The 72,089-nt window shown below is 39.7% G+C and overlaps 2 protein-coding genes across 2 annotated transcripts; one reads left to right on the top strand and one right to left on the bottom strand.

The window, feature by feature from the left end:
- Window positions 1-20,852: 20,852 nt before the first annotated feature.
- On the bottom strand, window positions 20,853-51,510 carry LOC135462670 (mothers against decapentaplegic homolog 4-like). The gene is made up of 12 exons (XM_064739896.1): window positions 51,438-51,510; window positions 45,670-45,974; window positions 43,077-43,251; window positions 42,546-42,575; window positions 38,077-38,202; window positions 30,975-31,079; window positions 28,805-28,876; window positions 27,788-27,841; window positions 26,744-26,930; window positions 25,986-26,154; window positions 23,258-23,396; window positions 20,853-22,222 (listed from the first exon to the last, which is right to left on the bottom strand). Exons 2-12 carry the CDS (start codon window positions 45,910-45,912, stop codon window positions 21,993-21,995), a joined length of 1,530 nt encoding a protein of 509 aa, XP_064595966.1. The 5' UTR covers window positions 45,913-45,974; window positions 51,438-51,510; the 3' UTR covers window positions 20,853-21,992.
- Window positions 51,511-60,110: 8,600 nt separating this feature from the next.
- On the top strand, window positions 60,111-70,621 carry LOC135462474 (E3 ubiquitin-protein ligase TRIM9-like). The gene is made up of 7 exons (XM_064739700.1): window positions 60,111-60,704; window positions 61,181-61,276; window positions 62,438-62,554; window positions 63,385-63,407; window positions 63,675-63,862; window positions 68,803-68,925; window positions 70,050-70,621. The coding sequence occupies exons 1-7, from the start codon at window positions 60,111-60,113 to the stop codon at window positions 70,619-70,621; spliced, it is 1,713 nt and encodes a 570-aa protein (XP_064595770.1).
- Window positions 70,622-72,089: the final 1,468 nt, after the last annotated feature.

The raw sequence follows: 72,089 nt of genomic DNA, 5'->3' as shown, positions 1-72,089 counted from the left end.
AATAGCTAATATCCAATATCACCAAGACAAAGCAAATATTTGTTTACAACAGACACATACACAGGAAAATACCAAAGCCCCATATGGACGCATGAAATATAAAGACAGCTTAGAAAGTAAAACCAAAGCAATGTGATGATTAATAAATGGTCACACGTAACTGGTGAAATCCGGTTTCTTGGCAAATTGACAGCTAAAACAAATGTTTGTTTCTCACAGATGTATAAGCACAAACACCAAAGCCCCATGCGAACGTGTGAAATATAAAGACAGCTTAAAGAACAAAACCATAGCACCAACAACAAAGTGACGGTTACAAAATTGTCACAGGTAACCGGTGAAATCCCGAATCTTGTTAGTTTACCTCAGTTTGGGGTTTTGGGGTATTAACTTGTGCATGTCATAGTACTATGGATTGAGTAGAATTAGGTAATAAAATTACAGTGATGGTTAATTGCAGTGTATTTGACCTAACTGTCCTAAACTTAACACATCTGTAATGTGAATAATCTCTCACCTACACATTCTCCTGTAGATGATGACCGTTCTGACCCGGCTGAACAGTCACACACTTTTACGTCTTTATTCTTGTAAAGAATCGTTCTACATTTGGTATTGACAGGACACATCTCCCCTTTAGTCTGACAGATCTCTGTTTTATAACAAAGGTGTTAAATATAAGCGTCATGTCCGACGTTCATATACCATTCGTAGTCCGTAAAGGGCGTTCCAAGTCGATAATCGCAAGATCCATTTCTAAAACAACGTTTAACACTAGCTCTCAAAGAGAAAGGTATGTAAGAAATTATACAAATAGGAAATAAAGCCGGTAACACAGAAGAGAGAAGCGGTCATCAGTTTTCAATGATGCCGGGAAGACAGTGGATATTCCAGGCATGAATTCCATATCAAAGTTCAAATTCGTTGTCCATGAATGAGTTCCATGTCAAATAACAATTGAACAAGTATCTCAGTCGCGCTTTGACTGCAATTGTTCATAAAGGCATCATGCAGATGTAATGAGCATGGCTAACTTTACGACCCCTAGCCCCAGGTTAAGCGGTATTAGATACAGTTCGAAAATGACGAGCGTTACAGACCCTAACCGATCAGATTGTGATTTAGAAGTAACGAACGATTACGTTTTTCCCGTTAATATGTAAAGATCTCATACTACAAAAGGCGCCATCTGTGATGTTACACATTTCCATTGAACATCACCCTAAGCTATTGTATTTGTTGCATGGAGGTGAACTGTCTTCAATACAACCCACGATGATTTCACAAAAGATATTGCCAGTGGCCCAGCCTATGCTGGCTTCCGTCCCGGTTGTACATGGGAATCTCTGCCACCAACCCGCAGATGCTTGTCGGTTTCTCTCCGGTCTACTCTCACCATAATACGTGTAATACCCTTCACTGTGACACATACTAATCAACTAGTTCAATATATATTTTTAAGTTAGGTCTACAAACAAACTAAACTCCCAATCAGGCCTATTTGTGGATATCATTATTATAAGTTCAACAGCGTTTTCCGTTTTTAAACAGTTTTGTGGATACTGGTCTGTATTCTTTATAGTTATTATAGTATTCCATTAATTAACAGTTAAATTAACATCGCCGTTTTAAACACTAGAACAGATTCAATTTTTTTTGGTGATTTTCCGACTCTCACTGGCCATGCATGGGTGACGCAGTCTAACGTTCACTGAAGATTAATTGTTTTCCTCCAATACAGTGTTCATGCCTGTACGTCACATGTGAAAACGTTCCTCGGTAACCTGCTAAATGCCCGTGTTTTAAACTCCGGTTTCCTCCACAGCCATTAAACTGATCGCCATCGTACAGATGAAAAATTCTTCAGTACGGTGTAAAACAGCAATCAAATAAACATTTAAATCTGACTTGCTGCGCTCTTTATATTCCAAATAATTGTGATTAATTACGGAACACATGTTCTGATGTTTACTTACAAAACACATGTTATGGTGTTTACTTACAAAACACATGTTATGGTGTTTACTTACAAAACACATGTTATGGTGTTTACTTACAAAACACATGTTATGTTGTTTACTTACGGAAACAGAAAGCAGCGGAGTTTCCGAATGTGGCTTGAAGAGAAGTGAATCCCTCTGTACAGGTACAATACGTCCCATTCACACATGAGGTTCCATGTCCGCAATTCCCGCCACAATCATCTGCGTTAAGGCCTATGGGATAGATTTTTTCCAAAGTAGAATTATAACACAAGATAATCCAACAAAAATAAAGGAAAAAATCTGAAAAGAAATTCATCCAGTATTTTATGTTATCCTCAAACTACATGTAACATAGCGATTGCTTGACGAAATGAATTTATGTGTAAATCGGCCGTTGTGTAGTATCAAGAATCACACATTAAATCATTGACAAATCTGTTCCTCCAGTCTTGAATCTAGCACGCTGTAACTCACCTGTGATACATATGGCCGTCAGAATGACCAGTGAAATCAAAACCTGTTCCCAGTTTCTTGGGAGTGTCTGACATTCCATGGTTGTCTGCTGTCGGATTTTCCGAGTTCTTCCTTTTGAAATTCTTTAGATCTTCACAGCCACATACAGCCTATTACCTATGTGTGTGTGCCTATCCCGCAGCCCCAATATTTAATTAATTGCGTTATGGGTTTTAAGATGTTACCTTCCTTGTCGAGGCAAAAATAAATCCACTGCCGCTTTCAATGTATGGAGTACCGTGGACTTTGTCATGAACCGTGAGCTGCCTTAGTGTATTTCTGCCTGTACAACATGGTGGTCTATGATACCTCAGTAACAACCACGTATAACAGGACTGCATGTTTCCCTTCTATGAGTGTGGCTTAACACTAACATGCTTTACTTAAGAGTCATGTTTACTGAGATTGTAAGGTATATACCTAATACTCCTTATTGCGCATGCGCCGCTCTCTACGTTCGCTTTACATCAATGCCACCAGCATAAATTTTTTTAGAAAAGTCTTGAACAAAGCCGAGGTCACTTGGGTCATGATGATGAGGCAGGAAGTGTTATCAAAAAAGGAAAAAACTTTTAAGACTTGTTTCCAATAATACTTTACACGCATGCGTGTGTAAGGAGTACATATATACTGATACCTGATAAGTTGATGAGTTTAAGATGATGAGTACAAGTTGATGACTATAAGAGTTACCTGGGCTGACGCAGTGGCCCAGAAGTAATAACTATAGTGGTAATGTTATATCGTCCCCTCCCCCGTCGTCTTCCCTTCCTTACTCCTCCTGACTGCCTCTAACAGGCTCAGTATGAAATTCGAGACAAGGCCTTATGATTGCTTACAGAAAGTTATTACGGCTATAACATCATGCCACTTTAAAACTCATTCACTTCTTGTGAGCTTAATGAGGAAACAAAGTCTTGCAGCGTACATGAAGGAACTGTCTAGAGTAAATTTAAGACAAGTGATGTCAGAAGAATTGCAATTACCATCGTTGGATTTTTGACGTGACATTGCTTAAGCCATTGAGTTAAGGGGCATGTAATTTGCTACTATTTATGTATTTATATGAAAATTTAGAATAAAGCCCTTGGGCAAATTGAGAATATGTCTTCCGTACCAGCGTGGATCAGATACTTCCTTAAATAAAATAATTTCATGTTGAATTCGACATGTAGTCTTAGGCCTATGTATGTGAGCATATTTAAAACAATATTTAGTTTAAGCTGACGAAAACTTGTAGTGTTTTTATTTTAACATTTATTCTCAGACTTGAGGCATCTGACAGAAACCAGAGTTTTGGAAAACAGATTCTTCTGCAGTATTCAAAGTCAGTTTGCCACCATTGGAGACGTTTATAGATTTAATCTGTAGAGCAAAGATAAACCGGTTACATGGGATACAGTGTGTATCCCAATATATAGAAAGCAAAACACCCTCCGATTTGTTTCACTACATTATAAGAGCTGTAATCTGAGGTGTAACAATCTACATCGTGACCTGTGACCGGTTTCACGAAGCTCATTTAGCTAAGTAACCCCGAAAATATCATGGCAACGTTTCTTGTAGAAATATAATGTGTACTCAGTTAAGGGCTTCTTAACACTAAGTATAGTCTTCATGAAACTGGCCCCTGCCCTTTTGATGGGTGGGGGAATTAAAAATAACTGCTACCACGTGAAGAAAACAAATTTTTTGCTATTTATATGATCTTTTTTAAAATTGACCCTCTAACAATGTCACAGGTACGGAATGCCAACCGATAGTTAGTGTTTGGAGAAAACCCATCCACTTCTATTTTAGATCTTTTTCTCCACATCTTTTTTTAACGTTTCCCAAACAATATTTTAGACTTTTCATTCCGGGCCATTTGTAGAACGTTCTTCCACCAGCAGTTCACGTCGTATTCTCTTCAGTCATTTGAAAACTTCCTCATTAACAAATCAGATCGATTTCACTCTCTGAAAACTACTGTTTACGACTGACATATGGTTGAAGCTGGGAAAAGTGTTCCATGGCTTAAATAACCACACTAACGTGTTACCATCAAACAAACATCAGATCGACAGGGTTCGAAACAATCGGGTGTACAACTGTCGCCGCCCAGTGGTTTTCGCGTGTGACGAGTAAAAATAAAATCTATCTGTCGCATGCGACGTGAGAAAAATTAGGCATTTTATGTTTCTGAAGATAGCAAACACTGAATACGAGAGAAGAAGATATAATTTTAATCAAAGCTTTGTCTCAAAACTAAAGAATTTAACAGTAACCCGAAGCTTGCGTGAGCGGTAAGCACACAGGTAACTGATATCATCAGAAAGAGCGTAGCAACGTAGTATGATTCACTAAGCAGGGCAGACATGTCAAACGAACACGCAATACATGTAAATGCAACAGTGAAATGTAATAATATCAGGCTTTTGAAACAGAAAGTCAGCAGGAACAATCAGCCATGGTGGTCTTTCGCCCAGTCGCCAGTTGGCGCGGTCACGGCGGAGCATGTGAACGAGGAACCCAGAGTGTTCCGAGTGCAACATAAACGGGCACGCTGAATGACATCGAGTCCAATATCGCAAAAAAGAAAACGGTCTTTAGGTTTAATGAAGGCTAGTACAACAACAACGGAGAGGCCGTGACTGATACAAAGAGAGGCCGTGGCTGGTACTGAAGGAAGGGCGCACGCTTTGTTCTTTTTGCCGAAAGTACAAGAACCACAGCAAAACATGTTGTTGTTGGATGTAGTTGGATACAATTAGACACAAAATTACAATATTTAATATGTGCCGTCGATCATATGGCCTGATTCTTTTCCGTGAATAGGAACAAAAAGTCACGTTTACAAATACTATTTATTGTTTTTTTATTTACCCTCTCTGGAAATGAGAATCAATGAGAAACAAATGAAAATAGATAACCTGTATGGACTGGTGGAATTCGGAAAACCAGTTCAAAAATATACAGGTAAGGAGCCAAAGAGACAGGTAAAAGGATTCTTTTATTATTATTTTGACCCCTGGATTGAGTGTGTGAGCAATATTTATTAAGAAAAAACTTTTCAGAGGTGTCACAATGTGCGCATAAGATTGCGAAAAGATACTTGTAAATGTGGTCGTCAATATTTTATTCGATTTTTCTTTAAAGAGAAAGACATTAAAAATTTTTGTATGGTGGGTATTTTGGGAGCGCCTTTTTGTATATATAGTACATGTGTAATAATGTCGTTGATCTGGTCTCACTCTCTATGGTGTACGTCTATCACACTGTCGTCACTGCTCTGGTCTCACTCTCTATGGTGTACGTCTATCACACTGTCGTCGGTGCTCTGGATTTATTGTCTATGCTGTACGCCTATCACACTGTCGTCGCTGCTCTAGATTTATTGTCTATGTTGCACGTCTGTCACACTGTCGTCGCTGCTCTGGTCCTACTCTCTATGCTTGTACGTCTATCACACTGTCATTGCTGTTTTGGATCTATGTTTGTGCTGTACATCTATCAAACTGTTGCCGCTACTCTGGTTTTACTCTCTGTGCTGTACGTCTATCACACTGTCGTCGCTGCTCTGGTCCTACTCTCTATGCTGTACGCCTATCACACTGTCATCGCTTCTCTGGTTTTACTCTTTGTGCCGTGCGTCTATCACACTGTCATCCCTGTTCTGGATTTACTCTCTATGCTGTACGCATATCACACTGTCGTCCTTGCTCTGGTCTTACTCTCTATGGTGTACGTCTATCAAACTGTCGCCGCTGCTCTGGTTTTACTCTCTGTGCTGTACGTCTATCACACTGTCGTCGCTGCTCTGGTCCTACTCTCTATGCTGTACGTCTGTCACACTGTCATTGCTGTTTTGGATCTATGTCTGTGCTGTACGTCTATCACACGTCGCTGCCCTGGTTTTAGTCTTCATGCTGTACTTCAGTTACACTGTAGTCGCTGTTCTGGATTTACTCTCTATGCTGTACGTCTACCACACTGTCGTCGCTGCTCGGGATTTACTCTCTATACTGTACGTCGTTTATAGTATCTTAATAAACAAATCATCGAAACAGTTCTTCGCAACTGAATTGTCCGTTAATATCTACATGGCATTAACACGCCTACACACACCCCGTGTATAAAAATCTGATGATCTTGGTCATTGGTCCACTATACTGTTGAAGACTCTCCCGCATCCTGAATGCAGTTGCCGTCCAGTGTTCTATTTCATATTTTTGAATGGTCATGGACTTTTATTCTTAGTATTCTTTTAGAAATGTTGTATACATTGTATTTACATATGCATGCTGTAGTCCGTATAACGTCGCTATCGTATATCGCCTCTATAGGCATGCGTAGGTTCGATACTCTTCCCTTTATAGAATCGCGCCACCTACTTCCTGTTCCCCTAGTGGCTTTGCAAACGATTCCTCGCGGACCTGTCCATGTTTATCACCAGTCGCTCTGTGTTCATCCAACGCTGATCTTCTTTGGCTTGCCCGCGCTGGGCCACTGTCTGGTTGACCGTCCTCTTCACTCTCCTTAGGTTTTCCCTTCTGTGCTTGGTAGTACGGGCCATTCGCTTATCAGTGAGCTTCAGGGGCCGAGGTTTGTCAGACGGGTAAGGGTTGCCATCAAGTGACACGAAGAAAGCTACATTGCTGTTGTCTTTCTTTTAAAGGGTCTAGGATCTATTCCCGCTCTTGTTTCAACTCATCGGGCTTCAGGAGCTGTGGTTTATCGGTCAGGTAATGGTTACCATAAAGTGATACAATGAAAGCTGCATTGTCGTTGTCCTTCTCTTCGAGAGTTTTGGAACTTAAGACACCATCTTCTTGAAGTTTCTTTTACGGGGCTCCTCGAGTACCGGTAAGAGTCTCCTCGATAAAAGGAATAATCCTAACCGTTGTTTTGGAATTTACGCATTCCGTCTTATCTCACCGGTAGAAACATATATTTTAAAAGTTCGTAGATACCCTCATGAGTGTAAACAAACCATCCGACATGCTATTTGTCTTTACTGCCTAACAACTGTACATTATGTGCTTTGTCAAGAGACCACGTGATCTGCCTGTAACACGTCATTGTAACCAGTGAGAAACTTTGAACTCTTGGTAACCTTATTTGAAGGTGCAATGGGATAGACGTACAGCATAGAGAGTAAAACCAGAGCAGCGACCACCGAGTGACAGAAATACAGCACAGAGAGTAAAAGCAGAGCAGCGACGACAATGTGACAGACGTACAGCATAGAGAGTAAATCCAGATCAGCGACGACAGTATGATAGACGTACAGCACAAACATAGATCCAAAACAGCAATGACAGTGTGATAGACGTACACCATATGGACTAGAACCAAAGCACCGACGACAGCGTGATAGCTTGCCTGTGGTCACATGTAACCGATCAAATACGGCTTCTTGTCAGTTTACCTCAGTCAGGGTTTTATTCTTATTGTTCATGTAAATGGATACAAACAGAAAAAATGCACAGACCCCCTAGCACCAGGGCTTAAGCTGAATTAGACCAAAAATGCAGTGGCGTTAATTGCAATTTTTCTTTTATTGGTTACTGGTCTAGAATTACTCAGTATGCTGCACTGTCATTACATTTAACATACAACAACATTAAAACATTGTAAATGGATGTAGACAGTAGGATATTTGACGTCATTTTAGTACCGTAGAGATGAGTGAAATTGTCCGGTCAATACATCTAACATACAACAACATTAAAACATTGTAAAGGGATGCCGGAAGTAGGATATATGACGTCATTTTATTACCGTAGAGATGAGTGAAATTGTCCGGTCCTTACATCTAACATACAACAACATTAAAACATTGTAAAGGGATGTCAGAAGCAGGATATATGACGTCATTTTAGTACCGTAGAGATGAGTGAAATTGTCCGGTCCTTGCATCTAACATACAACAACATTAAAACGTTGTAAATGGATGTCGGAAGTAGGATATTGTGAAATTGTCCGGTGAGGAGAAGAAAGACATTTTTTTGTTCTTTTTTTTTTTTGTAACTCATGGAATATTTCGGTTTTCAGTCCGGTCCAGAATGTTACCCCAGTGCTCCATTTATTAAAAGACGGCTCTAAGGAACTGTGGATAGACAGACTTTTGATTTTCTTTGTGCACATGTGAACCCATTTCTGATGAAGTTTACTGACGTTAAATACATAAAATACGTTAAATATGGAATTACCACCTCCTCAAACTATTACATGATTAGTAGTCTATCAGTTATTTGGACACTGAGGCTTCGGTGGTGAATTTTGTTTCCTTTATTTATTTATTTGATTGGTGTTTACACCTTACTTCAGAATATTTCACTTATACGACGCCGGCCAGTATTATGATGGGAGGAAACCGGACAGAGCCCGAGGGAACCCCACGACCATCCGTAAGTAGCTAACAGACCTTCCCACGTACGGCCGGAGAGAAAGTCAGCATAAGCTGGACTTGAACTCACAGCGACCGCAAATTTTGTTTCAAACCTGACAGCTATCAAGGCAACAGGATTGAGACAAATTTAGAGACACTTTGGAGAGTCATCAACCATACACATAACTGGAGAAATATACAAAGAAAGAAGTGCAATAAAATATAAATTAAGGATAACACTTCAAATATCATTCTTCCTGCAGACAAGGACATTGCACCAGTTATTTTAAACAAAACTGACCACGAGAGAAAATCCTATGTGAAACTGAGGACAGACCCGAAAATGATTATTAATAAGAAAATCTTAATAATTCTAAATAATTTACATATGAAAGAATTAATTATCGACCTTCCTTCGCCGAGAACTTGAAAACTACCCAACTTGTCCAAGATATATGATCTTCCAAAAATCCAACAGTAGAATATAATTATGATGGACATAATAAAGAATAAAACCAGAGTAGCGAAGAAAGTGCGATAGCATGCAAATGGTCACACGTAACCAGTGAAAAAAGTCTCTTTTGTCAGTTCACCTCAGTCAGGTTTTGATTCTAACTGTTCATATAAATGCATAAATAGCATCAGTATACACGCTCCCTAGCACCATGGCTTAAACAGAATTGGGTAAAAAAAAATGTGTAGTGATGTTAAATACAATTTTTTCAGACGTCAATGGTCCAGAAAAAAAAACGCCTCACTAGGATCTAACGTGTCATTTATTTGATCCCCATCATACAACGTAGCTAAGTACTTTGGGTCTACGAGCGCCGCGTAATGACCCTGGAGCCTCTCACCAATGCGATCGCTGTGAGTTCAAGTCTTGCTGTCTTCCTCTCCGACCGTATGTGGGAAGGTTTTCCAACAACCTGCGGATGGTTGTGGGTTTCCCCAGGGCTCTGCCCTGTTTCCTCTCACCATAATGCTGGCCTGCGTCGTTTAAGTGAAATATTCTTGAGTACGGCGTAAAACACCAATCAAATAAATAAATAAATAAATGACTTAGAATCTATCCTTCGACCATTCACAAGGTCTTCTTTTGTGATTAACACTGCACACTTCGTGCGTAAATTAATTAACCTTAAGCATCCGATATAGCTGTATGTTTTGATGTAAACTTTACCAACAGCTCATGCTGGCTTCCTATCCTGCCATACGGGGTACGGTCGGCAGCAACCTGCGGATGGTCGTGGGTATCCAACGGGCTGTACCCGGTTTCCTCCCACCATAATGCTGGGCGCCGTTGTATAAGTGAAATATTCTCGAGGACTGCGTAGAACACCAATGAAATAAATAATTAAATAACGATCTGGCGTGTTATTGTATGTGAAATGTAATGACAACACAGCATGTTGACTAATTCTAAACGAGCTACGTTTAATGAATTGCAATTAACATAACAGCATCGTTTTTATCTAATTCTACTTAAGTCATGGTGCTAGGGGGCGTGCAATTTTGCTGCTGTTTATGCATTTACATTGAACAGGTAGAGTAAACTTCTGACAGCTAAACTGAGAAGAGGCCGTATTTCACCGGTTACGTGTGACCATTTGCCAGTTATCACACTGTCGTCACTGCTCTGGTTTTACTGGATAAGTGTGACCATTTGCCAGCTATCACACTGTCGTCACTGCTCTGGTTTTACTGGTTACGTGTGACCATTTGCCAGCTATCACACTGTTGTCACTGCTCTGGTTTTACTGGATACGTGTGACCATTTGCCAGCTATCACACTGTCGTCACTGCTCTGGTTTTACTGGATACGTGTGACCATTTGCCAGCTATCACACTGTCGTCACTGCTCTGGTTTTACTGGTTACATGTGACCATTTGCCAGCTATCACACTGTTGTCACTGCTCTGGTTTTACTGGATACGTGTGACCATTTGCCAGCTATCACACTGTGGTCACTGTTCTGGTTTTACTGGATACATGTGACCATTTGCCAGCTATCACACTGTCCTCACTGCTCTGGTTTTACTGGTTACGTGTGACCATTTGCAAGCTACCACACTGTCGTCACTGCTCTGGTTTTACTGGTTACGTGTGACCATTTGCCAGCTATCACACTGTGGTCACTGTTCTGGTTTTACTGGATACATGTGACCATTTGCCAGCTATCACACTGTCGTCACTGCTCTGGTTTTACTGGTGACGGGTGACCATTTGCCAGCTATCACACTGTCGTCACTGCTCTGGTTTTACTGGTTACGTGTGACCATTTGCAAGCTATCACACTGTCGTCACTGCTCTGGTTTTACTGGATACATGTGACCATTTGCAAGCTATCACACTGTCGTCACTGCTCTGATTTTACTGGTTACGTGTGACCATTTGCAAGCTACCACACTGTCCTCACTGCTCTGGTTTTACTGGTTACGTGTGACCATTTGCAAGCTATCACACTGTCCTCACTGTTCTGGTTTTACTGGTTACGTGTGACCATTTGCAAGCTACCACACTGTCCTCACTGTTCTGGTTTTACTGGTTACATGTGACCATTTGCAAGCTATCACACTGTCGTCACTGCTCTGGTTTTACTGGTGACGTGTGACCATTTGCCAGCTATCACACTGTCGTCACTGCTCTGGTTTTACTGGTCACGGGTGACCATTTGCCAGCTATCACACTGTTGTCACTGCTCTGGTTTTACTGGGGACGTGTGACCATTTGCCAGCTATCACACTGTCGTCACTGCTCTGGTTTTGCTGGTTACGTGTGACCATTTGCCAGCTACCACACTGTCCTCACTGTTCTGGTTTTACTGGTTACATGTGACCATTTGCCAGCCATTACACTGTCGTCACTGTTCTGGTTATACTCTCCATGATGTACGTCTTTATTTAAATGAAGATGGCATATAATCATAGTAAACAGAATTGTTCCCTCCTCCCTTCTTCTGAATTCCATGTATCAAAGTATTCAGTTTACCACTGAGACAGGCGAAAACCACACGCTACCGTTCCTAGATGTTTTGGTGGAACAAGTCTAGGTGAATCGAAGATTAACATAAGAGCTTCAGTGTGTCGAAATACAACACACCGACCTCTATATTGATCATTCGTCAAGTCATTCTACTGTAACAAAACTTGCTGTCTTACGCTCTTCATAAATTAGGCAAATAAAGGTTGTGATAAAGAATGCATGCCGGGTAGAAGATCTTAATTATTTAATGTGCAGTGAAGGTTATCAAAGAGTAAAGAGGGGGGGTTCAGTCGGTTAGCGCGCTAGCGCAGCGTAATGACCCAGGAGCCCCTCACCAATGCGGTCTCTGTGAGTTCAAGTCCAGCTCATGCTGGCTTCCTCTCCGGCCGTAAGTGGGAATGTCTGCCAGCATCCTGCGGATGATCGTGGGTTTCCCCCGGGCTGTGCCCGGTTTCCACCCACCATAATGCTGGCCGCCGTCGTACAAGTGAAATATTCTAGAGTACAGCGTAAAACACCAATCAAATAAATAAATAAATCAAAGAGTAAAGTCGTCATAAGCAAGTCATCAACAAGCCTAAAAAATCAGAAGATTACCGTATGTGACATAATTACATGAAAAACTGAGGAGTTCCGGGAAGTTTTTAGTACATGAAAAACACCGAGTAATGTTTTATCAAATGTCAATGATAGTGAACCCGATGACCACATCTACAAAAATATGGCAGTGAAAAAGAAAGCACGAATAAGAAACATTGCCAAAAATTCGGTACAATACAGATATCACAATCCGCGAAATTGAGGGAAAGAGCGTTTTTTTTTTGTTTTTTTTAACGGGTTAATTAGGTATGTTATATAATCATCTCGTAAGGCACACTCATTTGAGTGTGGCTGAAACCCAATCTTGAATCACTGTCTCAGAAATAATTCCTGTATTTTGGGGCTTTCCGACATCCCTGGACACTGCTGACTGCTTCTCTTTAGATGTCATGTTGGCGTCCTCTCCGGTTGTACGTGGGAAGGTCTTGCGGCAGCGTACTCATGGTGTGGGTTTCTCTCGGGCTCTACCCGATTTCCTCCCACCATAATCCTGGCCGCTGTCCAATATAATTGAACTATTCTTGAGTACGGAATGAAACACCAATGAAATGAATTTAAAAAAAATCGCTTTAGATGAATCCGTCCTAATTTCTTATCTGATGCACTTTCTAAGTTCTTTGGTGGGTTGTGTTGTCTGTTGTTTTTAAAAGCTGCTTTTGTGATTGTTGACCTGGAATGTAGATATTAGTTGACTAGTGGAATACGAGTGTCTTTCTCAACCTGTGTTTACCGCAAGTAAACAACTGATATATATAGATGGTTTTAAGTGATATTTTTCGACTTTTTTTTCACTGAGAAAAGACATATGAAAATATTTTTTTTTACATCGGGTATCCGGAACCAGCTCTTGGTGTATATTGTCTCGGCATAATTATGTTCTAAATATTGAGGACACGCATTTTTAATAAATGTATTTATGCTGGAATGGTCTTTCTACAAACAAATGTCTTCAACCTGAACTTTGATCATATTTATATTTTTAATACATCCATAAATATTATCATAATTTAGGTTAAATGCGTGTCTTAGGGTATAAACAACAAATATACAGTGAAAAAAAATGTATTAGACATGCTCGATAACCGCCATACATATGGATTTTCAAATACCATTTTCCCCTAAAAGATAAAATCGGAAAAAAGACAATATTTGCAAATAACATTTCACGCTCTTTCATCTGATATTTGCGTCTTGTTTTCTCTTTTAATACACATGGGCCCAGCGGAATAATGTGTTTGATCACAATATTTGTCCAAATCTGCACCCCATGTAGCTCAATGAAGTTATTTTATTTATTTATTTATTTGATTGGTGTTGTACGCCGTACTCAAGAATATTTCACTTATACGACGGCGGCCAACATTATGGTGGGTGGAAACCGGGCTTAGTGACGTGACAAGATTCCCTTTACCAATGTATGAATGTACGTACGTGCGTATCCTTGGGGTTGGATGTCGTACATATAACAATTTTTTTAATCTTGTGACGAAGAGGAGTCATGAGGTGTGTCTCTTCTTGTGGCATGGTGCTAAAGTGCAGCCCCACTCAAGTATCATGCTGAAGACACCAGACAGGACACCGGTCCAAGCAGTCCTCCTTCTTTGGTCTAACCTCTCAGCGTTGAGCACCAAGCCATTAAGCAACAAATACCATTTTTTAAAGTCTTTTTTATGACCCATGTTTGATCCCATGTCTCCCGACTTCGAGGCGGACACTCTAAGCATTAGACCACCGAAGCGATATGCCTTACCAATGTTGACTGGAACAAAACTTCCTAGTGTACATGACTTCACAGCGCAGACCATGAGCTCAGAGACAGCCGGCTCGGTGCAAAATCCCTCTATCACGGAGAAAGAGGCATGACGTCAGTCATGACATGACCAGGCCCAACATGAATGTTTTAAGCCATTCCCTGAAGCTGTGTGGTCACTGTTCACAAAAAAAAAAAAATAAAAAAAAAGTTTTTTTCTCTGGGTTTATTATAATAAGTCCACAATTTAGAAAATCATTAAAGAATTGATAGGACGTCATGTTGCTTAGTTTGGCTTCATATATATTGTTTGATGGGCCAATCGTGGTGTGCAATGATTGAACTACTGATACACCCAGTTCGAATGGAGAAATGTAAGAATCAGAAGAGAAGAGAAAACCTATCTTTGCACTAAGTACCTGACGGGAGTAATCATAAAAATAATGACCCGATTGCCATTAAACTTAAGCACGCGCAATTTTAGATTATAGGGAAGATGTACGATAAGTTTCACCGAAATCGGTGCAGTAGTTTTGGAAGAAGATACCTGCACAAAAGCGTGTCTACAGACAGACAGAGTGAATCCAGTATAGCAAACTTTGGTGAAGACGTACAGACAGGGTGAATCCAGTATACTAGCTCACCTAACTTCGTTGACGGATTACAGACACAGAATGGCGGACAGACCGGCTGAATCCAGTATATCCTAACTTCGTTGAGAGGGGTATAATACGTTTACTCAGCAACCCAAAATAAACACACGAAAGACCATTTTAGAAAAAGACCATTTATTACTCTCATAGCAGTATTGAAGTTGACCAATATTATCTACAGTGTACATCCATTTAAAAGTCACGTGGTTAGTTTAACATAAATATTAGCCAATCATATGAACGTCTCCACATATAGCGTACACACGAATGTCGGACTGACGTGTACAAAGGTGTAGTTACCAGAACACGTGGTTAAAACTTTACAGTATTTGTGTAATAAGTTTACTTAATTTCGCAGTAAGTTAACTGATCGCTGACTGGATGAAACGACAATTAGCTTACACAAACCAACAACTGACTGGTCCTGATTAGAAGTAAACAGTTAGTTACCTGGATTTAATTTGTATTAAAAGTTACGCCCAAATTAACTTTTAATACACTTTTAAAAAGCCGGTTCCAGCATACCATGCCATGAAAATTTGATGAAAGGGGTGCATTCTGCCTTCTGCAATGGCGACTGTGCTCAATGCCGGATAGGCAAATGCTCTCTTGTAATAAATACATGAGTATGCCTACAACCTTAACAGTTTTCCCGCAATTTGTCATCGCAAGTGCAACACTGAACAGCCTGCACAACATAGGTATGTATGGTACTTCCGGTGGTAAAGGTCTCCGGTTAACTATCACTGAGCTCAAATATTGTTCTCAGCGAACTTTTTAAACCAATGAAGCGGTACCTTCACTTTCCAGAACTTTTTCGATAACTTGTATTAAATTTAATACATCTGTAGACTTGATTACCATACCATTCATTCTTAATGTCGAACTCCGTTCTTTTAAAAAAGTTACGAATGAAATATATTTCAATGTGTGACCTGGCTAGTTTTCTCAGTTTACAACACACACGGGGGTGTTTTCACTGCTATACTATACAACAAAGGAAGTACCTGATGGACTGGACGCTAGGCAAACACAAGAACCAACCAAAAAAGTTGGCAAAAAACTGGAAGCACTTCATAATGCATCACAAAAACACGTACATTCGCTGATAAAAAAAATCCGTCGAATGGATCACATACTTTTTTCATGTGACACTTGCCGCAATTGGCTGCGTGCAGGCGGAAGCGTGTCTAGTTTGTATTTAAACAAGGAAAGGTCTGATTGGCTCAATGGAATACTAAATTCTACTTTTCAATCAATCAGCACAATGCACCATTTTAAAATGTGACAAATGCGTAAACAATACAACAGACTGTATGTAATGGAAAATACAAATAGGTCTCCACTAAACGAGCTCTGCATCCAATCCAATCCAATCCAAACAAAATACGATCAACTAGTTGAGTGCTTTTCAAATTCCAACACTCCTTTGAAATATACTTATATCATACATCTAAGTCGTGGGAGACACACTAGAACTGATATTCCACACTTAAAAAACAGTTTGGCCATTTCCGCACCAGTATATCCGAGAAAAGAATAAAAGTTCAAGACCAATAAAACAATGAGCCACTGATCGGTCAGCTTTCCAAGGTCTTTTTCTCAAAGGTCAAGTTCAATATAACTACTTTCAAATTTCTCTTTGCATTTCAGGAATAACCAAGTGTGATTCTCACGGACTGCATGAAGATGTCCAAACCGTAGTAGAAACACAGTGTTTTCTGCTGTAACTCTATAGTGCTCGAGCACAACCTGTAAGTGTTTTACTAGTACACATGCACCGAAAAGTGTGACGTATTACACAGAAGTACATACCAGTAGCTTTCGTCCTCTGTGTTACGGCTGGAAAGGACTTTTTACGAGTTCCTCAGCGTATGACAGTTTCTTCTAAATTTTTCAGTCATCCTTAAAGCTTATTGTTTTTTGTACTGTCTGCAGTAGTCTGTAATCTGCAGTAAGAATTGGTTCGTACACATGTAATACATCTTAACATCAGGTCACAAAAAGCCATTTTTTGATTCTACAATACTGGTGTGAAACAAACAAGAAACAAAACAGTGTAATACACATTAAAAACGACCCTCAATTGTAAACTATTTTCCAGATAACAAGAAAACTTCTCAATGCACTGAATTATTCCTAAAACGGATTCTTTTAAGATCAGCGCGAAAAAAAAAAGAACATCGCACGAATACAAGTCCTTTTGTCAATAATCATCCCTTCTTTCATGTGCTTTTTAAACTGCGTCAAATATTCCATGAAATTTCTACTTACGAAGCAAATCTTGCGCTCACAATCTCAGTATCATTAATAGCACTTAACTGTTACCCACCCCACTCCCAGCATTATTATCCCCACCCCTAGTCACATTTTTAGCAAAAATAAACACTTAAACACCGTTATCATGAGCAAAGGTTTGCGGAATTCACAAAAATACTGGAAATCTCCTTAAAAGCCATTTGTTCTATGCAGCCGGCTAGATTTGCCTTTGGACCGAAAGGAGAAAACGTGCACCCTTTTTAATTTAGCTTCTTTCGTCACCAATGACAGATGAAAGTACACAGGCTCCGCAGCAAGCTACATCTTCTACAGACCTCACGGAGTTGTGGTTTACAGGTACAAGCCCATTCATCTGAATGCCTGAACAGGAAAATGTTAAAAATAATTTATATTGCAAAGGCTATGGTCCCAACTGTAATGTATTCTTTCAACAAGATGCCTTTCAGAAATTCACAACTCTAAATTCTAGGGTACAAATTTTTGTCAAGGGCCGAGTTAAATCAATGATAACAAGTTTTATTTAAAAAAAATAGGTAACAATGCAAAATTACTCTTGGGGAAAACATTAACATAAAAGACGAGGCAACCCCGAGTACCAACGACAAGTGGTAGTTTGCAAATGGTTACGGGTAACTGGTGAAATCCGGGCTCTATGTGAGTTCACTTCAATTATGGATAGTTCGCTGACCACCGGTCAAAACTTTAAAAAATAGGTCAACACTTTTACTTGCAGAACCTACAGGCACAAATACAACAAAAATACGCATACTTACATATACAATCACCCCTGACGTTTCCATCCTGTGAAATCAGCAGGCATCGATATATGTTCATCCGCCTGACAGGGTGAAAGGTCATGGGACCAGTTCACGTTATAGGCAAGGGATGACAAAGAGAGAAAAAGGGTGCTGTACGGGATACATTTCCACAAACGGCATCCTTTGTATACAACGATACTATGAAACTCCCATCTTCATAGATAATCAAAAATAATCCTTAACTTACGTACATATTTTGAGGAGATATACCTGAATCTTTCTTTCTTTCAAACCTGAAATTGGACTTTTTTTGCGTTTAGCAATGCACCGGAATATCAGATATGACAGTGGAGAACAGTCATGTGACCTAGATAATATCTGCTATCAAAAGCAGACTCAGCAGATGTTACAAACCCATATAACCTTATTCCTACCAACATGGTAGCCTTCCTTCCTGGGACCGATTCCATAAAGCAATGTTTGACCCCAGCCAAAATTCATGTAATGCTTGGCAATAGCTAGCTCTTGCTGTTCAAAATCTTTTTCGAACTTTAGAATCGTTTTAACGCTATAAATAGTACAGCAATTAGTTTAATATTTGCTGGAGGGCAATAATTTGAGCTATTCTTCGGAAAATACAGAAAATTTGGTCTGGTTAGCCCGTACAAATTTTTTTTATCGAAAATCTCCGATAGGCTTTTGGCCTTTTAAGAGCTGAAATTTGGTACGCCTAGCACGTCTTATATGGATAAGAGAAAGCTGGAGTCATGCTATTGCCGAACTTTGTCGGACCCGTGATTATTTATACTACTACAGCCCAGTCTTGTTCCATAAGCTTACTTTGAACACCTCTGTACCGCCCCTGCTGGCTTATGGAACAAGACAGGGCTGTGATAGTATACATAATCACGGGTCATACAGAGCTAGGCAATAGCATGACCCCAGCTTTGTTTTATCAATATAAGACGTGCTAGGTGTACCAAATTCTAACTCTTAAAAGGTTATAGGCCTACCGGAGATTCTCGATAAAAAAATTCGGACGGGCTAAAAAGACTAAATTTTCTGTATTTTCCAAATAATAGCTCAAATTATTGCCCTCCAGCAAATATGAAGCTAATATCCGTACTATTTATAGCGTTAAAACGATTCTAAAGTTTGACAAACATTTTTAACAGTAACATGTCCAAAGACAGAAGCTGATATCTTGACAAAGGTAATTATTTGGACTATTCTAAAATAAATGCAAAAATTCCATTCAACACTGTGCACGAAGGCCTAGTACCTTTCAAATCGGCAATAAACTTCTTAAATTATATTAAACGGGTCGCACTGTAAGTTTTTAAAACTTCAGAATCATATTCACACTATAATAAAAACAGCAGATGTATAAGTACGATATTTACTGAAAGGCAAAGAATTTGATTAGCAAATATGGATTTTTTGCCATTTTTCTCCTGTCCTGGCGCTTTTTATTTTACAGTGTAAGAAATATTAGAAATATATAGAATCTTTACTTCATTGTGTTGCTTTCCCTCCAACCAAATAAACTTCAAAATTCTGTTCTGAATAAAATTTCTTGTGATTCTGAAGATTTAACATCTTTGCAATATTAGGCCTGCAACTCGATTATACTGTTGACTGACCAAGCATGCATGCAAACAGCGCCCTCTACGATATCAGCTTCCAAATTGATTAACTCTGGATTAATACTGTTTTGTTTCGTAAATAAATTGGCAAAACACCGCAAACTACCAAAGATAATGAGTGTAAGCCAAGATACCCTGTTGGAAATATAACGACCAAGTCCAAGTAACATGTAGGCATGATGTGGCCAGGTAACGGAAATTGGACCATGTATAATGCTGCAACAGTAAATCGCCCGAGAAAAGTTTTTAATTTCGTTTTTCCGACTAAGTTCAAGGATATTCAAGGTATGTGCGAACCTTGTTTTTTGGGCGAACTTATACTGTATTTGACCAAAAAGTTCGCCCAAAAAATCACATTATTAGAGGCACAAAAAGCTATCATATTACTTCTGATGCTGAAACTTACCATTCTTCAGTAAGATGTTATCCTATCTTCCAAACCAACCTTAAAACACGTTATTCGAGTCAATAAAACCCTCGAAATCCGGCAGCATAAGCAATTTTCGTAGACAACATCTTAGGTCAAGCACTGTGAGCGTTAAAATCAGATCTAATTTTTGACTCCTGTCAAACCCGCACTTTTGTGGAAATCGGCCCCAAAATTCCTATCACTGACCTAGTTGTAAAATAAGCTCTCCCTTAAGACCACTAACCATTGCACACGTTAAATATTTGAGTTAAGCTCTGGCTTTTTTTTACTGCAGCCCGCAGTCAGGAGGTTTTGTGTCAAGTACATTGGTTTCACCCTGGGCTCTGTCCCGCTTTCTCCACCAATCAACCTGATAATTTGCGCGCAAGAGAAAGATTTTCGCGCATATATAACCTATATATCAGTCCAATAAATCCTGCCCTTAGAATTTTTCGCGATACCAAATTAGCAAAACTAGAATCTGACAGCAACTTCAGTTCTAATTTCTTGAACTACACAACTTGTGTTTGTCCCAAACGTTTTTTTTTTTCTTCTTTGTTTGACCAGAAATAGGGTGTACTTATACCTTCGGAGCAGATCTTCAACATTTCTTAGAGCACACCACATACATAAAAAAATTTCTTAAGGATTCTATCCAATGCTGAATGTAAATTTAAAAGTTCACTTCTTGTGAACTTGCACTTGTTCTCTCTTCTCCAATAATTTTACTACACTTTTTTTTCTCGTCCTTTCCTAAAAACAGTTCCGGCATTAAATTGTATTACTTTTAACTTGAATCTCTTGATGTAAACTACAGATTTCAATGTCCCTGCAAATCCCTTCTGAAGCCTTGTACTAAGACTTATTTCTTTACATGATTTGTTTCCTAAAGTCAAACTAAGCCAGTTACCTGTAAAACCTCCTGACATAAAGCGACAACCAACCAGCAAGAACTGCAGCCAGCTGTTCAAAAGTGTATTAAAATTTTATTTATTTATTTATTTGATTGGTGTTTTCCGCTGTTCTCAAGGATATTTCACTTCTACGACGGCGACCAGCATTATGGTGGGAGAAAACCGGGCACAGTCCGGGGGAAACCCACAACCATCCGCAAGTTGCTAGCAGACCTTCCCACGAACTGCATTAAAATTAAGCCAGACTTAAATCTGAATACAAGTCTCATCCTAATACACAGTAAATGTCACTTTAGTCCAGACTGAGGTTAACACCAAGCTTAACTGCTGATACACTTTTGAACAATTGGGCCCATTGACATTTTATTATTTATCTGTCTATTACCAATCTATCCTGACAGTTCTTCTCCAATTCTTCACTTCAATTACAATGCCACAGAACAAGGACAATATCCTTCACCAAATAATGTTTTGACAGGGGCCAACTGTTTGGTTCAAGGCAGAACTGAACTGTGAATACATGTAACACCGTATCTTGTTTTATAATGTGAATAGCTGGAAGATTTGACATTATGTCCTGAAGCAACTTAAAAAATATTTCCAGGCTTGATTTCTTGCAGTAAAATGGATTTGAGATTTCCATGTGCCTGCGAGCTTTACCGACCTATATGTAGACAGCCATGAGCTTTTATACAGCACTACTGATTTGACTGTGATAATATACTTGTCTGCTTTCCTCTACAACACTGAACAGTTCTTATCACAAAACCAGTATACAAGAACTTCTTCCTAAGAACTCTGATCTTATACCTTGTGTTTGAAAGAACAAAGTTTTCACAGTTCCTTCACAAATTTTCCAAACAATTGTTTTGTCAGTGAAAATGTACATATAAAACAATGTGCGACAACAATTTTGTCAGTGTACAATTTCCACAGAAATCTAAAGTTTGTCGTATAAATGTACTTAAGTAAAACACTGTATGACAACATTACTCACTGTACAAGTGTCCGTACCAACCCTATTTTTAGGACATAAGATATCCCCATATATTTCACCGATTACTGATCCAGACCTTTATAGTCAGATTTCTCCTTGAAATTCCACAGCGTATTCGCTAAACACGTTGATTTATCCAAGAAAGTATCCCCGGGCAGGCGTGCGAGACTCGCTGAGAGGCATTGCCTGTAGCACTTCGTCCAGTAACTGGAGGGGCCTATGTAGCTGGACCTCAATCCAACATGGGGTCTCTTTTATACTGTGCCTAGGGTAATCAGGACCCCAGCCCTTCACGAAGCTAAGTCTGAGAATACACAGTCGCCGCAGATCATCTACACCAATACCGGCCGCTGCAGAGAGGCCTGCAAGCCAACAACATACACACTGGATTCATTTGAAGTCCCAAATGAACTGCACTTAACAAAACCCTTTGGCCAAGTGCTCAACAAAATATGGTTTCTTGGAGTGAAAGATGAATACACTATAGCAAGTATAATAAATGACCTGAAATGTTTAGAGGTAAATAAATGTCACAAAGTATTATTTTTGGTGCTGAAACTCACATTTTTCGAGTAGAATTATTATATATTAACCTTTCTAATATCGATAAAAAATGGGCAAGTTAATCATGGATGAAATTTACGGTCATTTAGGGTACCGTATAAGCCAAAGTCACTATGAGAAGCAGCCCCAAATGTGTCGGATTTATAACAGTTACATAACTGATTTCTTTACTCAAAATGTCACTGAGGGAGATTGTCCCTGGACTCACCCATACTGATTACATTTGTGATCATGCCGTACTCAAGAATATTTCATTTATACGACAGCCGCCAGCATTATGGTGAGAGGAAAGCTGGAAAGCTGGAAACCCACGATCACCCGCAGGTCGCTGGAAGACCTTCCCACATATGGCAGAAGAGGAAGCAAGCATGAGCTGGACTTCACAGGGATCACATTAGTGGGAGGCTAGCTTGTCATTGCTAGCGTGTTATCCCCCTCGGTCATATTTCTGCCTCCGTATAGCTCTAAAGGTCTGGCTAATTAAAAAGCTTACCATAAATCTGACACATCCGGTGCTGTTCCTCATCGTAACTAGCGCAGCTGCATTGTTCAAAAGAGAGTTAGCCAACTCCGCAACTATATGAAAAGCTATTTAACAGCTTTACCTTCCACAAAAAAGTGAAAATATTGGCTCCATAATCAGTTACAATTAGAAAAAAAATAATGATTTCAGGTACACAAATGGAAGATACTGTGTACATCCTGAAATGAAAAAGTCTCAGGAGTTTTCCTTGCTGATTACACACAAAACAATGCAGACTGTTGGCAGTACATATCTGTATACCGAATTACAGACACACAGATTCTCATATTTCCCAAATAACAGCACTTACCCACAGCGGGTGCAATCCCTCCTACAGATGCGGGGCCAGGAACATTACCTGCCACAGCTGCAGCTTGTGCGGCAGCAGCCGCTTGAGCAGTTGCAGCCTGCTGCTGCATCTGTCTGTGGCACTGTCTAATGTCAAACACCTGCAATGCATATCAGGATTTATTTATTTATTTATCTGATTGGTGTTTTACGCCGTACTTAATATTTCACTTATATGACGGCGGCCAGCATTATCGTGGGAATAAAAACTGGGCAGAGCCCGGGGAAAACCCACAACCATCCACAGGTTGGTAGAAGACCTTCCCACATACGACCGGAGAGGGAGCCAGCATGAGCTGGACTTGAACTCACAGCGACCACATTGGTGAGAGAATCCTGGGTCATTACGCTGCGCTAGCATGCTAAACAACTGAGCCACGGAGGCCCCCGCATATCAGAAGGAAGATGGTTGAAAAGTGCATTATCCCAACTACTCTGAGGTGACATAGGATCAGCCCCCAAGTCACCAAGCCATCTTAGCCTTAAGACAAAATTTCAATAATTAAAAGTTCCTTTGCATTACTTTAGCTGAAATTTGTTTAAAATTTCCCAGAATTTACATTGATAAGCATTTTATTTTGACCTTGTTATATGTAAGAAATAGTAATTTTAAAGTGATATGAAATTCTGACTTAAGATTGCTTTGTGCTCCCGAGGCCTGGACCACTTAAGATTGTTTTGTGCTCCCAGGGCCTAGACCACTTAAGATCGCTTTGTGCTCCCGAGGCCTGGACCACTTAAGATCGTTTTGCGCTCCAGAGGCCTGGACCACGCTTTGTGCTCCCGAGGCCTGGACCACTTAAAATTGTTTTCTACTCCCAGGGCCTGGACCACTTAAGATCGTTTTGTGCTCCCAAGGCCTGGACCACTTAAGATTGTTTTGTGCTCCCAAGGCCTGGATCGCTTAAGATCGCTTTGTGGTCCCGAGGCCTGGACCACTTAAGATCGTTTTGTGCTCCAGAGGCCTGGACCACTTAAGATCGATTTGTGCTCTACATTCGACATTTTTACTTCAATACTGAGAAATGTCTTAGTTCTTTATGTCTAAATCGAAAAGTAATGTTTAAGTTCAATTCTAAGTTCAAGTCTAAGCTCTGTAATAAAACCAGAAGTTAAGGCTTTAGTTTAAGAAATCCTTTGTGACCCTGGGGTCAGTACATAAGGCCACTTACCAACAAAGATTTCCATATCAATTGCAGTGAATCTATCCCCAATTTTGGTATCCTACTTTACACAATATCTGGGATAACAAATTAGGAAATTTTTCTGACCGCCAAATAAAGACAGCTAATATACATGTACCAGGGATGAGACAGACACTGAGATAAAAACAGAGGACACTATACACCACACTCATAATTTTGTCATTTTCAGCATTTCTGAATTAAATTCATAACATTTTTCCGATGTTTTTTTTTGGTATAAATAAAGAGAAATTCCTCCAAAAAGAGGACGCTTTTAGGCGTCAATGTTTGCTATAAAAGTTGTCGTCAAACATTACATTGGTGACATGTCTTACGCATCTTGAACTGCTTTTATATTGTCACAAAGGCCCCACAAACAGTCCGAGAACAGCGAATAAAGAAATTCCCCTGTTCACAGAGAGAAATAGAACCTGCATTCCCTGTGTCCTAGCAAATGATAGACAAGTGTCTTCCCCACTAAGGTCACAACCTGCTGAGCTCACTGGCTGAGCTGGTTGAATGACTTGTCCCTTTAATGTCACTTTCATCATTACATCTGTCATATCCCGACAGTCGCCTTGCAGTAGGTCAAAGCCAAGGCTGACATATGTACAGTGTTGTCTCAATGAAACGTGATGACAAAGACACCAGACATGAGGTCACATTCAGTCAGAGTATGCAGACACCTGTCATGACACCCCATCCAGTCATAGTATATGGACACCTGTCACAACACCACACCCAGTCATAGTATACTGCCGCCAGACACGACACCCCACCCAGCCACAACACCCCACCCAGTCACGGTATACTGACACCTGGACGACCAGTACTTGGTATCTTCCTCTTAAACTGAGAGCCAACTGGGTTATTACCAAGATTACTGATCTTACAGAATATATGGTATGACTTGATTCAAGACGGAACCCAGTATTAACCCTTTATGAAGGAATGCTTGGGGTTTAACGTCGTACTTAATAATTTTTCAGTCATATGACGACGAAGGGTCATTAGGTGTGTGTACATATACTGTGTCTTCTTGTAGCTGGGTGAATCCATGCTGCCAAAGTGGTGCCACCACTGACATAACTGAAGTATTATGTCGAAGACACCACATATGACACCCCACCCAGTCAAACTATACTGACACCGGGCCAACCAGTCCTGTTTCCTTCCACTAACCTCTCAGTGCTGAGTGCCAAGCAAGGCAGGAACAAGTAACAATTTAAACTCTTTGGTACGACCCGACACAGGTTTGATCCCGGGTCTCCCAATTTCGAGTGAATGAGTGAGTGCTTGGGGTTTAATATCGTGCATAACAATTTTTCAGTCATACGACGATGAAGGAATCCTGAGAATGCATGTAATGTGCCTCTTTGTTACAGGACGGATTTCCACCGCTGTTTTATTTAAGGGTTTAAACCCTTCAGGACACAGATGCTCAATTCACTAATCCAGCGCAGCCGATCTCTTACAATGAAAGCTACCGTGTGTTGAATCACTCACCTTGATATAAGCACTGGGGTATATTTTATGAACAGCATCTCCTGGAGCTCTGCCTGCCTCTCTATCTAAGTAATAACTCTGTACAAAGACACTGTGGTCGCTGAGGCAGCGTATCCAGACGTCCCCTTCCCCGCGGCAATCTAACTGGACGCCTTTGCCTATATGTAACCTGGACGCACATAAACCACAATCAGATGAGATCTGATCAAGTTTTCATCCTTTTTGTTTTTTAATACTTGATTACATATTACACCTCAACCCCACTGTTCACACAATAAGACCCAGTGGAGACATTTGTGGTGCAAACTGGGAAACTGTCCATTGGGAATGAGGTTAACTATCAGCACTTGGATCACAGGTAGATTATGTTTATTCATTTATTTATTTGATGGGTGTTTTACGCTGTTATCAAAAATATTTCACTTATACGACTGCAGCCAGCATTATGGTGGGAGGAAACCGGCCAGAGCCCGGGGGAAACCCACAATCATCCACAGGTTGCTGGAAGACCCAGGTAGATTATGTCTTGACCCACACATACATCAGTACATAAGTGTATAAATTAATTATCAGAAATAAAGTAGAGAATTCATAAAATCCTGAAATGAACAAATGACATACAAATTTTTGTGAACTTTACACAATTTCCTAGAAAATTAGACTTTTATATTTAACGGTAAAAATAAATCAAGAATTCCAGATAACATCAGTAAAAACCTGTCCCTATTGGGATGCTCACCTGTGACTGGGTTACTCACCTGGCTTTCTCGCTGACCTCAGTTCGATGCACATTAGAGAGCTGACCCAGACAGAAGCGATCAATGCTGGAGGGGTCTGTGTACCCGTCAGCTGTGACACTCGGGCAACTAGACGGCACCTTAAATGTTTCCCCCACCTGCTGGTCCAACTCAAAGTAAGTGATAGTGCACCAGAACTCTGGGGCGGCTGTAAAAACAAAAGTGGAAGTAAAGATAGAAGGGAAAGTGAAACAGAGGTACATGAGAAAACTCAATTACATGTACCGACGTACATGAGAAAGTGTAAAGAGAGATGCATGTGAAAGTGAAAGCAGAAATACGTGAGAAAGTGAAGCAGAGATACATGAGAAAGTGAAGCAGAGATACATGAGAAAGTGAATCAGAGATACATGAGAAAGTGAAGCAGAGATACATGAGAAAGTGAATCAGAGATACATGAGAAAGTGAAGCAGAGATACATGAGAAAGTGAATCAGAGATACATGAGAAAATAAAAGTGCATGTTGGGCTTTATGAGAAAGTGAATTAGTAAATGTAGAGCTACATGAGATAATGAAAGTATAGATGAATCAGAAAGTAAGAGTAGAGATACACGAGAAAGTGAAAGTACATGTTGAGATGCTTGAGAGAGGTAAACTGTACAGGAAAAATTATCAGAAAGTGAATCGGAGACATACACCCAACAATCAATCATGAAGTAGACTGGTAGAAGTAAATATACTAGTACGGGCCTTGAGATCATGAAGCCATCTTAGACTTCAAAATTCAAAGTCAAAATTTCAAATTACTTTAAAATTCTTATTTCTGAGCTAACAAGGTGAAAATATTGCCAGATAACATAAGTTTTGGGTACGTTATTGTGCCACAAATTTCAGCTAAAGTACGAGAAAAGGAACATACCCAATTTAATGAAATAAACTTTTGATTTACGACCAGGATCATGAAGCCAGGTATATTAATAACCAAAAGTACCGATCAAAATGTATCAGAAAGCTCGAGGTACATATAGAGACACCTGACCCCGAATTTAGCGAAGATGACTCACGAGGTTGTGCCGTTAGAGGTAGCTGAACATCACTAGATAATGGGGAGCTATTCCCTGTAAACAAAGGAAAATAGTGTATTATCTGTGTGTATACATATTGCTTGAAAATAAAAAGAAGTTTGAAACTGCAGTTTGAATATAACAGAATGTTAAAAGTTCCTATGTAAATTCTCCTCACCAGAGGATTTTTCTCTATTTCTTCAATATATATATAAGTGAAATGTCATGTGAAATGCTTTCACTGATAAAAAAAGTTTTTTTCACGTGTGAGATATTTCTTTTGATTTCGTTATTACATTTTGATATTTTACATCCAGACAATATGACCTCAAAAAGAGAAATTTCGCATCTGGAGGTTATCATTTGCACCTCTCACAGGAGTAATATGGCATTCAATCTTCACTGTGCAATATTCTCTACACAGTTACTACTATTTTAGGTCATAGAAAAGAACACTACTAGTGGAATTACCAAATTTAAAGCTGAGGACAAATACGAGAGCAACCTATCCAGTATTAACTGTAACGACACAAACCTTAAGCCTAGCTAGCCCACACGGACAATATTTCTGTGGCACATCATAACTTTTTCAAACTTAAGAATTATTTTAACACCATAAGTTTCTGGTATTCCTGCTACATGTAAATACAGAAAAATTTTAAATTTTAGCAAATATTTTTTCCCCCAAAATCCCTGGCATAGCCTGCTTAATAATACCGACGGTACAAATTTTTCAGTGAAAAATGAATACTGTAATTCCTCAACCTTTCCACATGTTTGCAAGGTGTTTATTCAAGCATATTCTGAAGGCGATTGTTTTGTGATGACTGATTAAATTTGACTGGATATTAAGCCATGACACTGACCTCTAACCAACGTGGTTTTGTCCCCAAAATCAGAGTAAAAAGGTGCATAATTGCACTGAAAGTTGCTCTTTCATATGCGTGTGCGAAAATGTTGACGTATTATGGCAGGCCTCTAGTCACACGGTTAATTCAGCATTTGTGTCTAACTTACAGTAGTTGGGTACATCTGGCTGAGACTGTGTGTAAGTGGCTGTACTGGTGCCTGCCCAGGTGGTGTTAGAGCCTGGAAAAAAAGGATACTTTATCGTAAAACACAATGGTGTCGTTGCAAAATCTTCCAGAATAAGCATAGCGTGTTCCCATGCTTCCAAAATCATAACACATGCCTAACTTTACAGTGCAATTTTAACTTTACTCTTAGAAGTTTAAAAAATATATTGCATTCAAAAAATTTTATAATAGCAAAATGTAAATGTCAAGGTGGAATAATAAAGTCATTTCACTTAAAAAAAAAATGTTTCATGGATAGATAAAGTAGATGAGATCTGATACACAGATATAATCAATCACACTGGTGACTTATTGGTCTTCAAGGGGGGGATAAAGCAGATCAGATCTGATACACAGATATAATCAACCACACTGGTGATTTATTGGTCTTCATGGGGGGATAAAGCAGATCAGATCTGATACACAGATATAATCAACCACACTGGTGATTTAGTGGTCTTCATGGGGGGATAAAGCTGATCAGATCTGATATACAGATATAATCAATCACACTGGTGATTTATTGGTCTTCATGGGGGGATAAAGCAGATCAGATCTGATACACAGATATAATCAACCACATTGGTGATTTATTGGTCTTCATGGGGGGATAAAGCAGATCAGATCTGATACACAGATATAATCAACCACATTGGTGATTTATTGGTGTTCATAGGGGGGATAAAGCAGATCAGATCTGATACACAGATATAATCAATCACACTGGTGATTTAGTGGTCTTCATGGGGGGATAAAGCAGATCAGATCTGATATACAGATATAATCAAACACACTGGTGATTTATTGGTCTTCAAGGGGGGATAAAGCAGATCAGATCTGATACACAGATATAATCAACCACACTGGTGATTTAGTGGTCTTCATGGGGGGATAAAACAGATCAGATCTAATATACAGATATAATCAATCACACTGGTGATTTAGTGGTCTTCATGGGGGGATAAAGCAGATCAGATCTGATACACAGATATAATCAACCACATTGGTGATTTATTGGTCTTCATGGGAGGATAAAGCAGATCAGATCTGATACACAGATATAATCAACCACATTGGTGATTTATTGGTCTTCAACGAACATAAACTGCGGAAATGGCCACGAGAGAGCCATACAAGCATTGAGAGCAGGGGCAAACTCCAAATGTCCAAGGCCAGGTTTGAACTCACATCTCCTATGTCCTTAGATATTGAGAGGCAAGCATCTAGACCATTGGCTGCTCCCACACTGCTATTTTAGTACAAAAGCTTTACTAAAATCTCAGAAATGTACAACTGTACTTGTACTTATAGAAGAGGGTGTCTTCAACACACCTATTCTGAGAGACACACGTAAAAAACAGGAGAAAAATCGAAAAATCAAGCAACTCTCTAAGAGCTTAATATGGGAAGTACCGGTACCTGTAATCGCTAATTCTGAAGTCTTGGGCATTATCCCACACACTCAGATTTGAACCTACATCCCCAGTTAACTTTTATTTCCTGTTTAATACCTTACTCAAGAGCTTTTCAATGATGTGATGGCTGTTCGCTTTATGGTTAGAGGGGAAAAAAAAAAGGGCGTCATGTGGGAACCCACTGGTAAGCTACTGACAAACTTTTCCACCTGTGACATAATAATATGCAGATATGATCATTCTGGTGGGGGGACTCCGTGGCTCAGTTGGTTAGCGCGCTGGCGCAGAGTAATGACCCAGGCGTCTCTAACCAATGCGGTCGATGTGAGTTCAAGTCCGGCTCATGCTGGCTTCCTCTCCGGTCGTATGTGGGAAGGTCTGACAGCAACCTGCGGATGGTCGTGGATTTCCCCCGGGCTCTGCCCGGTTTCCTCCTACCATAATGCTGGCCGCCGTCGTATAAGTGAAATAATCTTGATTACGGCGTAAAACACCAATCAAAAAAAAAAAATCATTCTGGTGGAAGACAAATGGTGGTTTTCAATCAGTCAGTCAGTGTTAGACTGTGCAGTCGTTCACACAAACAGCTTGACGGCTTATTCTCACCATGGCTCCACAGGCAATTAGAGCGGCTCCTACTTATAAGGAGGACCCCCCCCCCCCCAAACCACTTGGCCACCACAGCGCGATACTTACTCCTTGAGAAAGGCCCAATACTAGGTTGGGACTGTATAGGACCAGGTCCATGGGGGCTGGGGTAAGTCTCCAGGGGTGAGGACATGGCAGGTCCAATGGAGGCAGCTGGAAAAGGTAAGGTGTGGAGAATGTCAACCTCAGATAACCACATTCATCAACTACATGCATTTGGCCTCAAAACAGCTTTAACTGAAGCTGGGTTTTATGCTTCTTACACAAAGTACGCATTATGAATGGATATCTAAGATCGAATTCCAAGGCATGACGTTGTAAACAATCCATTATTTAAAAATAAATTGTAACATAATATCAAGAGGAAATCTGTACTTCTACACTTGTCAGAGTAACACAAGAGGACACTGATGAGTTTCTAAAAAACACATTATACACATTTAAATGTGTTTTTTTTTAACTTTTTTACTTACTAACATACAGCATGCAAACATTTACACAGAAACAACATGCATTCACCCCAACACAACAATCTTTCAATCTATGCTCTGGCAATACTGCAAGACAAGTACAACGTAGATAACATGCAGATATACATATGTATAAATTGTTAGTGACAACAGAATCTGTTAATGAACTAGAAAATTATCAGAACCAGGTAGACATCTCCCTCATTACAACGCTGTTCTTGGAGGACATATATGAGCCTGCCAACCATGATAAAAGCGAGGCACATTGCATGTGGTTTGTTAGACACTGATATAGCCTGTGGTGTTTAAATAAGAACACACATCTAGTTGACAGTATCAAGGTTTTCATGGAACACTCTAATTTAGCTTAATTTTTGTAGGTTTATTTATTTATTTGATTTGCTTTGTGTTTAACGCCGTATTAGAATATTTCACTTATACGACAGTGACCGGCATTATTGTGGGAGGAAACCGGGCGCAGTCCGGGGGAAACCCATGACCATCTGCAGGTTGCTGGCAGACTAATTTTTGTGGGTAAGAATGCACTTACACAAACATATAGACACTTTTGATGCTAACACTGATGCTAGTTTTTCTGATAAGAAATCAATCAAACTTCACAAAGCACTGTAAGGTAGGTGAATCAAGCAAAGTGTGTCACTCGAAAAATGTGTCACTTGAAAATTGTCAAACACGAAAACAGTGTCACTTGAAAAATGTGTCACGCGAAAATTGTCACTCCAAAAACGATAAAGAAATACAGTATACTGCCTCCAGCTGCCAAAAAAAAAAAAAAAAAAAAAAAAAAAGCACATGTGAAACTTTTCTAAAACTTAAAATACCTGTATTTACAGGTGTGTGCAACAACTTTGTGAACAATTTTGAAAAAAACATTTTGTGTTATGTTATACAGCTTTCTGTAAAGAAGTTAATGAAGGGAGTCATGATGAGACAGAGACGTTTTCCTCACTATTTTTGCAGATAAAGGACATTGGTTTACGTCTAATTTCTCCACCAGTATATGTGACAGGTTTTCCAAATAGGCCGGCTTCTGCCAGGGAGTTATTTCCCCTGGTGCCGAGAAATCGCTTTATTTGTATATTTGATTGGTGTTTTACACCGTACTCAAGAATATTTCTCTGATATGACGGCAGCCAGCATTATGTTGAGAGAGAACCGAGCAGAGCTGCACGTTGCTGGCAGACCTTCCCACGTACAGCCGGAGAGGAAGCCAACATGAGCTGGACTTGAACTCACAGCAACTGCATTGGTGAGAGGCTCCTGGGTCATTACGCTGTGCTGGTGCGTGAATCTTCTGAGCCACGGAGGCCCTGCTGAGAGATTGCTTAACACCCAGTACATCCTAGAGTTAAATTGGAACACCATAAGCTGGCGGCATGTTATAACACTGAATACCTATTGTCTCTAAAACAACTGTGTGGAATTTATTATTGTCACTGATTGAAATGCACTACAACCCTGTGTCGGGAATTTTAGTCAGGTTTTCCACCTCTGCTCCAGCTACCTGCCTGCTTCTATATTTTTAGAGTATCACATTTAAAAAAAAAAACCAATGAAGTAAAGACACTGGCAACAAGGCAAAGAACATGGTCAGGCATGCAACAGAGAAAGCATTCCCACTTTATACACACCAGGGCTCAGTTTCACAAAGCGGCGAGTGACATTTTTTATTGCACGTACACTATTTTGTGTCATTATTACCATACCATTTTCCTATATGTGCAATTATCGTCTTTGTGAAACTGGGGCCAGGGTTCCAACAGGTGAAAGAAAATATTTGTTAATAACATTTAGAAACCTAATAGTAGTGACCTAAAATTTGGCACGATTGACTACGTTGAACACTTTGAAATGGAAGGTACAGTGATATCCTGCTGGAAAATGTAAGTTTCAGCACTAAAATTTAATATTTCACAATATTTCTTTGGCTCTACAAATGTGCTTTGAAGGGGTGGGGGCATTTATCACATATTATCACTTTTAAGAGCACTTCCATTTAAATTTAAACCTTCATTACCCAGGAGCCTCTCACCAATGCGGTTGCTGTGAGTTCAAGTCTAGCTCATGCTGGCTTCCTCTCTGGCTGTACGTGGGGAAGGTCTGCCACCAACCTGCAGATGGCCGTGGGTTTCCCCCGGGTTCTGACCGGTTTCCTCCCACCATAATGCCAGCCGCCGTAGTATAAGTGAAATATTCTTCAGTATGGCTTAAAACACCAATGAAATAAATAAATAAATAAATATATAACCCTTAATTTATGTGGTTGCTGTTTTAATATCTCATTTACCTGTGAATTTCAGACAAAAATGCAACATGATATTTAACACTGTTCTTTCAACGACTTGAAAACCTTTCAAAAAGTTTTGTCCTCTTGAGCACCAAGTGGGGACCCCGATATACTAAAATACTCTTTGTTATCACGCCTTGCGCTTTGTATATTACCTTTGAATTGCCTACTAAAGAAATGAAAGATAAGCAAGCTCCATCCACATGAACACCAATGAATTTCAGCACTGGTCCTTGAATTGATCAGATACCCTCAACCACTGTATATTTATTTATTAATCTGAATGGTGTTTTATTTCGTACTCAAGAATGTTTCACTTATATAACAGAGGCCGGCACTACGGTGGATGGAAACCTGGAAGAACAATGCGGAAAACCCACGATTATTTGCAGGTTGCCGGAAAACCTTATCATGTTACAATAATAAATCTATACTATCTATAATCAAAAATTATAAGGTCAAATACAATGTTCCACCGATTTTAAAAGTAAGACATGTATCCGTTAGTTTTGCACTTTTGTCTGCATTCCAATATCTTGTGGGTCTTGAGCTGCCACTGGTGTGTCAGAAATATCCTTAACATTGAAGAAAATGATCAAGACATCAGCCCGTCTATTTGTTCTTTAACTGGACAGTACCAATGTTTCCCAATTTTTCTTTTATACACCGTTGGTGAATGGACATAAGGGCCTGCGTGATTCATGGTATGGTTTGTCAGTGACCCATGCCAGCTTCATGACACTCTTCATAACAAAGGCCTTTATAACATCAGTGAAATTACCATACAAATCTAAGTGACCACATCCAATACTGTTTTCACAAAGCAAGATCATAAAAATGTCTATCAAAATTTGTTATTCCCTTAGAGCTTTAATTATTTGTTTATTGGATTTCTGTGAAATCCAATACTTTTGAAGTTTTCACTTATGCAATGGCGGTCAGTTCTGTGGAGGAAAAAGGAGTGCTGGGGGTAAAACCCCCTGCCTTTGGGCATGTGATCTTCCATGAACACCCAGGCCGCATGAACAGTGAGAACAACGGAAATCAACAAATTATCTGCCTAAGGTTGGGTTTGAACACACACCATGTTATCACCATAGCAACCCAGCAGCTTGCAATATTAGCATGGCCTGGTGTAGCAAGCTCCAGTATGGCAGAAGTAGGTCTTCCCACCCCTTTGTGTAATTTCCTTAATCAAGATCCTAGATTTTGTTTATGAACGAAAAGACCAGATGTGTGATTAGCACACCTAAATTCATTATCCCAGACGACTGACTTTGTCAAGTGTGTCTCACCAGCACACCTAATTTTTGTTTCAGGAGTGTGTAAGGTGCAAGAGTGTGACAAAAAGCTTCCGAATTTGAAGACCAGGCACTGGGGTCAGGAAGCTATCTTTGACTTTAGTACAAATGTAAAATCTCTTTAAAATTGTTATTTCTAATGTAAAAAGGTAAAAACATTACTTGACAATGTAAATTTTGCTTATAAATCAAGCGCAACAAATTTTTGCTAAAATAACCAAAGGAATATACCACATGTAATGATTAAAAAAATTTGATGCAAGTCTAAGGTCTGTTAATCTATAACACGCATTCTGGAAATATTGTTTTCACAATACGTGTTCCTAACAGTTTGGAAACGTCAGAATAATGGCAACATACCACTTTATACTAAGTCTGTAACAGAACCAAAATAGCCATAATTTTATTCACCATGGATGAAACGGCCCAAAACTTGACCTTCATCAGTATCTTGTCTTGATGAAGTCATATACCAAGTTTCAATTCATCATCTTCTGTGGTCAAAAGTATAAAATATGGAACTTAATTTTCATGTGCTTGTCAATATATGCTGAATTCCCAACACTGCAATAACTATAAATGTGTCAGTCACATATAATTTCATAATAATATAATTATTACATATAATAATTTATATATAATTCACATATAATTTCATAAAAAATATAATTTTTTCACTAAACTACCCTAAATGACCTAAAAATTCAACCACAAAAAAAAAGGATTCTCAGAGGCAAATGGAGGTCATGTTATAATAGTTATGGTGGGAAAATTTTCATTCTTCCAGTATGATGTCACCCTGCCTTCAAGACACCTGTCAAAGCACCTTTCTAAAATCAACAGAACTCCCAGAATCTGGAAAAATGTGCAAACAGTCATGGACTAAAATTTAGGTCATTTAGGGTAATCATCCTGCTGTATGAAGAAAATGGTGAGTAGGCCGTGAAGGTATGTATGGCTGACTGATGATTGCATAAAATATTGCTGTCAAGGTCTGATCAATGTAGTACAGAATGGCTGATTTATTTATTTATTTATTTGATTGGTGTTTTACGCTGTACTCAAGAATATTTCACATATACAGCGGCAGCCAGCATTATGGTGGGTGGAAACCAGGCAGAGCCCGGGGGAACCCACGACCATCCACAGCTGATAAAAAATTGCATGGGATGTACTTAACATACGAACATACAACAAATAAATGTACTTCAAGAATATCTGTTGAACGTTTGTTACCATCTTTCATTTAAGGTCCCATCTTTCTTTGTCGCTCTAAATACATTTCCAGACTTATTTTGGGCTTGCGGACAAGTCAAGGCAAAAAGGACATAGACAGGCAGTTTTATGTAAGCGAGATAGCAGAAGGCATTCAGATAGTTTAAGGGGAAAGTCAGCGCACAGAGTTAGTAAGGCACATATTCAGTTTGTAAGATAATATATATAATAATATATATATATATATATATATATATATATATATATATTCACATATAGACTTTGTAATTGAAATCTCATCATGTAAATTGCAATGCTAACAACGACCTTCCATACAAGATGCCACACCAGAGCTGCAAGTCATGGCTGGTTGGCTGAAGATTTGAGGCCCATGGAGCATTTGTGGTTCTCTCATGTTTTGCTTATGCTAATCGACACTTTAAGCCAGGTTTAATCATGACTGGTTGCTCATTAAGCATGCCCACATCATGCTAATCTACAGGTCATGTGACATGACAGCAGTATGTTTCCTGATTGGTTGAAAAAGTGATGCTCACTGGGCACGCTCACTTCTTGCTGTTCTTAGTAAAGTATGTCACACTGGAGATCGCTGTAAGCATACAGCCATTTACATGCCAGCTATCCCTAACGGATTAAATTAAGGGAATAATAACTAATCATTTGCTGTTAGTTTTACTTGTTTATAAATCAAGCCACAACATAAGAAGGCAGAAGAGTTCCAGAAAAAGGGAGACAACCACTTCTAAGAATCACTCACAAGAGTGCCCAAGCCCTGATGTGGACGTAGGCGACATTGGCTGGTCACGTGGCGATAAAGGGTGCGGCAATGAAACGCTAGAGGGCGCTCCAAGTGCAGCACTTGCGGACACTCCTGCTTGTTGATGTTGGACATTTGCCTGTGGTGTAGGGGACCCCTGACCTGAACATTTTTAACCAATCATAAAAACAGAGAACACAAAAAAGAACCATTGAAAACAAACGAAACAGGACAAAACAAATTCAAGAACATGTGAACCACTGGAAAAACATTGAGTTAAAATAAAAAAAGAGAACAAATTGTTTTCGTTTCCCATTTTCGTGCAGATGGTGAAGGTCCACACATGAAGTGACATGCTCCAATAATTTAACAGAAATGTTTCAGCCAATAGCATTCTAATACCCTGAACATGCTGTGTGCATAAGTTTACATTTAAATGGTACAAATGAAACCACAACTTTGCGCCAAAATAAAACTACTTTCTAAAAGAATATACTGTAGCTTAACACATTTACATGCTTGTGATTTTTTTAAAAATTTTTTTACGAAATCGTAAAATCCTGGTATTTGCTGAGTAATGTTCTGTGAGTTTTTTTTTAAATTTTCAGCCATGTTTAAAGACCAATTTTAATCTGCATATTTTTGGGGAACATTATGATTAGTAACAAAACTGCCAAAAAAAAAAAAAAATTAAGTATTAACTACAAAAACCTGTATAAACAGTGTGGCTGACAATGGACATCATTGTCCAGAAAACAAGTTTAGCCAGGTTTTGTGCTTGACCGACCTTGATCAAGGCGGAAGGTCAACCCACTGTCACAGCTAAGCAAGAACATTCTCTTCCTTATTTAATTCATTTTATTTTCCAACGAAAAAACAAAAATTGTAGGGGATTTAAGGAGTGAGTAAGAGACATTCACAATGCTCAGGCCTTATTTGAGGTTTTATCTGAAAGAATGGCTAATGAGCACGAAAAATGTTTTTTCAAGAGAGCCGAAAGTTCTTACTTAGCTTGAGACAAATTGGCAATGACGGAGCCCAAACTGACTTGTCTCCTGTTATTTCCCCAAGACTCTACCTGTAATAGGTATACGACTGTAGCCCTCTGGTGGTGCTGTGTGCGCGGCTATCGTCTGGCTTGCCTCCCCTGCACCACCTTCGATCTGCGACACATACTCGTCTTTTACCAATCGTCCCGTAGGAGCTGAAAGCGATGGCAGTCATTTGTCAACATCTACTTGGTTTCCATGACAATCTAAGCTCAGAGTTTCAGCCTAACCTGCGGCCACTCCCCCCTACACCTCAAAATGGTCCGACCCTCCTTTTTTCCATTTTAAGAAAAAAAAGAAAAGAAAAGCCTCGTGGTCTATTGTGTTTTATGTCATGAATAAAAGTATGCCAATGGCCAGCTCTGAGATTCGTTAAACATGTTCCCAGCTTAGCTTCCACATTAACCGCTCTGAACCGTTACGTTCACTAGCCTGGCCCTGTCATCTGCGCTGTCTCCAAAGTGCCAATGGCTGTACGCCACAAAAACAGGTGTGCTGTGATCTTAAAGTAATTTTGAATTCATATCACCTCATTACGTAGGAATAATAAAGGCCACACAACATTGCAAATAACACAAATGTAACCGACGCACCAACTCGGACAGCATCAGAACTTCGCAAATTGCCATTTTCAAATCACATGACTCGGTGGCTAAGGCCGACTCCGCTGCTCTTCCCAAAATTAAATGATTTCGATCATCTTTGTTCAATATTAACACACAAATTAAAGCTAAGACTCCTAAACAATTTGTCAATCACCGTATAAATGGTGTGCAAATTATTAGTCTCCACCAAATTATTCCACGAATTTATCTTTTTCCAGACGATGCCGAGAGTGGCCGAATCAAACTGAAAATGGCCATTAGAGAACTTTGGCTTGCCGCCGATGTTACAGATACATTTGTGTTAATTGTGACGTTATGGCCTTTATTCTTCACGAATGACCAGATGAGTTGAAGTCAGCAATTACTGTAGGATTACAGGAAACATGGTTTTATAGCGTACAGCTTTGACATGTTGAGGATAAAAAATGCAGAAGGACTGAGTTCCAGGTTAGTAAATTTAAGAGTACAGATCTGTATCTCCGAAAGCTAAGCTGAGAAGAATGAAACTGATCTAAGACCTAACAAAAGGCCTGCTGTCATACACGTACCCTGAAACTGAGCTAAAAACAATGCCTGCAAAGTGTGCATGCAAACTGTCCAATTTCTGTTCATCTTGAAATGTTCATCATTTTTACTGTCAGTTTCAACCTAGCATAATGAGCAACATTCGCATTTCACGCTACACTCACCAAAACAAAGAAGTTTGGGGCTGCAGCTGCTTTTCACGGCCACTAAAACTACAGCATTTCAAAGTAACACTTTCTATCTGGTGTTTTTGCTACACATAACTGCAAATAGGACAGGTATTTTATATAATAAGCATGCCGCTGCTAGGATTAAAGAATAGGCCATCAAATTAAAATTAGAACATAGCACGAGAAAACGAAATAAGAACAAAGCACATGCTTAACTGTCCAGACTGAAGTGAATCACAAAACAAGGGAGGTAAGTGCTACCACTCAAGTGTTATCCCCCTTGGCTCATAAAATAAAACAGTCAGCATTACCTAATGTTGCTCAGAGTGCAATCATTCCAATTACATTGGAGAAAGAAGCTAATAACAAAACAGTTACAAAACAAAAGTCAATAACTTGCCAAATAACTGGAATCAAAGACAAGGTATGCAAATATTATTTCTAACGATGGCTAAATTTTTGCAGATTTGCACCCTTTATGTGTCTCCACACATAAAATACCAAAGTGGAAACTAAGAAAAAAATAAATAAATAAATAAATACATAAATAAAATCAATTTAACTTTAACTACGTCGTATAGGCGATACGTGGTAAAAGTAACATGAAACATTTACTCCAAATGAGGAGTCCTGTCCATTTGTACCAATATGTGAAATAAACGACTTCCTTTGCATTATTTCAGTTATTCTGCACTGTCAATGCAAATGACTACAAATTTATAAATGAAAATTCCGTGAAAGCTAATATTTGAGCACACTGACCCTCTGAATACATTTACCAGTTAACGTGTACAGTACCAATCCTGTCTACAATATGCTAAACCAAAAAACATCAACTGCACACGCTCCAAGTCAGCGCTGATATAAACTTAAGACTTGGTAACAAGGCTACCAAACAGCTCAACTGCTGGAGACACCCATGAATGCAAAACTTCACCTTGGTATACAAAGTACTGAAACATTTTACCTGAAAACTGAAAAAGAGGCGTTAAGGTCATGAATTTTGTACTTTACACTAACTATAACACGCATACATGGTATCAACAATGGAGTGAGTGAGTGAGTGCCTGGGGTTTAACATCGTACTTAACAATTTTTCAGTCATATGACGACGAAAGAATCATTAGAGTGCATGTAATGTGCCTTCTTGTTGCAGGACGGGTTTCCACCACTCTTTTATCTAGTGCTGCTTCACGGGGACACTTTTACCGGAGGCAAGTAAGCCGCCCCGTCCAAGCCATTATACTGGTACGGGTCAACCAGTATCAGCAATGGAATAGCCCCTCTCGTGCCGTATTTTATGTGCATGCAAACCCTGAGCTCAATACATGCAGCACTTTTTGAGATATTACCCTTTTAATACATTTCAAATCAACACTGATTCTAATAAAGTGAAGGCCATTTACAGTAGGGCAAAGCGCATCAATAATGGAACATACATGTGATAGTCCAGTTACTATGCTTTACCTGTATGCAAAAAATCACAGCTACCATTTCATATAAAATTGTTTTCCCTGTTAACGAATGCCAACACTGACGCTCATGGGTACAACATATGCTATGCCTGTACTTTGTACCGACATGCCAAAAAATGTGCACATTACAAAGACCCAACTGGCTGTAAATCTATATACAAAAAAAAACGACCAAATTTTAAATTTAGCATGTAAGCACAGGTAAATTTATGTCAAACACCAGATGAAGAAGACCGTGCAATTATTCACATGTTTAACTATTCAAAAAGACAAATTTCAACACAAACAAGAAATATGACAGAGAGATCTACATGTAAGTGAGAGGCAGTTCTTGATCCATGTTGCCATGACGATGTGTAGCTCATCAAAAATGTGAAACCAACACCCAAAAGTACCCTGCATAAATTCCGAGCATGCCAAATGACAAAACTCCTTAACCAAATACAAGCCAGAGTGCAATCTGTACTGTACCACCAAGGTATGGTCAAATACACAACAAAATTTTTCATACATGTACGCAACTGAACTTGAATCGAAACGACAAGATCAAAACGTCAAAGATGTAGTCACTGGGTGATGTTCAATACTTAAGACATGTGTATGTGGACCATTCGGACGGCAGCATGCAGAATTTTGGAGGAAAAGAACTGATTTACCTGCAGATCCGTGAACAATAACAGTGTCAGGGTCAGACGAGACCAAACTCATACTGCGTACTAGGCAGCATGAAGATGGGAAATGAACAAGTTATAGGCAGATGTTCATAACAGACAGCAAGAATCAATGTATTCCTAACAAGAAATCACTAGTTAGCGCATGAGAAGAAAAAAGAAAACATTTTTGAAATTCCTTCCTTACTTTTCTTTTCCGAAAAAAAAAAAAAGATCTATTTTCAGTTATCTTTTTTATTTTTGCAACGGATACATTATGTCTAATAATACAAGAAATAAAACCATATGTTAACAGCACAGTATTTCACTTCTGTCTAGATTCATAAATTAATACCCATTTATATTTCCACATTCAAATATATTTTCATCTGTAATAAATTGATTTTAGAATTCTTCAGTTTGGTATACCTGAGGAACTATGAAATGCAGCACTTTCAACACATGTTAACGACATTTTGAACAGTTTGAGTGTGGCATACATAGAACAAATTATGTGAGACCTTACTGCACTTTCTGTCACTTCGTTAAAAATCTTAATAGGCCTGCTCTGAATTACCTCCCTTTTTACCCAACAGCGACTACGACATAACGCAAGACTAGTTTTTGAGGAGTGAAACTACGAAAAGTAGGGCCTCGCCTATTAAAACATGCAGTACGTAGATTATGTCACGACAAGAGATAAAAATGTAAAAAAAAAACATAATATTAACTGTTGAGAGTCCGAGGTTTCGAGATATCTTGAATAAAGTCCATGTTTTTCAGCTTAAACGAGTTCGGCGAAGCTGTCTGTTGTACTTAATCAGAGTCAGGATATTCAAAATTACCTCCAAAATTGATTAGAAAAATACATGATGTATCCCTGGGCTTTCCAACTAAGTTTACAAAATTAAAATCTATCCTAAAACAAGGCCTTAAACCAGTTTATCACGCTTTAACTCCATTAGCAATATAATAATGAGGTCTAACCTGATGACAGTTTACTCCAAAAAAAACACACCTTCTAAACAGGAGAGTAGCCTCAAGGGAGGTAATTCAGTTTACGTTAGACTCACCTGTGTGCTGTAACGTCAGACCAGACAAATCTGAAAAATCACAAAGAAAAGAAGAAATTGGAAAAAATCAGTCAGCGTTGATTCTGTATCTCTTTAACGGTATTTTACAGTTCAGAGCTGAACTACTTCAGCAGATTTTCAGACAGAGCACCAGCAGAAAGTAAACTTTAAACAGGGAAAGCGGAGGAAGTTCCATGCGATGTTCAGGAAAGATTTTTTTTGAAAATGTTGCTCCAAAAGGGTAATCGTGGTACGCATGTCTAGGGCACTAGAGGCATTTGCCAATAAAGTGACGAACATGTAAGGAAGCCCAGTAAAGCCGAAAGCAGAACACTGTGAAGAGTATTAAGGTGTGTCCGAAAGCCACTGAAAAAATGTGCTGAAAGCCCAAAAAAAAAAGTTAAAAAAAAATTAATCCACAATAAGAGGTATGATGAGTTAAAAAAAAAACATTTTTGCTAAGACCACACAGATTGTTCCTGCATACTGCATGAACTTCCTTAACAAAACATTCTGAACAAGAGGACTGACCTATACCAGGGGAAACAACCCTCTCATAGTGATAGGGATTTACGCAGACGCTGTCCTGCTTGAGGTCAAACGCAAACTGGCAGTACTTGACGTGTTTCAGTTCATTCTTATGGAGGTCAGGCCAGCGCCAAATGCGCGCATATATAACATGGGGAAAACCCTTCCTGCCCGCCACCTGAAATGACAGGAAAATGAGAAATGGCATATTATATACAGCACATGTAAACCTTCACACAGCACAGCCACATCACTTCTTCACTCTACATCCTCAGCCTTTTCCACCACTACAGCACTTTTTTCAGAGGAGTGAGTGAGTGAGTGCTTGGAGTTAAACGTCGTGCTCAACAATTTTTCAGTCATATGATCACAAAGGAATCCTTAGAGTGCATGTAATGTGCCTCCTTGTTGCAGGATGGTATTTCCACTGCTCTTTTATCTAACGCCGCTTCACTGAGACACCTTACCGAGGGCAAGTAAGCCACCCTGCCTGAGCCATTATACTAATACGGGTCGACCAGTCGTTGCACTATCCCCTTCACATTGAATGCCAAGCGAGGAAGTTACAACTTCCTCTTAGGTGTGATTCGGCCCAGGATTGACCCTGGATCTACCGCTCCCGAAGCAGACCAGAAGCACTTGTAATAGAAGCCTCTAAATAGACACTTAAATCTTCCTGCGGGCTCTGCCCAGTTTCCTTCCACCATAATTCTGGCCGCCGTGGTATAATTGAAATATTTTATGACATAAAACACCAGTCAAATAAAGAAATATACACTTTGTAAATATACCACATTAGACTACTACCCATGACGAATTCCAAAATAAGAGGGCCTTTTCCAAGAAATATTTCTTTTTTGTTTTTTTTTAAATTTTTATGTTAATTTCTATAAATCCCCATTGTTTTTATTATCAAGTATGGAAAAAAATCTCCTAGCATCTAATCTCAGAGGGTTTGGTTTATACAGTATATTCAACAAAAAAATTTTTAAGGAAGGTCTGAATTCAAAATAATGGTTGTTTGAATCTACATTATGTACTTTTGGGCCTCTGGCTCATGCTGGCTTCCTCTCTGGTCATGTGAGGGAGGGTCTGCCAGCAACCTGCTGGTGGGCGTGGGTGTCGTGTTTAAGAACGTGGAAAGCACGCATGTTAATAAGACTCAGGTATTGAGCTCAGGTTCTCCCCACGTGCAGAGGATGATAAGACGGGGGGGTCCATTGTTGGTTCTTTCGGGGCATATTGGGAGGGCAACCTGGGGATGGTCATGGGTTTCCCCTAGGCTCTGCCTGGTTTCCTCCCACCACAATGCTAACCGCCGTCACATAAGTGAAATATTCTTTAGTACGGCATAAAAGACCAATCAAATAAATAAATAAAATAAATTCTGGGCATATTAAACACCATAAATTACAAAATTCATGAAATAGTGTACTGTAAACGCCTTTTTATTCGCGTCTTACTAACACTGTGGACGAATACCATCTTACCCATCAAAAAAACATGACAAATGTCAAAACAACTTTCTTAGATCAACAGATCTCTGAGAATCAGGCAGGAAGTACAGCACAGTGAGTCATGGGCCAAATTTTAGGTGACAAAGGATTAGTGTCCAGATTTACTTACTGGTTGTACCCATACCCATTTAAACATTACATTACCAAGAGGGCTTCTGAGAAACTTAATAATGAATTTTAATCCACTGAAAATAATAAATTTTCTGCCTTAGCCAATCTCCAGCCGGCCACCAGATACGGCGGTGTGGACTCAGAGGGTCATGTCACAGATGGCCAACCCAAGTCTAGCTGGCCTAAGTAACCTGGGAATTTGTATCCAAACAATGCCATTTTCCAGATGGATTCTAGCTGTATATACTGCCATACCAATCTGAACCCATAGTGGATAATGTTGAAGTTCTGATTTATGACACTGACATCTCTGGCCAGACTTTAGATTCCGAGTTTTCAGACTTTGAATTTAATCTTTTGCCCAGGCATTTCCAACGGCACTGGCATTACTTACTGGTAAGCTATGGCTTTATCCTGTGTTACACTGTACATTTCGTGTGGCCATCTAAAATATAATTTGCTGGGGGTAACACACTCCTATCAGGAAACTAGAAAAAATTTTTCTTTTTATTTTGGATGCTGCAAGAGATAGGGATTTTGAAAAAATCAACATTGAGAGAAAGTGCATAAAAAAGGAAATTCCATCAAAACCCTGGGTGCTGGGTCAGTTAAATGGGCTTGGCCCAAAGATTTGACGCCTTCTGGGCTATCAAACGGCACATAACTTATAGTCAAAAGTTTAATAAAGTCATGACCTGTAGAGATAGTACACACTACATTGTAGCTGATTTCAATCAGCAAAGAGATTAGGCAAAAATTCAAAAGTGGAACAATTGTTCACATGCGCTTGGAAAGAAGCTAATCCGACGTATTTTGTGACAAGAAATCAAATGGTGCAAACCACAATGCTCTCCGACCAATACAAACACAATAATTTATATCCTACAACATTATAAATTGTATAATATTTTTGCGAGCTGGACTAGAGCAAGCATAACGATCTTGTTTTTAATGACCGTCTGACTTACCTGTAACCTGCCGTCCAACGTCCTCTGTATGGTGACACATTTGGAGGGATGAGCTCCGTTTGTTGTAATAGCCGTGATCAAACTGTCCAGCTCATCTCGTTTCTCTTTCAATTTCTTCACAAGACTTTCAATAGCTCTCTTGGCAAAACTTTCACTTTCTCCACCCTGTCTATGACACATCAACGAATGGACGATACTCAGACAGGCATCTGCAGATGTGGGTGCTTGTGACGTCATGATCATATCAGTGCCCCCCTTGGGGCAACGTGCAGGTGTAACTTAGGATTGGCTCAACGTCAGAGATACTGAAACAGTAAACAAGAAATAAGTAAATCGTGAAAAATGGTTTATTTTCTTTTATTTGATTACAGCTCTAAAGCGTAAAGTAAAAGCTAAAATATGAAGTAAGGTCCATCATTCCAGAGAACTGAAAGTTATGCGCAAAAATAATTTTATTTTTTAGATTTTTTTACAGTGTTGCCAGGCATTCAAATATCTGAATGCTACGGTGGGCTTTATGGACCATACTGACGGCACATCACCCTTTTTTTCCTGATTTCCACCAGAATTAAGGTTTTATGATTTTAGTAATCTTTCACTCAAAGGTAAAAAGAGTTATTCCAAAATTCAGTGTCGTGATTAGAGTTTGATAAACTTCCTGTGACGTCGGAGTTCCTAACCTCTGATAGTATGGGCCATAAACCCCCCCCCCCCACAAAAAAAAACACAAATGAACATACATGTATGCATGGTTTTAAGTGGTCTACCTTATTTCTGCCAAAGTCTGAAGAACAACATACTCACATCGTTACTTTTCCAAAAGGCTGGTAAAGAAATGTAATATTCTACTTTCAACACTCCTAATATCTGTCCTAAATTTTAGAGAATTATGGTATTTCGTGCTATTTTGCTTTTTAGAGGCTTTTTTTTTTAAATCAAGAATACTTGATTAATGTAACAATTTTAAGTTTATCTATGTCTTTCAATTCCTGGAGAGATGTTTAATGCCATGCTCACCAATTCTTTTCTCGCATGAGTCCATGGTGGTCAGTTTTATGCGTGGAGGAAACTGTAGAGCCCAGAAGGGAACCCTCACTCTCTGGCAAGTTAATGTTGAACTTTCTCACTTGTGGCACACAAACATGCACACCACTCTGGTGCTACAGAAGGCAAGTCAAACTGCACAAACAGCCCTGTTAGCATTATCGCCCATTATCGCGTATGCCCCATACGCAGAGAGTTAGGATTTTATTTATTTGATTGGTGTTTTACGCCTTACTCAAGAATATTTCACTTATACGACGGCGGCCAGCATTATGGTGGGTGGAAACCGGGCAGAGCCTGGGGGAAAGCCACGACCATCCGCAGGTTGCTGGAAGACCTTCCCACATACGGCTGGAGAGGAAGCCAGCATAAGCTGGTCTTGAACTCAGACGCTGGAAAACTTCATTTCATAAGGCTACTGCACAGGCAACAGATTCCAGCAATCTGCTAGTATTTAATTTTTTACTTATTTAATTGGTGTTTTACACTGTACTCAAGAATATTTCACATACGCAACAGCGGCCAGCATTATGATGGGAGGAAACCAAGCATAAGCCCGGGGGAAACCCACAACCATCCAGAGGTTCTAGCTGCCCGTACACATGACAACCTAGAAGACTCTTGTAAACAGGAGATGAAAACAACACACAGCATCAGCATTATGGTGGCAGGAAACAAAGCAGAGCCTGGGAGAAACCCACAACCATCCAGAGGTTCTAACTGCCCGTACACATGACAACCTAGAAGACTCTTGTAAACAGGAGATGAAAACAACACACAGCATCAGCATTATGGTGGTAGGAAACAAAGCAGAGCCCGGGAGAAACCCACAACCATCCAGAGGTTCTAACTGCCCGTACACATGACAACCTAGAAGACTCTTGTAAACAGGAGATGAAAACAACATACAGCATCAGCATTAGAGCTGCCATGGCCTACTATAGCAAATAGGTCTGAGCAGTAAGATAAAGTCTCAAAGTACACAGTGGAGTCAGTGGACACAGATATAATGTAGATGCCTAGATTTTAATCAACATACTATCAGATAAAATTGGATGAACTCATGATGAAATTAGTGAAGATTCATGTCATTGTATATATTAATTTTTTTTTTTAATCCTTATGCACAAGTACATTTTTAAAATATTGAGATAAGGTATAGGCCAATATTTATTCAACACTGATTCTCAACTGGACAACAATGTATCATTTACTGAACTCCTGCTTCTTATCTAACGATATGAAATGCTATCCTACACTTCTGACTCGGGTACATGCGTCCTTAACCATAGATGTAATGCATTCTGCTGACTGTGGACTTTTCCAAGCTTTCACCAGTCATGCTTCACCAGCACACAACCTGCTAACATGCTTATCATGTTTACTTATCAACTGTAAACAATGAACCCTGTCTGTGTTGTCAGGGACATAATTAGCACTTAGCAATTACAGCATTTCCCCTAAAAATTTGTCCAAAAATGGTACATTTTTAACGGCAATTCAATTAAAAGGGTCATAAAATATTTGTTTTGGCATGTTTGGTGCTGAAAGTTGTCTTGTAACCAAACCCCATGACACATTTCTAAGATGAACAGAACTCTCAGAATTAGGCAGCATGGGTGAGAGGCTTCTGGGTCATTACGCTGCGCTAGCGCGCTAACCGACTGAGCCACGGAGGCCCCTCAAACACAGTAGGCCTGCAGCAAGTCATTGTTAGGCACATTATACATGCATCACATAAAACAAAGCGCATATACCTTCTGTAACTGAGTCAATGACAAGCATGTTTTAGTTTATGAATATATCTGAATTAGTCGATTTCAATAAAATTAACGAATATCCTCATTAGCCATTTTTGATGATATTTCATATGGACATTACCTTCCGAACCAATGTAGGTTTTATAAATTCAGACTCACTCTTTATCAAATTGTCTTTCATATCAGGGTTCCAAAATCTGTTTATCACCACAAGTACCAGTAATTGTTTTTGGTATACAGCTATTGTCTTTCATATCAGGGTTCCAAAATCTGTTTATCACCACAAGTACCAGTAATTGTTTTTGGTATACAGCTATAAATATGCCATATCATAATTCAACTTCAAAATAACATGGCCATATCTAATGCCATTTTTGTTCCTTGCAAAAACATTACGGCTATCAAACTGTTGAGAGCCAAAATGAATCAAGTTGTGTCTTGCAAGTAAATTAAAAAAAATTAAATTCAATACTCGCAAGTAGATTAAACAAAAATATGATGGCTTACCAATAAAAAGTTAAGTTTCCATCCAAATTTCTTCCACCCACAGCACCAAAAGCTCTCTATTAAGGCATCATTTTGAGTTGTATTTTACAAAAAGAGATGTATGCACGGTCACAATTTTAGGATGAGCAACCCTTAATTTTTTTTCTAGGTATCGGCATGGCCCAAAATAATGAAACCACATTTCACGTAACCTAACAACTGAAGATTATTGCCTCTTTACGTCAACATTGTGTTTCATACATGTATATTTATTTATTTATTTATTTGATTGGTGTTTTACGCCGTACTCAAGAATATTTCACTCATGCGACGGCAGCCAGCATTATGGTGGGAGGAAACCGGACAGAGCCCGAGAGAAACCCACGACCATCCGCAGGTTGCTGTCAGACCTACATGTATGTTATAATGGAATCCATCACGGTCTTTATGTACAACAATAGGAGCAAATACTGTCAGGCTGAGTTCACAGCCAGTTTGTGTAAATGTATTCTTGAAGTCAAAACATCCTACTTAACAATTCGACGCAAAAGGAGTCGCTAGGTGTGTGTACATATGTGGTCTTCTTGTGGCTTGACACCTGGTAGTTCCTCCTGATATTTTGTATAGCATGATGTAATAATGAAGTCCACAGCACTATTAAGTACTTGTTGTGGCCTCCATGGCTTAGTTGGTTAGCACGCTAGCGCAGCGTAATGACCCATGAGTCTCTCACCAATGCGGACGCTGTGAGTTCAAGTCCTTCTCACGTTGGCTTCCACACCAGTTGTAGCCCGGGTGAAACCCACGACCATCCGCAGGTTGCTGAGAGACCTTCCCACCTACGACCGGAGAGGAAACCAGCATGAGCTGCACTTCAACTCACAGCAACCGCATTGGTGAGAGACCAATGGGTCATTACTCAGCGCTAGCGCACTAACCAACTGAGCTGTGGGGGCCCCATAGAAACTCAGAATAATTCAACAATTGCCCAAGACGGTTTTTGTTGGTGATGTATAGCTGACAACGGTTAAAACCAAAGTTTCACAGCAATCTGTGGCTAATCATGGCTATGTCACACTGCTGATAACTGATCTCATTTCAAACACAAAGTACACCGCCAGCCCTAAACAAGCATGTAACTGTGATCTAAACCACTAATCTGTGTTAATATAAATCCGCAAATTCTGGCAAAACTATTCCTCCATGCTATTACCACACTAAGGCAGCAAGTAAAAATTGTCAATGACAATCCAGTTTTCCCCTGAATATCAAGTTTCATAATATAAATCATTAATCAATTATTCACAAAATTTTGCCGCACATGGCTGACCTTCTTGAGAATGTAAACAAAGATAAATCTGATTAAATCAGACAAGGCTATTTTAAATCGTTGACATCTCCTTGTCATCGGAAAAAAAATTATGGAGCAACAAGCGTTGACAACAGGCATGTCAAATTGATACAATTTGAAAAGCAAACCTAATAAAACATTTATACGGGTCAAACAACTTATGTAGCATTCACAGACCTCTTTTACACCCCATAAAAAATAAACAGACAAAAAAGCAAAGACTTTCAAATTTGTCAGTGTCGCAGGAAAATCAATTAAGGAAATTCCTTTTCTTAATAACATGATAATAGTTGTCAGTAACATAGAAATTAATTGATAAAGTTTCATTTCGACACATGTATGCATCAAATGTTGGCCTGCTGACAATTACACGGACACCCGCAAGCCATTTTACCCCCTCTTGAAAGTCAATACTTCATTTCTTTTTACCAGAAACTGACACAACAGGTTGGATTATCATGAAAGATAACTGAAATAATAACCATGGAAAATGAAAACTGTTCTGCTGCCTGCCCCAATTTCCAGTAATATTCTGAAAGGAAACAAGGAATCGAATGCCATTGGCCTTAATGACATTCCTCTCAAATCAGCTGTCAGCATTTGACACTAAAAAATAAAAAGATTATTTAAGTTGACAACAGTCGCAGATAAGACTGAACTAAAGGAACATGTGATCACAGACTTTAGTGTCTACAGGTCTCGACGTCTGGCAATCGTGTGGTCTCTGGGCACATAAATCTTTTATGGACCAGACAGTAAGGGGAGACAACCCCCGAAGTACTAATATTAGACGGCTGCGTATGGCGACAGCAAGTCTGCGACATTGTCATTTCATCTTGTGCTGTAGCATTCTACAATTTCGGCAGACATTGGGAAGATCGCAATGGCTGGGGACCAGATATACACAGCACAGAGACAGATTTTCCCAAAATTACAGCAACTGCAGCTTTTACAGACTTCACATTCGATAATTTCTTTCGACCACGCGATCGTCAACGACATCTCATGTACCGAACCCACTGTCAGTGGAAATCGAATAAAAATACTTCCCGACATGCAGTGGCATTAAACTTTCGTCGTATGGTGTCCTAAAGGTTCTAAGTATAAGAATCGAATCCCAGACTTACCCTCAGAAGGCCTCAAACCTCCAAAATTCGATAAAATTCACCCAAACAGTAACTCCATTTTCTGGCGCGAGTGAAATCAAAATAGGAGTTTGCGCATGTCCGCGAATGTCTTATGAGGTCTTCCGGGATGAGGCTCCATAGTGAGGGGGTCAGGATCTGATGTACTTTTAGCACCTGAAGCAGCTGGCAGCTCCGATCGCAGTACTGTTTGCATTAATTTGTATTCTGCAGTTTTCCAGAGCAAATAAATAGATTAATTAATTAATTAAAATCGGGGAAAAAAAGAAAAAAAGAAGCAACAACAAAAATCAGATAGGCTCGTTTTACTAACACGAATTGATCAACTTTAAAAGAAAAAAAAACTTATACAGCGGTAATGAAATTGAATAGACACTTCTACACTTTTCACCCTTTTAGTGGCATTCATTACTGACGGCCATTGTATAACTTAAACATTCTTGAGTAAGAAGGCGTCAAACAGCAATTCAAGTCAAAAAGAAAATAAATAAAAATATGTATTGATATTCACTGAGAACCGGGTATCAGTTAATTTGTGAAATAAATTCATCAACTTCCTTTGATTTTGGACAATTTGGTTTGGTTTGTTTACACAGTTATCATCAAGAATACATGTATAATGAACTGATTTATATGGGATTGAAAATGAGCTAACTGTTGAATGGAAGAGCCTGTAAACTAACGAAGTTGGAAAGGGAATGGACGTATTTATTTATTCATTTATTTATTTGTTTATTTATTTATTTATCTGATTGGTGTTTTACGCCGCACTCAAGAATATTTCACTTATACGACGGTGGCCAGCATTATGGTGGGGGAATCCGGGCAGAGCCTGGGGGAAATCCACGACCATCCGCAGGTTGCTGAAAGACCTTCCCACATACGGCCAAAAAGGAAGCCAGCATGAACTGGACTTGAACTCAGTCACCGCAGGAATGGACGTATAACGATGAGTAAATGTGTTAGTAGTCCGTATGCATGACTTTTTTTTTCATTTCATGTAAAATTATGTGCTATGACACCATAGAATTCAATCATTTTTATTTATGGGGTAATAAAATAAGTGCCGTGGATAAATAATAAAATTCTTTTTGGAAGTCGTTCCATTGACTATGGCTGATCATTTTCAATTTTTTTTTTTACCTTAAATATTTATTACATGTTTTCCAGAGCATATATAACTGCACTCTAACAAAGCGAGTCGACCCCAACTGGCTGTTGGATAGTTAATGGAGTTGGTAGATATCCTAAGTTGTATGTTCCAGTCTAATTCGAACAATTAAGTATTTTCGTGTGTCTCGATTTATCAGTGTGGGGAATCATATGTATTCAATGCATAGGATATTACAGATTGATAGGACATACAATTTTACCAACACGTCGATTATAACGTTTTTAGCTTTTAGGTTGAAAAAAAAACAACAACAAAAAAACATGTCAGTTTAACAGCAATGTCATGGGGTACATTTGGGTTATATCAGATAGACTTTGTCCAGCTTTTCCCACGAATTCAAGCTATACAACATGTCCGCCAGTGTTCACACTAAAGCTGTAATGATTATATTTACGTTGGCAAATCATGAAAATGGCTAATCCGGGTTGGTCTAAAAAAAAAAGCAAATCTGACCAAACTATGATGCTTATGCATGCGCACTAAAATTCTGTATATCGATGACATCCATGAACAATGTCAGTGGATGGATCCAACGTATCCGGTGCCGCACCACCCCTTCTCATGACGTTACTTTTCATTCCATTCCCAGGGAAGACAGTTGTGATGTCATGACAATACTGTTTATGATTGGCCAATTGCGTGTTCTTGATTGACAGTTCTGAAAGTTCGTATGCATGTGTAGGCCTATATCCTGGAGCCGGTAAATCTATCTAGGGAAAACAAAATGCTCTGGAAAAAAGAATCATTCAGTGAAGTCTGCTGCACAGGGCCTACTGAGAAAAAAGAATACAGAAATATTTATTTATTCATTAATATAAAGATTTGATCTAAGGCATTCTTGCTAACTCTATATCTGCCCGGTTGCCTATACAGTTCTACTTGTATATAAACCTGGCAATCTCCATGCTAAAGTTATTGTGAACTTATATGTATATAGTATATGCACCACCAAATGTATATACTACTGTACCACGAGTCCAAAACAAATACACATATTCCTCTACTTCACTTCATGCTGGCTTCTTCTAATTCAGTACATGCTGACGTTTTCTTATTCAGTTCATGCCGGCTTCTTCTAATTCATTTCATGTTGGCTTCCTCTAATTCAGTTTACACTGGCTTCTTCTAATTCAGTTCATGCTCGCTTCTTCTAATTCAGTTCATGCTGGCTTCCTCTAATTCAGTTCATGCTGGCTTCTTCTAATTCAGTTCATGCTGACTTCCTCTAATTCAGTTCATGCTGACTTCTTCTAATTCAGTTCATGCCGGCTTCTTCTAATTCATTCCATGTTGGCTTCCCCTAATTCAGTTTACACTGGTTTCTTCTAATTCAGTTCATGCTCGCTTCTTCTAATTCAGTTCATGCTGACTTCTTTTACCATCGTTTCATGCTGGCTTCCTCTAATTCAGTTCATGCTGACTTCCTTCAATTCAATTCATGCTGGCTTCTTCTACGATCGTTTCATGCTTGCTTCCTCTAATTTTGTTCATACTGGCATCTTCTAATTCAGTTTATGCTGGCTTCTTCTAATTCAGTTCATGCCGGCTTCTTCTAATTCACTTTATACTGGCTTCTTCTAATTCAGTTCATGCCGGCTTCTTCTAATTCAGTTCATGTTGCTTCCTCTAATTCATTTCATGTTGGCTTCTTCTAATTCAGTTCATGCTGACTTCTTCTAATTCAGTTCATGCTGACTTCTTCTAATTCAGTTCATGCCGGCTTCTTCTAATTCAGTTCATGTTGGCTTCCTCTAATTCATTTCATGTTGGCTTCTTCTAATTCAGTTCATGCTGACTTCCTTTAATTCAGTTCATGCTGACTTCCTCTAATTCACTTCATGCTGGCTTCTTCTAATTCAGTTCATGCTGAATTCTTCTTATTCAGTTCATGTTGGCTTCCTCTAATTCAGTTTATGTTGGCTTCTTCTAATTCAGTTCAAGCTGACTTCCTCTAATTCAGTTCATGCTGACTTCTTCTAATTCACTTCATGCTGGCTTCTTCTAACTCATTTCATGTTGGCTTCTTCTAATTCAGTTTACACTGGCTTCTTCTAATTCAGTTCATGCTGACTTCCTCTAATTCAGTTTATGCTGACTTCTTCTAATTCAGTTCATGCCGGCTTCTTCTAATTCTTTTCATGTTGGCTTCCTCTAATTCAGTTTACTCTGGCTTCTTCTAATTCAGTTCATGCTGACTTCTCTACGATCGTTTCACGTTGGCTTCCTCTAATTCAGTTTATGCTGGCTTCCTCTAATTCAGTTCATGCTGACTTCCTCCAATTCAATTCATGCTGGCTTCTTCTACGATCGTTTCATGCTGACTTCCTCTAATTCAGTTCATGCTGGCATCTTCTAATTCAGTTCATGCTGGCATCTTCTAATTCAGTTCATGCTGGCTTCCTCTAATTCAGTTCATGCTGACTTCCTCCAATTCAATTCATGCTGGCTTCTTCTACGATCGTTTCATGCTGACTTCCTCTAATTCTGTTCATGCTGACATCTTCTAATTTAATTAATGATGGCTTCCTCCCCGATCGTACATGTACATGCGAAGGTCTTTCGGCAACCTACTGATGGTCATGGGTTTCTCTCTGACCGATTTCCTCCAACCATAAAGCTGACCGCTGTCATATAGTGAAATAGGTCTTGAATAAGGTGTTACATATTAATCAAATAAATAAATCAAAGATAAATAAGGCCACATAGTGCAATGAAATCCAAACTCCAAACACTGAAGAAAATATCATTTTGACTCAATATTTCGTCTCGCTGTGCTTAAACTTACATATGTACGTATATTTGAACGAATGAACGAATCGAAATACTGAGTCAATACATACGAAATGCGAGTCAACATTCGGACTATCAGTGCATTCCCGTGTAATGGCGGCTTGGCTCAAAGCTGACTTGACCCTTGTTATTGTGCAAAGAATAGACAAAAAAAATTGATCTGTTAAATTTAACAATGTATGTTACCTGAGTGATTCTAGAATATATTCTTTTATTGCAGCAGATTATTCTGTTAAGTATAACGTCCATATTCTGTTAATTCAACATAACCATTCTATTAGACTAACAGAAATATGACACAGCATTGTGTTTTAAAGAATACAGGCGCCTGCGTGGCTGAGTTGGTTAGCACGCTAGCGCAGCGTGATGACCCAGAGGGCTCTCACCAATGCGGTCTCTGTGAGTTGTAGTCCAGCTCATGCTAACTTCCTCTCCGGCCGTTAGTGGGAAGGTCTTCCAGCAACGTCGTGGGTTTCCTCCGGGCTCTATCCGGTTTCTCCCCACCATAATGCTGGCCGCCGTCGTATAAGTGAAATATTCTTGAGTACGGCGTAAAACACCAATCAAATAAATATATAAAAATAAAAGAAAGGATTCAAACATCACTTAGACAACAAACATAAATTTAACAGAATAATGTTTTTAGCGATCCAGTTTACATACTACAGACTTTTTCGCAAATACAGGGATGAACAATACCCTGCATAGATTAGGACCGGGTCACAAAAGGTTGGAATGGTCACCCATTGTGTTGGTTGCTTTACAATACGAATCAACAGCATTGTACATGTGTATTTACTATAGCCAAAGTCTAGCTAATGCTGGCTTCCTCTCCGATCGTACGTGGGAAGGTTTGTCGGCAACCTGCGGATGGTCTTGGGTTTCCCCCCGGGCTTTGCCCGGTTTCCACCCACCATAATGCTGGCCGTAGTCGTATAGGTGAAATATTCTTGAGTACGACGTAAAACAACAATCAAATAAATAAATAAATAAATATTATAGCCAGAAGGTTGTGCTGAACAGCCTTTAGTATCTGTTTTATCCCTCCGGTCCACCTTTATACAACTGCATACACGCTCAACGCGGATGCAAGCGGAGCTATATACAGCGGCGTGTAACATTTTCCCATCGTACATTAATGTGTCGTGCGATATTTTGTACGTCGCTATTAACGTACCATTGTCCTGTATGTGCGGTATCGTACAAATACGATATCTTTGAGAGGGTGGCCCCACGATACAATACAAGTACAATAAAACCAAATCGCAAGTCATTTATAAAAGCTGTTCTGGAAACGCTGGACTGGATGTCCGTGTAGAGTCGCGCTCGTGACTCATCCCATACTGCATGTATATGACAGAGAACATCCGGCGCTGTCATATCGAGCCAAATGCAGCTGGTATGCAGAAAATGAATGATGGATCACGGCATGGCATTTCGATTATGTCAAATTAGATGAGCTTCAATGATAAACAGACGCTTAGTAATCAGAACGGTTTCTCCATTGTATATAGCCCAATGCTTCCATGTTTTATATAGTGCTCTCCAAAAAATAATCCGTTAAATCTATAACAGAAAGTCTGTTGTCTGAGTGATGCTATGATGTATTTTGTTATTACAGTGTGTTATTCTTTCGTTGCAACAGATAATTCTCTTAAATATTCACATATTCTATTAATTTAAGGTAAAGGTTGTATCAGACTAACAGGATACGATGTTTTAATATATAGCACACCATGTTATAATTACACTACGTTGTAATTGTAACAGAATATACATTCTAGCGCCTTGGCTCAGTTGGTTAGCGCGCTATCGCAGCGTAATGACCCAGGAGCCTCTCACCAACGCGGTCGCTGTGAGTTCAAGTCCAGCTCATGCTGGCTTCCTCTCCGGTCTAAAGTGGGAAGGTTCGACAGAAACCTGCAGATGGCCGTGGGTTTCCCCCGGGCTGTGCCCGTTTTCCTCCCACCATATTCCTGGCCGCCGTCGTATAAGTGAAACATTCTCGAGTAAGGCGTAAAACGCCAATCAAATAAATAAATAAATATACATTCTAGCATCACTCCAGCTCGACCATGCTTGCCTCCTCTCCGGGCGTACGAGTGAAGGTCTGTCAGCAACCTGCATGCGGATGGTCGTGGGTGTCTTATATATCCAGACATACATCTTCCCATCACTCAGACAACAGAGTTTCTTTTGAAATAAACAGTTTCTTTTTTTGAGTATAGGTACATCAACGCAGTGCAACAAATAGGACTGTTATATTAAGCCACGATCTCTGGATGACTGCGTTGACCTTTTCAGCCAGTCAGCAACGTGCTTGGGGTTTAATGTCGTACATAACAATTATTCAGTCATATGACAACGAAGGAATCCTTAGAGTGCATGTAATGTGCCTCCTTGTTGCAGGACGGATTTCCACCGCTCTTTTATCTAGTGCTGCTTCACTGAGACGCCATACCGGAGGCAAGTAAGCCGCACCACCTGAGCAATTTTACGGATGCAAGTCAACCAGTCGTTGCACTGTCCCCATCAGTCTGAAAACGAAGCGAGGAAGGTACAAGTTCCTCTTTTAAAGTCTTAGGTGTGACCCGACCCAGGATTGACCGCCTGCGAAGCGGACGCTCTACCAACTTTGCTTTACCGGTACTGGATTTCTTTGGCAAAAGACCAATATTACCTAATCATGCGAACTTTCTGTATTGACCAAAAATGAATAGCTCAAACTGTTATACCTTTCAATGAATATCACACCCCTATACATGCACCGTTTATGGTATTAAAATGATCATAAAACTGGAATATAACGCCCCCACCCCCCTCGTGCCTTTAGAGATTTTCCTAATTTTTTAACCGAATTTCAGTAAACATGCATGCGCACGTGACGTTCCTGCTTTCCATACTGTTACAGAATGTCAAAGCGACATTTGAGGAATATTTATTTCTGGGATCAATTGAATATGGGTCACGACGTGTTTCATACTCAGTGGTGGCCGCTGGAAAGCTGGTTTGACGAGACTACTTTTTTGTGGTTTCGGAAGAAGTTCCCGTGCCAGCCAGTTCCGGTGAATTTGTACATAGGACGGGAAAGAAGCAGAACTTCAAAGGCGTATATTGGGCTCTGCAGGAACTGTGTTATAGATATTTTATCAACTGTGTATATATTAAGACTCCCTGTGTTACCTCCAGTAAAAGATATCAGAAATTCGACCTTTTCGGTGAGTTTTACTTGTTGCTAAACTGTATATCTGTAGAACAGCAAAACGGACTTACACAGTGCCCAGATTTCAACACCATTTATGACAGTGGTTTCATATACTCTATATTTTATTCTGTCCAACTGTGAGCTAAGTAGTCGTCCCGGTTGCTGAAAAGTCCAATTTTTAAAAAGTACTAGCTTAGCTGGCAGCTATTTTGGCCTGTCAACATTCAGTTTTAGGGCTGACCCTGTTATGCTGAAGGTCGATTACTGGTAGTGACGTGTGGCCCGTGGTATACAAAGCCGGGACAACCCAACCAGGCATCGCTGTTTGTTAATTTGCTTACTTGTGTACTTTGTTTACCACGCTTGTCCGCCTGAACCAGATATAAACACTTGTATATAAGCGACCTTCCCCGTAATCATTTTATAAGCACCCAGATGTATATTTATGCATGAAGTGACTATATGTAGTATAAACGCCACACACAGCAGACATTACAGCTTCCCCGAGGATCACAGGTAATTTAGGGTGTAACTTGACACATCTTAGCCAGCAGGACAGATACATAGACAACCTGAAGGAGCAGATAAGTAGAGGCTGTCCACTGTAGAAGTGGGTTAGTGTCGACACTAACCCACTTCTACAGTGGACAGCTTACATATCTGTCTTAGGTTGTCTTTGTATTGTACAGTTGCGATAGCAGAAGCCCTGTATCTGTGTAGACATGTACATGTATGTCACATTTCTGGTGCGCAACCAAGTCAGCACTTACAGTTTAAACAACGATTTAAACATTGTGTGTTTTATCAGTCTTAGTCGCACGATACAGCGGCACTGTTGTACTTTGTACTCCTGTGGTTCCTCACAATAACACAATAAAACACTGGAAGGTAAAAGAGGTTGACCTCTTACAAGTTTTTTCAGATAGAGAAACTTTAGACATTCGCCCTGATTATCATATTATGTCTGGTTCTCTTCACTACCACTGTAGTCCAGACGTTTGACTCGATTATCATACAGGGCCATGCTTCCTTCAATTAACTTACACCTGAAGTCCCACCATTTCTGTTGAAGGTGTTTGTTAATTGGCTGGTCTTACCTTTAAATCAGCAGACTCTCATTTTCACACACCAATCTGCTATCCATGGATGGAGCTGTATAAAGGTGTGCAAACACGTCTGGCCAAATTGGCTTGACCAGATGTTTGTCAAAAAAATGTCTGATACATGATAATTGCCAGAATCGTCAAATGTCTAACTAAGTAGTTATTTCCTCTCAGGGAAGCGAGGTGCTCAAACTCTCATATACCATATGTATAGTAATGCTTCTTCAGCAATAGCGACAAAAAATACTGTACCCCATATGTTGTTGGAAGATGGAGACTGTGTAGTGCGTTGAAGTTTTATATTTTCGTAAATGGGGAGGACCTGTATTGGTACCAGTCTAAGTAATTATCTGGTTTTATTTCAGTGAAAAACCGAGCGTGTAATGGCTGAAAGCAAGGAAAATCGTGAAGAGGTTCTCACATGTCCGATATGTGTAGAAACATTCCGGAGACCAGTAACGTTACCTTGTCAGCACAGTTTTTGCAGGGAGTGTATTGGTGTGTATGCTGACAAGTCTAAACCTGGACAGGCAGATGGGGTCTCCTGTAGCACGGGGAGTGAGGGTGTTCACCAGCTGATCTCATGCCCTGTATGTCGGACACCAACCAGTCTGGGGAGAGAAGGTGTGGCTGGTCTGCCTCTCAACTTTCATCTGACAGAAATAGTGGAGAGGTTCTCTTCTGCTCTGGAGGCTGAGGATGACATCCCTTATTGTTCTCTGTGTGAGGATGATAATCAGGCTAAAGCTGTCAAGTTTTGTACCGACTGTTGTTTTCTGTATTGTAAAGACTGTCTGGTTTCTTGTCATCCCATGAGGGGGGCTATGAAACGTCACCGGCTGATTTCGTCCGTGGAGTACCTCTCACAGGAAACCTCACAGCGACAGACCAGCAGCAGGGATGAACAGTCAAGTCAGCAAGCGTCATGTGCGAGACATGGTCAGCCATTTGGCTTGTACTGTATCCCATGCCGGATGGTGATCTGTATGGGGTGTGTGGTTGACCATGCGGCACATGCTATGCGGGATATACCATCTGCAGCTGAATATTGACAAGGTAATGCGAAAAAGACACTTGTATATCAGCCAACAACCAAATGGATGTTCTGAGTTATTAATTGTAAGGTCAGTTTCCAACACAATGATTATTACGAACCACGAAAAACTAAGAAATTGTGTAAGTTCAAAATTACTTTGGAATGATGCAAAGTAGTAAACAGTTTTCAATGATGTTAGAAAGACGCAAGAATGTTCTAAGCGAATGACTTAAATCACAATCTAAATCGTGCACCACGCTAGTATATAGGTCTATAATCAATATAAATATGTCATGATTTGGAACTATATATTGACCATAGTTTGTAATCTATGGTGAAGAATGGGGCTTTTTGTCTTGTACTGTAATGAGTCGCTTAAAAAGTGGATTTTGTAATGTAGCATCTTTTCCATTACAGCCAGCTTTTTTGAACAAGACTAGTGAACTTGAGAAAGTGCTACAAGAAACTAAAGAATCACTGTCAGGAGTTACAAGGCTGTACAATAAGATACAGGTTGGTAGTTTTGATGACACTTGGTCAACTTGTGATTTATTGCATACTTGGTGACTCATTTTGCGCATGTAAATTATTGCTATCATTCGCAGATCCAGAAAACATACAGCTGTTAATTATCTAGTCTTGATACATCTCTATTCTGTCACATATTATATATGTGTAGATTACATTTAAAGAGTTAAACTGAACAGCGACGATTTTTTAACAAGAACTTAAAAAGAGTAATGCACTGACTGATGCGGGGATTCATTTGCATGAGGTCTATTTACCTCTTTCTGATTTATCTAATTAGACTATCATATCATTATTATGACTCTCTTTTCAGTGACACGCATGCGATATGCCCACCTCTGGCAACTCCACTAGATACATCATCGCCGAACATACGCTGTCATAATATCTATATTGTATATACGTACTCCACATATGTGATGGGGACCGGCCCCAATAGCTCAGTTGGTTGAGCGTCCGCTTCAAGTCACACCATAGAATTTAAAAGAGAAAGTCGTAATTTCTTCGCTTGGCATTTAGCATGAAGGGGATAGTGCAACAACTGATTGACCGGTATCAGTATAATGGCTCAGGGGAGGCGGCTTACTTGCCTTCAGTAAGGCACTAGATAAAAGAGCGGTGGATATCCGTCCCGCAACAATGAGGCACATTACATGCGCTCTAAGGATATCTTCGTCATCATATGACTGAAAAATTGTTAAGTACAACGTTAAATCCCAAGCACTCGCTCACTCATATGCGATGGGCGACACCTGGGATTAATAGACATTTCTTAATCCCAGGGTGACACTCTTGGTATTTGAACCAAAACACAGGTGATCTCCACAGCTTAAAGGTTGCACCATATCACCCTGCTAGAGCACCAGTTGTAATATTGAACCAACAACGTTTATGAGTCAACACTTGAACACCGATGGACTAAAATGAAATCCCCTCCAGCCAGGAAGTACATTGTAGATACAGTTGTGTATAACCTCTTGAACACACCTGTAATGGTCTGGATGAGATAATAAACGTTATTTCTGTTTGTCAGGAAACTCAGGAACTTCACACTCAAGAGGTAGAAAGGGCTCATTGTGCAGCCTTGGAAGCCTTACAAGCTGGAAACAACAGTCCTTAGATGACATAAAAACCCGCTATTCACAGTGGAGTGTGGAGTGTAGTGCTATACTCAAACATTTCCAGCTACAGGCGCAGGAAATGGAGAGGATGGTACAGGCTTCCAAGGATTTATTGGCGTCAATGGACGTCGAGTTTTTACAGGTAAGTCAAACATGCACAATCTCTAACATTGGTTCTGCTGCCTCAATTCCAGTTAAATACTTCAACTAACAACACAGGACAACCTGTCAATAATTTGTCAGCTCCAGAGAACATATGTAGTTTTCTTACATGTATGGGCTGTAGATATCTTGGTTCTGATCACTCAATTGTAAACAAATGTGCTGTGTATGTTGAGTATGTACACAGAGGTGTCTCATTTACCATTGTCACATTATTGAACCTTCTTCATACAATGACACTAATGAACAGTGATCAGGTGTTCAAATCCATCTCATGCTGCCAGGTCTTCTGAAGTTTTAGGTCCAGGGTTCAACTGCTTCACTTTGTTCAGTGGTTCTTTCCTGTCGTTGTCCGTTTTTTTCTACCCATAAACATAACCGCTCTGCGATTAGACTAATAAACAACTCCACGATCCTTTATATGTAATATTAAAAAAGAGTTCATTGTTTGATGTTTTTTTGAAAACAACGTGCGAACACGAACAGCAGTAAAGTCCATATCAGTGTTTAAAACTATAAACCATACAGACAACCATATCTCAGTTGATGTTTGTAGTGGTGAAAGTAAAGTATTACATTGCTTTATCAGCCTTTTGAAAAAGTAAAGGTATGAGTATGTTGTTCATTGGATGGTTTAACCATGTGAGGATAAAGAAACTCAATATTCCTGCCAGGATTACAGATATATTGGCTAAAATGAGTAGACCAGGTGACCCAGATTTTAGAAGGAATAGAGTAGCTAAAGAATCTTCGTTTTGGTTAGCATGGTTACATGATTTTATATGTATGCTCAATTCTGTTTGTTGACAGGGATCCACGGACTTCACCAAAACGTATGTATAAATGTGTTATACCTCTCTAGGTTTGTTATACATGTGCACATGACTGTTGTTAGCAGATGTGTTTCTGTAACACTGAGTACCAGCACTGTAGTTGTCCAAAACATGACCCAAGTGTAAAATATATCTAGTGTTCAAACATACACTTGCTCGGACAAATCAGACCTAACCTGCTAGGTATATCATGACATTTTCATAACTGTGTGGTACACAGGATTACCACACAACTGTGTGTCTTTGTTTTCTCTCCTCTTCTCACAGAATTGATGACCAGCTGAATGAGATAAGAGCAGACCTGGTGAAACATGAGGTCAGCAGAAAGAAGCTTCTAGATTCTATACAACATGACCAAGTTGTTCCTAGACAGGTGACTGTAAAAGAGACAGTGCAAGAACGTCAGGATTTAGAAGCAGCAGTCGGTGGACCAGTGTCACCCCTGCGTGTTACAAGTAGGTTCTTATATGTATAAAAGGTGTACAATAGGGTGTGCTCAGAGGACATGAACAACTGTTGGGTTTACGCTAGTATGTGCATCAAAGACACAAATATAAAGTGGAGAAGACGCAGAGTTGTGTGTGTGCAAAACATACAGTAGACAGTGTTAAGAAGAAAACAAATCGATATGAGCTGTAGCAAAGCAGGGCACACCCAGAAAAAGAACAGTATTCCAAGAGTAACAAAAATGAGAAGAGTTTACAAAGAGCACAGATAGTGTGAGGTGTACATTAGGGTGTGAACAAAAGAGAAACTGATGTCAGGCTTACAGTAGGGTGTGGGCAAAAGACACAGAGTAATGCGGTGTACAATAGGGTGTACACAGAAGACACAAACTGATGTGAGGCATGCATTAGGGTGTGCACAAACATAAACTTATGTCCGGCATTAATTAAGGTGTCCACAACAGACACATACTAATCAGAGGTATGCATTAGAGTGGGCAAAACAGATACAAACTAATGTGAAGCATGAAATAGGGTGGGCAAAACAGATACAAACTAATTTGAGGTATGCAGTAAGGTGTGCACATAGGATGTAAACTAATGTGAGGTATACAGTAGGGTGTGCCCAGAAGACACAGACTAATGTGAGGTATACAGTAGGGTGTGCACAGAGAACACAAACTAATGTGAGGCATAAAATAGTGTATGATACTTGTCAAGTGTACACTGGGCTAAGAACTCAAAAAGAATTCAGTAGTCTGTCCTAAGAAATAAAAAGCCATTGTAAGCTATATACAGAATGATTTGCTCATAAATAAATAAAAATGTAGTGTATACAACATTATGGTTTTTTGTGTTTCGAAAAAAGGTAAATACATTGCAAAGTTATATATCAGCACATGTACAGTTAGAACAGGACACATAGGAGTGTACCCTTCGGTGTCTGTGTGATATTTAGCTGATGTGTAAAATCCGCAGATGTGCTATTAGAACAGGAGAGATGGCAGTGTATCCCCCAGTGTCAGGGTTATATTTACTGTACAAATTAGTAAGTGCACTCTTAGAGTAGGACAGATGACAGTGTATCCGTCAATGTCTGGGTGATATTTACCTCATGTTTGCACATCAGCAAGTCCACTGTTAGAACAGGACAGATGGAAGTGTATCTGTCAATGTCTGGGTGATATTGACCTCATGTTTGCAAATCAGCATGTCCACTGTTAGAACAGGACACATGGCAGGGTACCCCTGAGTGTCTGGGTGATATTTACCTTATGTTTGGACATCAGCAGGTGTATTGTTAATACAGAACAGATAACATACTGTACACCTGTATGAGTGATAGTTACCTCATGATTGTGTCAGGTGTAGTGTTAACACAGAACAGATAACATACTGTACACCTGTATGAGTGATAATTACCTCATGATTGTGTACAAATCAGCAGGTGTAGTGTTAACACAGAACAGATAACATACTGTACACCTGTATGAGTGAGATTTACCTCATTATTGTGTACAAATCAGCAAGTGCACTGTTAGAACAGGACACATGTCAGGGTACCTCTCACTGTCTGGGTGATATATATATCATGTGTACAAATCAGCAAGTGCACTGTTAGAACAGGACGCATGGCAGGGTACCTCTCACTGTCTGGGTGATATTATCCTCATGTACAAATCAGTAAGTGCACTGTTAGAACAGGACACATGTCAGGGTACCTCTCACTGTCTGGGTGATATTTACCTCATGTACAAATCAGCAAGTGCACTGTTAGAACAGGATACATGACAGGGTACCTCTCACTGTCTGGGTGATATATACATCATGTGTACAAATCAGCAAGTGCACTGTTAGAACAGGACACATGTCAGGGTACCTCTCACTGTCTGGGTGATATTTACCTCATGTACAAATCAGCAAGTGCACTGTTAGAACAGGACACATGACAGGGTACCTCTCACTGTCTGGGTGATATATACATCATGTGTACAAATCAGCAAGTGCACTGTTAGAACAGGACACATGTCAGGGTACCTCTCACTGTCTGGGTGATATATACATCATGTGTACAAATCAGCAAGTGCACTGTTAGAACAGGACACATGTCAGGGTACCTCTCACTGTCTGGGTGATATATACATCATGTGTACAAATCAGCAAGTGCACTGTTAGAACAGGACACATGTCAGGGTACCTCTCACTGTCTGGGTGATATATACATCATGTGTACAAATCAGCAAGTGCACTGTTAGAACAGGACACATGTCAGGGTACCTCTCACTGTCTGGGTGATATATACATCATGTGTACAAATCAGCAAGTGCACTGTTAGAACAGGACACATGGCAGGGTACCTCTCACTGTCTGGGTGATATATACATCATGCGTACAAATCAGCAAGTGCACAAACCAATGTGAGGTATTCAGTAGGGTGTGTACAGAAGACACAGACTAATGTGAGGTATACAGTAGGGTGTGTACAGAAGACACAGACTAATGTGAGGTATACAGTAGGGTGTGTACAGAAGACACAAACTAATGTGAGGTATACAGTAGGGTGTGTACAGAGGACACAGACTAAAGTGAGGTGTACAGTAGGATGTGTACAGAAGACACAGACTAAAGTGATTTGTACAGTAGGGTGTGTACAGAAGACAGACTAAAGTGAGGTGTACAGTAGGATGTGTACAGAAGACACAGACTAAAGTGATTTGTACAGTAGGGTGTGTACAGAAGACACAGACTAAAGTGAGGTGTACAGTAGGGTGTGTACAGAAGACACAAACTAATGTGAGGTATACAGTAGGATGTGTACAGAAGATACAAACTAATGTGAGGTATACAGTAGGGTGTGTGCAGAAGACACAAACTAATGTGAGGCATACAGTAGGGTGTGTACAAAAGACACAAACTAATGTGAGGTGTACAGTAGGGTATGTACAGAAGACACAGACTAATGTGAGGTATACAGTAGGATGTGTACAGAAGATACAAACTAATGTGAGGTATACAGTAGGGTGTGTGCAGAAGACACAGACTAATGTGAGGTATACAGTAGGGTGTGTACAAAAGACACAAACTAATGTGAGGTGTACAGTAGGGTATGTACAGAGGACACAAACTAATGTGAGGTGTACAGCAGGGTGTGTACAGAAGATACAGACTAATGTGAGGTATACAGTAGGATGTGTACAGAAGATACAAAATAATGTGAGGTATACAGTAGGGTGTGTACAGAGGACACAAAATAATGTGAGGTGTACAGTAGGGTATGTACAGAAGACACAAACTAATGTGAAGTGTACAGTAGGGTGTGTACAGAGGACACAAAATAATGTGAGGTATACAGTAGGATGTGTACTAATATGAGACAGATGAAAGTGTTCCCATCAGTGTCCAGGTGATATTTACCTCATGTGACAAGTCAACAAGTGCAATGTTAGAACAGAACACTTGGCAGGGCACCCCTCAGTGTCTGGGTGATATTTACCTCATGTTTGCAAATCAGCAGGTGTAGTGTTAATACAGAACAGATAACATATTGTATCCGTGAGTATCTGAGTGAGATTTACCTCATGAGTGTGGGTGTACTGTTAGAAGAGCACAGATAACACAGTGTACCCTTCGGTGAAATAGAAAGAAAGTAACTCCAAGTATTGAAGTGATAATATAAGTCTATATTTCTATCACTATGTTTGTGCCATCATCAGGAAATATACTCTGTCAAAAAAGAAACGCAACCCCTGTCCTCGGATATCAAAAATTCGTTCGAATAAAGTTATTGCTTCCAAACTAAATTTTAGCCAAATGTAATGAAATTATACACGTTTTTAATGAAGATTACCATCCAAACAACTGCCTTTTCTCTCCTAAGTGTATTTTATTGCTTATGACGTCACAACGCATGATCTGACCCTGTTGACGTCGCACACAGAACCATTCACATGCAAATCATGTCAATGGCAGTTATAGTGTGGGGGTGTATAAAAACCCATGTGCTTTCGTATTTTATTCATTCATTCGTCGACGAAAGGCAGTCGGTAAAATGCCGCGACTGAGTGCTGCCGACCGAAATATCGCCATTGGTCGTCTTCAAGGCGGAGAAAGTTTTGGTACTATTGCACGACACCTAAATGTTCACAAAAACAACGATATCCCGACTTTGGAGCCGTTACAAGAACTTTAATTCGACCAACGATCGCCAGAGAAGTGGAAGGCCAAGAATCACGACCCCACTTCAAGATCGGTACATCCGGGTCCTTCACCTGCGTAATCGGCATGCCCTACCAACCGTGACTGCCACACAAATACCAGGTTTGAGGAGAGTGTCGGCTCAAACGATTAGGAACCGTCTGAAAGAAGCGGGTTTACGTGCCTGTAGACCAGTTGTTGGACCTGTACTACGCCCCTTACATCGACGCCTACGACTCAGGTGGTGCAACAACGTAAGGATATGGACTTCACAAAACTGGAGGCGCATCTGGTTTTCTGATGAACCCCGTTTTCTTTTGACACGTCACCACGGAAGACAGCGTGTGTATAGGAGACGTCATGAACGCTTTGCGCCCATCTGCGTCCGGCAGGTGGACAGATTTGGCGGAGGCAGTGTTATGGTTTGGGGAGCCATCTCGTACAACCAGAAATCAGACTTGGTGATCGTTCCAGGGAACCTGACAGCCCAACGTTACATCAACCACGTGTTACAGCCTCACCTTCTCCCGATTATTGACCGGCAGACACAGCTTTTTCAACAGGACAACGCCAGGCCTCGTACTGCACGTGCAACAATGAACTTTCTGTAGGATTCCAACGTCAATGTCTTGCCCTGGCCCTCTAAATCACCAGACCTCAACCCTATTTAACACCTGTGGGATACTCTGGATCGACACGTGCGTCAACGTCAGCCACCGCCACAGACGCTTCAACAGCTCGCCGTTGTGTTACAGGAGGAGTGGAGGGCCATTCCCCAGGAGAGAATCCGGCGTCTTATCCGTTCTTGTCCAAGGAGATGCTGTGCAGTGATTGCACCTCGTGGTGGTCATACGAGATACTGAGGAAGACGCCCCCTGGTGAGCAACTGGTGTCTGTGAGATGACTTTTGAAAAGACAGTTTTAAACATGACCATCTTGATTATTATTCTGCCAAATTTCTGACTTCTGTCTTCAATAAGAAAAAAGTTGTGCCGTCCTAAAACTAAATATTAAAATCTCTAAAATACGGGGGTTGCGTTTCTTTTTTGACAGAGTTTATATACAGTAAAGAATGCATAGGCTTATATACATGTAGTTGCGTAGGTATACAATGCATGCATGTATAAAGACAAAACAAAGTGTGGTAAGTTAGAAGAAAGGCAGGAATGGTTGAGCCTGAATTACATAATATTAAGCTGGTATTGCATGAAAAACTGAAAAAAAGAGAATAAAATGTAGAGTTGAAGCTAGAATTTCAAACATAGGGTGGTTGGGTGGAGGGTGGTGAATATAATCTATATAAAAAAGATACTGGTGAAAACAAGACGTTTTATGATTATTAAAGGGTAGAGAATCCATGTCTGTAGGTCTATATATTAATAATTGTTGATCTACATTTATCTCCTCACTTGATATGTATTTAAATTTTGAAATATTTAACTTTTTTTAAAATCTACTGCAGAAAATTTAAGCTAATACTTCTTTATTACTAATAACTGTGATAAATAAAATAGCCTTTGGGGTATTGTGGCAAAGAAAGTAAGTTGTGTGTGGCGAGTTACCTCCCTTACTACACAGACCGCTTTGGCAGGGTCTTGCGCCACGAATGCCAGCAGGCTTACTACAGCTTCATAGTGATTTTTCTGTTCAAATGTGCCATGACTGACAACTAAAGCCCTGTGTTGGATAGAGGAAGGTATTGTTCTTGTTGTAGGTGATAAGTTTCAAACAAATTAGAGCGCTAAAAGTCTGTATTTTAACCCAGTACTTGGTCTATGTCGTACCCGTCATTTAGTGATGGATCCAGTTCTTAAACAGTCTGAAAATGACAGAAATTTGTGTATAAATTACATTCTTGTCACAGCAATATGTGTGATTTTATTCCAAGAGAGTGTGTTCAGAAAGTAAAACCACTGTATTTGTACAGGTATTTACACCTCAGTCTTACAGCGTGTGTTTACGGTGTGCTGTTGTTTATACTGCTTCTGTTGTGTTTTTGCAGAGCCGACGCTGAGATTCACAGAGACAGACGACAGAAAGCTGAGAATCACTGAGAGCGGCTCAGTGGTAAAGGCTGGGGACTTGTCCGCGGGGTGGGGTGGGAGAGCTGTGACAGACGGGCGTTACCAGACGGGCAGGTACTACTGGGAGGTACACATCACCTGTTCACATGCCTGTTACTGTCGTGTAGGAGTGACACAGGAGAGCTGTGGTGTGAGGAGGAGGACAGACCCTGGCCGTAACTCCTGGTACATTTGGATGGCGTACCGTGGTGATGAGGTCAGGTGTTATAGTCACAGTGGTGGTGAGATCAAACCTGACTATCTACAGTACAGACGTTACACTCGACCTCATCACCTGGGTGTGTACCTGGACTGTGATGAGCACACACTGACAGTCCTGGACTGTGACAACAACCAGGTAATGTACACTGTCAGTGATGTTATCGTCACAGAGCCTCTCGTGCCATGGGTTGTGTTTGGTGTCGGATCTGGATCTGTGTCTGCTCGTCTGGTAACGGGTGACTCTGCAACTCTGCCTCAAGTTCTCTGTGATATGATAAGCACCTCCTGACCATCGGGTAATTATTCATTACATCTTTTCCATCATATTATAATTTGTTTCAAATAGAGTGGTTAATTATGTCTCTTTGAACAAATTTTTGGGTATAAATGTTTTAGTTAATGTCAGCAGTGTGGCTAATTCAGTAATCTGTCACAAGCTTACAGCTTGGTGTAGTTGTACACAGTCTGTCTGACTTGTCCTAAACATCAGTGTCCGGTTTCTTCCAGACAAAATACATGTAGATAATGACTGGGTAGTTTTAGTTTTAGTAATGGAGATTTGTGAGAAAGCGACTGAGGGTATAAAGGATTATTTTTCTTACCATGATCGGGCCGGTATGTCATAACTCAGGGGTGGTTTCAGATTAAATCGTCAAAAAAGATCAGATCAGATTCACGTTGTTGTTGCAGCACGTTACACAAGACAATTCTATTTTGAATGATACTAGCGATGCTATTTGAGAGAAATAAACCATAATTTGTATTGGGTTTGAGAGTGATTACCTGGCTGAAATGGAATTACATAACTAGCGACAACAAAGAAAAAGATCACGTGGATGAGTACAGGTAGAGCTTTTGGCACTTGACCTTAGATGCAGATTGGGCCAGAAGAGGTTGGCAGGATAAGCTACATGTAGTTATCTAGGTTGTGTTATGTAACTTGGATGTAAGTTTCGGATAAAAATGAGAGAAAAACATAACCTGTGGGCCATTATTAAATTAATACTGTCTCTTTTGAGTGCAATCCAACCAGCCCTCCAATAAAGGACCCCACTTGAAAGGGTGTTTTTCTTAGACGTTTCATTACCCAGAATGTACAAAAATTCCCTGTCGATTGACCCTATTTTGTCTCCATAATGAGGTTAATCCCATGCTGAACAAGGCCTGTTTTTAGGATGCTGTTGTCAGCTGTAAGTTTCTCGTTTTCTATTTATTTCTCTATTTTTCAACTTAGTTTATTCAAACATTGGCGTTCTTAACACTTTGTCATGATCTGGGCATAGTTTGTGTGTCTCATATGTTAACAATAGTAAACATTTTAAGCTGTTTATCAGATTTTTATCCTCAGTCTGAACACAGTGACATTTTAGTGGGCTATTTGTGTTTATTGAATACACCTACCACATTACTATGTAAACATCTGACATGTTTTCTATAATAAACACTTATGTCTTAGTCACTAAACAGTTTTTTATGAATAAATACCAGTTGGCATTAATCCATACTGTAATAAAAATGTGTTTAAAAACAGTTATTTTTAATGTGTAGGCCTACTGTAAATCGTTAACCTTTTTAGCCACTAAAAGTGTTTACTGGAATCTGTGCATATATTTAATATGAAATAATGCTAAAATGATTTGTTTGTGTCAGTGAAGATGTAAGCTTCATAAAACTGTGGCAATTATTTATCTACACTCTGTAGTTCTCTTAACAGTATTTCAAATTATGGGTTAAAGACGTGGCTGAAGAGGTTGAAG

Source organism: Liolophura sinensis, chromosome 2 (genome assembly GCF_032854445.1).
Source record: "Liolophura sinensis isolate JHLJ2023 chromosome 2, CUHK_Ljap_v2, whole genome shotgun sequence".
NCBI lineage: Eukaryota > Metazoa > Mollusca > Polyplacophora > Chitonida > Chitonidae > Liolophura > Liolophura sinensis.
The sequence above is the reverse complement of the archived record's forward strand: the minus strand, read 5'-3'. Positions and strand labels throughout refer to the sequence as shown.

What these genes read in the sequence shown, in the direction of transcription:
- LOC135462670 (XM_064739896.1), bottom strand. Translation starts at nt 45,912, where the DNA reads ATGATCATGACGTCACAAGCACCCACATCTGCAGATGCCTGTCTGAGT. An exon ending in GGTTGTTTCCCCTGGTATAG is followed by an intron (nt 42,576 to 43,076) that starts GTCAGTCCTCTT and finishes GTGATTTTTCAG; the next exon opens with ATTTGTCTGGTCTGACGTTA. An exon ending in TATTGGGCCTTTCTCAAGGA is followed by an intron (nt 28,877 to 30,974) that starts GTAAGTATCGCG and finishes CTTTTTTTCCAG; the next exon opens with GCTCTAACACCACCTGGGCA.
- LOC135462474 (XM_064739700.1), top strand. Translation starts at nt 60,111, where the DNA reads ATGGCTGAAAGCAAGGAAAATCGTGAAGAGGTTCTCACATGTCCGATA. An exon ending in GGCTGTACAATAAGATACAG is followed by an intron (nt 61,277 to 62,437) that starts GTTGGTAGTTTT and finishes CGCTATTCACAG; the next exon opens with TGGAGTGTGGAGTGTAGTGC. An exon ending in GTCACCCCTGCGTGTTACAA is followed by an intron (nt 63,863 to 68,802) that starts GTAGGTTCTTAT and finishes GTTGTGTTACAG; the next exon opens with GAGGAGTGGAGGGCCATTCC.